General features: G+C 43.2%; 5 protein-coding genes across 6 annotated transcripts; 2 read left to right on the forward strand and 3 right to left on the reverse strand.

Annotated features, from left to right (window-relative positions):
* Nucleotides 1–12,804: 12,804 nt before the first annotated feature.
* LOC127302515 (uncharacterized) lies at nt 12,805–16,179 on the forward strand. Its single transcript, XM_051332979.2, has 3 exons — nt 12,805–13,065; nt 13,180–13,385; nt 15,829–16,179. The coding sequence occupies exons 1-3, from the start codon at nt 12,973–12,975 to the stop codon at nt 16,079–16,081; spliced, it is 552 nt and encodes a 183-aa protein (XP_051188939.1). The 5' UTR covers nt 12,805–12,972; the 3' UTR covers nt 16,082–16,179.
* Nucleotides 16,180–17,610: 1,431 nt separating this feature from the next.
* On the forward strand, nt 17,611–18,865 carry LOC139831568 (uncharacterized). The gene is made up of 2 exons (XM_071820873.1): nt 17,611–18,500; nt 18,608–18,865. Exon 1 carries the CDS (start codon nt 17,624–17,626, stop codon nt 18,350–18,352), a length of 729 nt encoding a protein of 242 aa, XP_071676974.1. The 5' UTR covers nt 17,611–17,623; the 3' UTR covers nt 18,353–18,500; nt 18,608–18,865.
* A 10,165-nt stretch (nt 18,866–29,030) lies between these two features.
* Nucleotides 29,031–30,800, reverse strand: LOC127302503 (uncharacterized). The gene has a single exon (XM_051332972.2). It carries the CDS (start codon nt 30,468–30,470, stop codon nt 29,661–29,663), a length of 810 nt encoding a protein of 269 aa, XP_051188932.1. The 5' UTR covers nt 30,471–30,800; the 3' UTR covers nt 29,031–29,660.
* Nucleotides 30,801–35,202: 4,402 nt separating this feature from the next.
* Nucleotides 35,203–38,752, reverse strand: LOC127302525 (1-acyl-sn-glycerol-3-phosphate acyltransferase LPAT1, chloroplastic). Its single transcript, XM_051332991.2, has 6 exons — nt 38,442–38,752; nt 38,162–38,341; nt 36,880–37,286; nt 36,476–36,577; nt 36,066–36,383; nt 35,203–35,450 (listed from the first exon to the last, which is right to left on the reverse strand). The coding sequence occupies exons 1-5, from the start codon at nt 38,518–38,520 to the stop codon at nt 36,156–36,158; spliced, it is 996 nt and encodes a 331-aa protein (XP_051188951.1). The 5' UTR covers nt 38,521–38,752; the 3' UTR covers nt 35,203–35,450; nt 36,066–36,155.
* A 1,259-nt stretch (nt 38,753–40,011) lies between these two features.
* LOC127302535 (wings apart-like protein 2) lies at nt 40,012–48,129 on the reverse strand. 2 transcript variants are annotated; one of them, XM_051333008.2, is made up of 13 exons: nt 47,468–48,129; nt 46,248–46,347; nt 45,467–45,800; nt 45,097–45,209; nt 44,346–44,474; nt 44,135–44,228; nt 43,986–44,030; nt 43,133–43,794; nt 41,974–42,284; nt 41,677–41,815; nt 40,828–40,925; nt 40,659–40,740; nt 40,012–40,503 (listed from the first exon to the last, which is right to left on the reverse strand). In XM_051333008.2, exons 1-13 carry the CDS (start codon nt 47,971–47,973, stop codon nt 40,420–40,422), a joined length of 2,697 nt encoding a protein of 898 aa, XP_051188968.1. In that variant the 5' UTR covers nt 47,974–48,129; the 3' UTR covers nt 40,012–40,419. The 2 variants fall into 2 exon arrangements, with proteins under 2 accessions (XP_051188968.1, XP_051188962.1); XM_051333002.2 differs by having other exon boundaries at nt 43,133–43,797.
* Between the last annotated feature and the right edge of the window lie 23,466 nt (nt 48,130–71,595).

A 71,595-nucleotide genomic window follows, 5' to 3' on the forward strand; every position in this document is an offset into this window, starting at 1 on the left:
GTCGGAGGTGGAAGAGGGGTATAAATAGGGGCTCCAAAATATAGCTGTTGGGGGATGGAAAAACGGTCAGATTCGCGCAAACCGGTACTACCGCTTGTCAAAGCGGTACTACCGCTTTTCCCCAAAAAGCCAGAACTGGAAAACGGGCCAAAACCGGTAGTACCGCTGCACAGAGCGGTACTACCGCTTGTGCTGAAAACAGTGCAAATCTGAATATGCAGGAGAGAGAGAGAGGGGAAATGCAGCGCAGCAGAGCAGCAGGCAGAGCAGCATGCGGTAGAGCGGCGCGGCAGCAGCAGCTAGCAGCGTGGCGGGGCCAGGGGACAACGTGGGGCCGGCACAGCGTGGCAGGAGCAAGCCAGCAGCAGGCGTGCAGGCCAAGCGCGGGCGAGCGCACGTCCACGCACGGGTCAACGCCCTGGCGCGGCAATCGAGCGCAGCTCGCGTCGTTGGCGAGCGGGAGCATGGTGGTGGGCCAAGGCGTGAGCAGCGGGGACGAGCTGGCTTGGTGGGCTGGCAGCGGTGCGGCCCACGCGGGGGCGGAAGGCAGTGGAGGCTGGTGGTTTGGAGAAGAAGGTGGGCCGGTAGTACCGGGCCCAGTACCGGCCTAGTACCGTAATTGGGTTACGGTACTACCGGGCCGGTACCGCTTCAGATCCAGTAAGGAAAACCGCGCGTGCGGTATTTAGGCTAGTACCGCCCGCGGTAGTACCGCTCGGCCCATATGTGCTGTTTTTCTTTTCCAAATAATATGCAACACGAAAGACGCAATAACTTGAGCTAGGAAAATCGGAATGACATGAAACTAATTTTGCCGGAAAGAGGACGATGAGAGCTACCACTACACAAGGTGAAAATATGGAAAAGAGTGAGTGATGATTTTCTCATGGTCATAGAGGTGTATCCTCTCAATACGGTATATCGGGAAAATCATCACCCTCGCACATGCAACATGCGATGCAACCGGAATCCGTTTCCGATGAGCTAGAGCTTGTCATGAGAATGAACACAAGCTCTAACCCATCTCATGGATAAGAACCAAGAAACACGATGTAATGCATGCAAGGTTTGAGCTCTCTCCGATGATGCGATCCACTAACCTATCAAGCATAAACCTTATCCTTGCGCGTTCCTCTTGAGTCGGCAAGCTCCGTCTTGACCCTATTCATCATTATACATGCCACCGTCTTCCTCCAACATACACGCCACCGCCTTCTTCGATCTTGTACGCACGCCACCGTCTTCTTCGATCTTGTACGCACGCCACCGTCTTCATCCATCTTCATCTGCAACACCGTCTTCGTCTCTCTTCGACACCATCTTCATCGGTCTTCTTCATCGTACTCGATCTTCTCCATCTTACAATCTTGAGACCAACACATGGCTATGGACCTAAGATAGATTCTTAATGCAACCGTTAGTCCATAGGGATTGTCATCAATTACCAAAACCACACATGGGGCCATGACATGTTCTTTCAGCGGTGGTGTGCAGTGATGCTGCAATTAGAGCTGCTACCAAAAGTGGGCGGCGGTGATGCAAGCGGTGTTGCGAGAGGCGGCCGACGCGGTGATACGTCCAATTCGCATCACTATTTTATATCATAATTTGCTGTTATTCATTGATATATTTCATATTTGGAGATGATACTTATGTTATTTCATCTATTTTGCATGATTCTTGATTATTGGAGGATCGCGCACCGGAGTCAGGATTCTGCTGGAAAAAGCGCCGTCAGAATGCAATATTTCGGAAGATCAACAATTGACGAAAGTTATATGAAAAATCCTATTTTTCCAGAAGATGACGAGAGCCAGAAGGAGGAGCCGAGGAGGGCCACCATGGGCCCCCCTCACAGGCCGGCGCGGGCCCTGCCCTGGCCGCGCCGCCATGTGGGGAGGGGGCCCACAGCCCCCTCTGGCCTCCTCTCCTTCGCGTATTTCTTCGTCCCGAAAACCTAAGCTAGGGGGGATAAGTCGCGAAGAGTCACAGCCGCCTCTGCGGGGCGGAGATCACCAGAGAGAAAGGAGCTCTCCGGCAGGCTGAGATCTGCCGGGGAAATTCCCTCCCGGAGGGGGAAATCGACGCCATCGTCATCGCCATCGAGCTGGACATCATCTCCATCACCATCATCATCATCTCCATCATCATCACCGCCGTCTCCACCGCTGCACATCGCCACCGCTGTAACAATTTGGGTTTGATCTTGATGGTTTGATAGGGGAAACTCTCCCGGTGTTGATTTCTACTTGTTATTGATGCTATTGAGTGAAACCGTTGAACCAAGGTTTATGTTCAGATTGTTATTCATCATCATATCACCTCTGATCATGTTCCATATGATGTCTCGTGAGTAGTTCGTTTAGTTCTTGAGGACATGGGTGAAGTCTAAATGTTAGTAGTGAAGTATGGTTGAGTAATATTCAATGTTATGATATTTAAGTTGTGGTGTTATTCTTCTAGTGGTGTCGTGTGAACGTCGACTACACGACACTTCACCTTTATGGGCCTAGGGGAATGCATCTTGTACTCGTTTGCCAATTGCGGGGTTGCCGGAGTGACAGAAACCTAAACCCCCGTTGGTATATCGATGCAGGAGGGATAGCAGGATCTCAGAGTTTAAGGCTGTGGTTAGATTTATCTTAATTACTTTCTTGTAGTTGCGGATGCTTGCAAGGGGTATAATCACAAGTATGTATTAGTCCTAGGAAGGGCGGTACATTAGCATAGGTTCACCCACACAACACTTATCAAAACAATGAAGATTAATTAGCCTTATGTAGCGAAAGCACTAGACTAAAATCCCGTGTGTCCTCAAGAACGTTTGGTCATTATAAGTAAACAAACCGGCTTGTCCTTTGTGCTAAAAAGGATTGGGCCACTCGCTGCAATTGTTACTCTCGCACTTTACTTACTCGTACTTTATTCATCCGCTACATCAAAACCCCCTGAATACTTGTCTGTGAGCATTTACAGTGAATCCTTCATCGAAACTGCTTGTCAACACCTTCTGCTCCTCGTTGGGATCGACATTCTTACTTATCGAAGATACTACGATACACCCCTTATACTTGTGGGTCATCAAGACTATTTTCTGGCGCCGTTGTCGGGGAGTGAAGCGCTATTGGTAAGTGGAATTGGTAAGGGAAATCTCTACTGTTTGTGCTGATTTTATTTCTGCCTGCTGCCATAATTCATTATGGAGAGATCTTCTCTTGAATTTTTATTTGGAAAATCTACTACTACTGCAAAGGTAGTGGATGAGGCGCCAGGTGAGGGAGAAATACCATACAAAATACCTATGAAAATTATTGAACGTGTAGTGGATAACCGTTATACATGGGATGGAACTGTCCACCCTGGAGATCATTTACTGTTCTTGCATGAATTATACGGTTTATTGAAGTGTGCAGGTATTGCTATGGATGAAGTGAGGAAGAAACTATTCTCTATATCGCTGTCTGGTAAAGCGGTGCATTGGTATAAATTACTGGATAATGGGATTCTCTTGAATGGAATGATATTGTGCCCCGGTTTTATTCTAAGTTCTATCCTCCAAGTGAAATTCACAAGGATAGGAACCGCATATATAATTTTTGGCCTCATGATGGAGAGAGTATTGCCCAAGCGTGGGGGAGATTGAAGTCTTTAATGCTCAAATGCCCCATTCATGAGCTTCCTGGTAATGTTATTATTGATAATTTCTATGCAAGACTTTCTTTTCAAGACAAGACCTTGCTGGATACTTCTTGTTCTGGATCATTCACGCGCACCAAAGAAGAGTTTAAAAGGGACCTTCTTAATCGGATCCAGGAAAATACTGAAGGATGGGAGAATGACAGAGATAGAGAATCAGGTATAAATTATGATTACAAATGTATTGAAGCTTTTATGGATACTGATAAATTTCGTAATATGAGTGCTACTTATGGTCTTGATTCTCAAGTTGTTGCAAATCTTTATAAAGCTTTTGCCTCTCATTATGAATTGCCTAAGAAAAACTTTGATAAGTATCATGAACCGTATAAAGATAAAATTGATTCATCTATTAATAAATGTGTTGTAGTTGAAACTGTTGATCATGTTAGTCCTGAAGCTTATATTGAAAAAACTCCTTTCCCTGCTAAAATGAAGGAGTACTCTGTTATAAATAGTGCGGTTCATAAAAGTGAAAAGAAACCTATAGAACCTGAAGAACAAATAAAAGTTGAACCTGCTGTTGCAATAGTTAAAGATCTTGTGACTGAAAATGTGGAGGATGGTCATATTATTTTCTGTGAAGATGCTTCTAATATTGTTTCACATCCTAATAAGTCTAAGGAAGCTAGTGTTCCTATGCTATCTGATAGAATTGGAGATCATTGTTATTATGGTTTATGTGATATTGGTGCAAGTATTAGTGCTATTCCTTATGAGCTTTACACGGAGATTATGCACGAAATTGGTTCTTGTGAACTTGAAGATATCGATGTGGTTATTCGGCTGGCTAATAGAGAAACTATCTCTCCAATTGGTATTGTTCGAGATGTGGAAGTTCTATGTGGTAAGATTAAATATCCTGCTGACTTTTTGGTACTTGGTTCTGCTGCTAGTAAATATTGTCCTATCATTTTTGGTAGACCCTTTCTAAATACTTGTGGAGCTGTTATAGATTGCAAGAAAGAGAAAATTTTGACTAAATTTGCTGGTGAATCTTATGAGTTTAACTTCTCTAAATTTGCCAAAACTTCTTATAAAGCCGATTTGCCTAATAATGATTTTAGAGTTGAACAGTGTGCATCTATTGCTCTTGCTCCTAATAATCCTTTGCAGCAGCATTTGGAGAATAGTGAGAGTGAAGTTTTTAGGGAAGAAAGAAATGAGCTTGATGAAATTTTCCTTCGTCAACCTATTCTTAAGCATGATTTACCGGTAGAAGATCTGGGTACAACACCGCCACCTAAGGAAGATCCTGTCTTTGATTTAAAACCATTGCCTGATAATCTTAAATATGCTCATATTGATGATAAGAAAATATATCCTGTTATTATTAGTTCTAAGCTTTCAGAGTTTGAAGAAGAAAGGTTATTGGAAATATTGAAGAAACACCGAGGTGCTATTGGCTACACTCTTGATGACTTGAAGGGGATTTCTCCCTCTATTTGCCAACATGCCATTAATATGGAAGATGATGCGAAGCCTGTTGTTGAACCTCAGCGTCGTCTAATTCCTAAGATGAAGGATGTGGTAAGAAATGAGGTATTAAGACTTCTTGAAGCTGGTATTATATTTCCTATTGCTGATAGTAGATGGGTTAGTCCTGTGCATTGTGTTCCCAAGAAAGGAGGAATGACTGTTGTGCCTAATGATAATGATGAGCTCATACCTCAAAGAGTCGTTGTAGGGTATAGAATGTGCATTGATTATCGGAAAGTTAATAAAGTTACTAAGAAAGATCATTACCCTTTACCTTTTATTGATCAAATGTTAGAAAGGTTATCCAAAAATACTCATTTTTGCTTTCTTGATGGTTATTCTGGGTTTTCACAAATTGCTGTTAAAACTAAGGATCAAGAGAAAACCACTTTCACTTGTCCCTATGGAACTTATGCTTATAGACGCATGCCTTTTGGTTTATGTAATGCTCCTGCTACTTTTCAAAGATGCATGTCTGCTATTTTTCATGGCTTTTGCGAGAGTATTGTAGAGGTATTCATGGATGATTTTTCCGTCTATGGGAACTCTTTTGATAATTGCTTGCGGAACCTTGATAAAGTTTTGCAGAGATGTGAAGAAACTAACCTTGTTCTAAATTGGGAGAAATGCCACTTTATGGTTAATGAAGGAATTGTATTGGGACATAAAATTTCCGAGAGAGGTATTGAAGTTGATAGAGCTAAAGTTGAAGCAATTGAGAAGATGCCCTATCCTAGGGATGTTAAAGGTATTCGTAGTGTTCTTGGTCATGTTGGGTTTTATAGGAGGTTTATTAAAGACTTTTCCAAGATTTCAAAGCCTCTTACTAATCTTCTTCAAAAAGATGTACCTTTTGTTTTTGATGATGATTGTAAGGAAGCTTTTGAAACTCTAAAGAAAGCCTTAACAACTGCTCCTATAGTTGAACCTGCTGATTGGAACTTACCATTTGAAATTATGTGTGATGCTAGTGATTTTGCTGTAGGCGCTGTTCTTGGACAGCGAGTAAATAAAAAATTGAATGTTATTCATTATGCTAGTAAAACCCTTGATGCTGCTCAAAGAAATTATGCTACTACTGAAAAAGAATTGTTAGCTGTAATCTTTGCTTGTGATAAGTTTAGATCTTATATTGTTGATTCAAAAGTTACTATACATACTGATCATGCTGCAATCAGATACATTATGCAAAAGAAAGATGCTAAGCCAAGGCTTATTAGATGGGTACTTCTGTTGCAAGAATTTGATTTACATATTGTAGATAGGAAAGGTGTTGATAATCCAGTTGCTGATAATTTGTCTAGATTGGAAAATATTGCTTACGATCCTGTTCCTGTTAATGATAGTCTTCCAAATGAACAATTGGCTGTAATAAAGGTGAGCTCGCGAGACAGTCCTTGGTATGCTGATTATGCTAACTTTATTGTTTCCAAGTACTTGCCTCCAACCTTTTCAGCTCAGCAAAGGAGGAAATTCTTTTATGACGTGAGGCATTATTTCTGGGATGACCCACACTTATATAAAGAAGGAGTGGATGGTATTCTGCGAAGATGTGTTCCCGAATATGAACAGCAAGAGATATTGAGTAAATGTCATGGTAGTGCTTATGGAGGACATCACGCCGGAGATAGAACCGCGCAAAAGGTTCTACAATCAGGTTTTTATTGGCCAACTCTCTTCAAAGATGCAAGGAAGTTTATTTTATCTTGTGATGAATGTCAAAGGGTTGGTAATATCTCGAGATGCAATGAAATGCCTATGAATTATACTCTTGTTATTGAACCGTTTGATTGTTGGGGATTTGACTTCATGAGACCTTTTCCCTCTTCAGAAGGTAACACTCATATACTTGTTGCTGTTGATTATGTTACTAAATGGGTGGAAGCCATACCTACAAAAAGTGCTGATGGTGAGACCTCTTTAAGAATGCTCTTAGATATTATTTTTCCTAGATTTGGAGTTCCTAGATATATTATGACTGATGGAGGTTCTCATTTTATTCATGGTGGTTTTAGAAAAACTCTTGCTAAATATGGTATTAATCATAGAATTGCTTCCGCTTATCATCCTCAAACTAGTGGGCAAGTAGAACTATCAAATAGAGAAATTAAATCTATCTTGCAAAAGACTGTTAATAAAACTAGAAAGAATTGGGCTAGTAAATTGAAGGAAGCACTATGGGCTTATAGAACTGCTTATAAAAATCCCATGGGAATGTCACCTTATAAAATGGTTTATGGAAAAGCTTGTCATTTACCTTTAGAACTAGAGCACAAAGCTTATTGGGCTGTTAGAGAACTAAATAAAGATCCTAAACTAGCCGGTAAGAATAGGTTGCTGCAATTGAGTTCTCTAGATGAATGGAGAAGTGAAGCTTATGAAAATGCTAAACTCTTTAAGGAGAAAGTTAAGAAATGGCACGATAGAAGAATTATCAAAAGAGAATTTAATATTGGGGATAAAGTCCTATTGTATCGGTCTCGTCTCAGATTATTTGCAGGGAAATTACTCTCGAAATGGGAAGGACCATATGTTGTTGAGGAGGTGTATCGTTCAGGAGCAATTAAAATTAGCTCTCTCCAAGGCAATGCCACACAAGTGGTGAATGGACAAAGACTCAAGCATTATATCTCAGGTGATTCTTACAATGTAGATGTTGATGTTATTCGAGTGGAAACACCGGAGGCTTTCATTAAAGGTCAAATTGACAGTCCGCCAGAACTCGACTTTGAATAGGTAACAGTACTGGTAATAAAAAGTTTGCAATTTACTTTCCGAACAATGTTTTTGGTATTTTTGGAAAATATGAAAAATTACGAGATCGAAACGGAGTGGAGGAGACGCACGAGGGCATGCCCCCATAGGCCGGCGCGGCCAGGCCTTGGCCCGCGCCGCCCTACGAGCTGGCCGCCTCGTCGCCTCTCTCCGACTCTGGTTCGACCTGGTACTTTCCTTATGACATACAAATTCTTGCTATATAATCCCCCGGACTCCTGGAGGTCCGTATATCATTTTCTCGACGTGTTTTGTTTCGAGCTGTTTCTGCCAGGATCTGTTTTCAATCTAGAAGCACCATGGTCTCCAAGAACAAGGGCAAGGGGCTTTCGGATGAGGCTATTCAAGATCCCGAGTGGGAAGAGGTGGACGAGAGCGTCAAGGAAGAAGATGAAGAAGAAGTGGAGGAAGACTCGCGCGCACACCCGCGTGCTACCATCGCAAGCATCGAGGTGGTGGATAATCCTCTTAGTGCAAACAGGAGCGCAAGAATTCGCACCGGAGGAAGGGTCCCACGTCATTACCTAGCTCCAAAGACATCTTCTTCAGGCACTCACCACCCCTTCCGCAATCTAATTTACAATAGTCAAATTGAAAAGACTCCCAAGGCAGCATTGCCTAGCAATTGGGATATAGATCGTTCTAACACTGCAGGAAGGATGAAGCCTGAAGCTGAAGGGTGGAGAAATAACTCCAAGAACCGGGACTCGCCGTCGGATATACTTCTTAATCGCGTCGAGCACAATTCGGAGATGATCCGCAACCTCATGTACAAGATTGATGAGCTTCAGGAGCTTGTTGAGAAGCTTGTCGAGAATTCATCACCACCATCGCCAAAGGAGTAGTTCATCATCAGTATTGGCATCCCCTTGGTTTGTTCCAAGCTTGGGGGAGTGCCGCGGTATCACATCATCACTACCTTTTACTTTTTACTATCAAGTAGTGTCATATCATGAGTAGGGAAGTTATCATATAAGATGGGTTGCAGTGTGGAAGTATCTCTCCTTTAGTTGGTTGTCTATGTATCCCTTGGTGTGAGTTATCGTTATGAAATATTAATGAGAAGTCTTATCATTTACATATTGCACATCTTATTTTAGTTTGCAATCCTTATTATATGATTGATCTTGTTATTAGTATTGGTATCACTTTGGGAGCATTGAATAAATCTATTTGGTTTTGGCAAACTTAGCATTGGTCAATAGCAATAACACTTTGAGGTTTAAGTAGAAAAGAGAAATACATGTAGTTGTTTCATTGTCTTCTTTTCTTGTTAGCTCATAGCTTATTATTCTGAAGTTAAAATTGTTTGTGCTTACAAGGAAGATGCATGATTGTTTCTATCACATGTATATTTGTTTGTTTCCCTTGACTCTTATGCTTGCTAATTAACCTTGCTAGCCAAAAACCTGTACTGAGAGGGAATGCTTCTCGTGCATCCAAACCTCAACCCAAACCTATGCCATTTGTGTCCACCATAACTACCTACTACATGGTATTTCTTGCCATTCCAAGTAAATACTTCGTGTGCAACCTTTAAATAATTCAAAATTTACTATCTCTTATTTGTGTCAATGTTTTATAGCTCATGAGGAAGTATGTGGTGTTTTATCTTTCAATCTTGTTGGGCAACTTTCACCAATGGACTAGTGGCTTCATCCGCTTATCCAATAATTTTGCAAAAAGAGCTGGCAATGGGATTCCCAGTCCCAAATTAATTAACCTAAATAGACACTCCTCCATGGTATGTGATTGTTGGACGGCACCCGAAGGATTCGGTTAGCCATGGCTTGAGAAAGCAAAGGTGGGGAGGAGTGTCATCATAATAAAACTAAAATAAAAAGGCACTCCTTCATGGTATGAGATTGTTGGCAGGCACCCGAGGATTCGGTTAGCCATGGTTTGTGAAAGAAAGGTTGGAAGGAGTGCCACACAAAAACAAAAACAAAAATGGGAGCCGCTCTTTGAAGGTTTGTCTGGCAAATGGGGTTAGAGTACCCGCTACCATTCATTGACAACAACAAACACCTCTCAAAATTTTACTTTTATTCTCTTTATATGATTTCAAAACTGAAAAAGCTCTAGCACATGATTTAATCCCTGCTTCCCTCTGCGAAGGGTCTGTCTTTTACTTTATGTTGAGTCAGTAAACCTATTTCCCTCCATCTTAAGCAAGCATTTGTGTTGTTGTGATCAAACCATTATATTGTGATTTACTTCATCATGTCCTTTACTCTTCCTTGTTTAGTACAAGTTTTATCCGAATGAATATAGCTTTGAAAGTTATCAATGATCATGAGGAGATTATTATGATTGAGTATGCAAGTTGTGCCATATAGACTTTAACATAAGAACGCTGCTCGATAGATAAGTATAACCTGTTAACTGTTCTTTGACCAAGGATGAAGTTTGCCATCACCAGCTATGATTTCTTATGCACCTTTATTTGTGATTACCTTATACTTGTTTCAAGTTGAATTATATGAGGAAGTTGTTTACTAGAATGTCTTGTGTGAATGAATATGATGCTTCTTGTCCGTATTTTATTTATCGACTCTTCACTCCATAAACATGTGGTCTTGTTTACCGAGTTCAGTTTCGCTTGGGGACAAGCGAAGTCTAAGCTTGGGGGGAGTTGATACGTCCAATTCGCATCACTATTTTATATCATAATTTGCTGTTATTCATTGATATATTTCATATTTGGAGATGATCTTATGTTATTTCATCTATTTTGCATGATTCATGATTATTGGAGGATCGCGCACCGGAGTCAGGATTCTGCTGGAAAAAGCGCCGTCAGAATGCAATATTTCGGAAGATCAACAATTGACGAAAGTTATATGAAAAATCCTATTTTTCCAGAAGATGACGAGAGCCAGAAGGAGGAGCCGAGGAGGGCCACCATGGGCCCCCCTCACAGGCCGGCGCGGGCCCTGCCCTGGCAGCGCCGCCATGTGGGGAGGGGGCCCACAGCCCCCTCTGGCCTCCTCTCCTTCGCATATTTCTTCGTCCCGAAAACCTAAGCTAGGGGGGATAAGTCGCGAAGAGTCACAGCCGCCTCTGCGGGGCGGAGAACACCAGAGAGAAAGGAGCTCTCCGACAGGCTGAGATCTGCCGGGGAAATTCCCTCCCGGAGGGGGAAATCGACGCCATCGTCACCGCCATCGAGCTGGACAGCATCTCCATCACCATCATCATCATCTCCATCATCATCACCGCCGTCTCCACCGCTGCACATCGCCACCGCTGTAACAATTTGGGTTTGATCTTGATTGTTTGATAGGTGAAACTCTCCCGGTGTTGATTTCTACTTGTTATTGATGCTATTGAGTGAAATCGTTGAACCAAGGTTTATGTTCAGATTGTTATTCATCATCATATCACCTCTGATCATGTTCCATATGATGTCTCGTGAGTAGTTCGTTTAGTTCTTGAGGACATGGGTGAAGTCTAAATGTTAGTAGTGAAGTATGGTTGAGTAATATTCAATGTTATGATATTTAAGTTGTGGTGTTATTCTTCTAGTGGTGTCGTGTGAACGTCGACTACACGACACTTCACCTTTATGGACCTAGGGGAATGCATCTTGTACTCGTTTGCCAATTGCGGGGTTGCCGGAGTGACAGAAACCTAAACCCCCGTTGGTATATCGATGCAGGAGGGATAGCAGGATCTCAGAGTTTAAGGCTGTGGTTAGATTTATCTTAATTACTTTCTTGTAGTTGCAGATGCTTGCAAGGGGTATAATCACAAGTATGTATTAGTCCTAGGAAGGGCGGTACATTAGCATAGGTTCACCCACACAACACTTATCAAAACAATGAAGATTAATTAGCCGTATGTAGCGAAAGCACTAGACTAAAATCCCGTGTGTCCTCAAGAACGTTTGGTCATTATAAGTAAACAAACCGGCTTGTCCTTTGTGCTAAAAAGGATTGGGCCACTCGCTGCAATTGTTACTCTCGCACTTTACTTACTCGTACTTTATTCATCCGCTACATCAAAACCCCCTGAATACTTGTCTGTGAGCATTTACAGTGAATCCTTCATCGAAACTGCTTGTCAACACCTTCTGCTCCTCGTTGGGATCGACATTCTTACTTATCGAAGATACTACGATACACCCCCTATACTTGTGGGTCATCACGCGGCTCCCATGAGCGACGCGAACCTGCTCCCACAGGGCGGCCGTCAATGCTCCCTACGGCTGCCGGAGATGCTCCCATGGGCGGCCGTCGATGTTCCCTAGGGCGAGCGAAGATGCTCCCATGGTGCTCCCATGGCGGCCATCGATGCTCCCTAGGGCGGGCGGAGATGCTCCCATGGGCGGCCGTCGATGCTCCCCTAGGGCGAGCGAAGATGCTCCCATGGGCGGCGGGTGCTGCTCCCACGGACGGTCGGCGCTGCTCCCACAAGCGGCGGGAGCTGGTCCCACAGCCGGCTAGCGATGCTCCCACAGATGGTCGGCACTGCCGCGGCGGGCGCTGCTCCCACGGCCTGGCGGGGATGCTCCCACGACCGGCTGTCGATGCTCCTATCGTCCGTCGGTGGTGCTCCCATCCCCCCCCCCCCCCCCCCCCACCCTCGACGCAGCGGCCGTGGGTCACGGGAGTAGCGACGACATCATGGGGTGGGTGAAAGAGTGGCTGTGCGGCAGCACCATGTGCGGGAGGACTCTCTCGTTGCCTTTTTGGGGCTTTTTTTAGAGAGGAAGGACGGGGGACGGGACACGTGTGGAACGCACGAGTTGGAGGTTCGGGGTTTTGGATCCTCCGAAGGATTATCAGCACGACCTTTTTAAAAAAGGGTGTCCGAGTACCGCTACCGAGTTGCTTCTTCAAATTCCATTGTTGTTTATTTATTTATGCTTGAGCCTGGCTAGACCAAAGGGCGAAGACACCATTTCTGCCCTGGATCCTGTCCGCGTCTTCTTCTGCCCCGAACCCGACAGGAACACGCGCTAATCTGAAATTTCGGACCAAGCAATCGGTGAGCTTCGTGGCGCCAGCCAACCCCGCCATGGCCGGCTCCGCCACCGTGCTGGCCGCCATCCTGCTCGTCGACCTCGTCGCCTTCGGCCTCGCCATCGGCGCCGAGCAGAGCCGCCCCACGGTACGCCCCGCCCGATCTGCGCGCGCGATCCACCCCCTTCCCTCTCCATCTCTCTAATAAGCTCTCCGCCCGACACGGATGTGCTGATGCTGCTGCTGCTCTGCGCCGCCGCAGGCGAGCCTGGAGACGGACGCGAGGAACGAGTGGACCTACTGCCGCTACCACCCGGACGCGTCCACGGGGATGGGCGGCGCCGCGCTCGCCCTGCTGCTCGTGGGCCAGGTGGTGGCCGCCGTCGCCAGCCGCTGCTTCTGCTGCGGCGCCGCGCTCCGCCCCGGCGGCGCGCGCGGCTGCGCGCTCATGCTCTTCCTCTCCTCCTGGTTGGTGCTCTCGATCCATCCCCAGTTCCTCTCTCCTCCCCTGCGTGCTCGCCGCGCCGCCTTGACTTCCACGTGACGCTGACGTGCGGGCCCCGCTAGTCGGAATCTTCACCTTTCTCGTTGTTCTTCACTACCATGTTTAAGCTTACCAGAAACGAAAAAGTCAGAGAGTCGGGCGTAGGAAAGCGTGTCGGAACAACAACTGCACCCACCCCCTCCATGTTCTTGGCCAACCAAACCCCCATTGATTAGACAGGGATGCACCAAATCCTCACGGGGCTTTTGTCATGATTTATGCTTAAATTGAGGCTTTATAATCTTGTCCAGTCAGGAGTTTTCAAGGAAAATAAAAGGCCCTTGTGGGAATTGGGACGTTGTAGACGCGGTTAGGAGTACTTGCGTCCAACTATTCAAGGAGTACATGTGCACATTTTTGTGCCTTTCACATGTAAATCATGGTGGAATTTCGTGGAAGTTGCTAGTCAGTACTCAGCAGGTGGTTGTTTCTGGGAGGACCGTTTAGTTACACCTAGACCTTGTTTTATGCACTTCATTTAGACCACTTGACCGGCAAACCTTTTAACGGTTCCTAGGTGGTCCATGTTTTTGTCAAATCAAAATTTGATCAGCTTTTTTGGGGGGTTTTTGGTCACCTTGTAGAGTTCAGATGTGAATTTAGGGTCTGTTTGTATAGCAGAAATAGGAAAAGGAATGCAAGTGCAAAATAAAGGTGTGCCAAAGACGCAAAAATTACAGCAATAACCGCTTGCATAGAACAGAGGAATAGTGTCTTAGGTCTCAACCCAAAGCATATGGGTGTGAAAAAGAGGTTGGAGTGGGTGCCTTAGGCCACAGGAAATCAAAACGTAGGAATTTGTAGCACCATTCCTTTGATCCAAAGGACACTTGTACGAAAAAGAATCCAAAGGATTGGTTTCCGATTGTGATAACCAAATTGAGATTTTGTTTAAACGTTTATTGTTTTGATAGGATATTCAGGGAGTTTTGTATTTGTGACATTTATATAAATGATTGATTTGGCATATGCATTATCTATGGACTTGCACATGGGCGCATAATTACAGTACAGCTGTTAGTGTAGTGTAACCTTCAGAAGATCAGAGGGATCTGAGTCTGGTTATAATGAAATGTAGGCAGCACTTGTTTAGTAATATGTTTAATTGGTTGTTGGAAATGGTCTTACGTTGTACACGTACCTTTGGTCATCAGACAGTGGTTATCTTGAATTGGTCATAATCAACAGGAGTCCAGATTACTCGCAAAAAAAAGAGGAGTCCAGATGCACATTTAGTCATTAGCGAGCATACCAGTCAACAAGTTTTGGCTACTAAGTGTACTCGTGCTGAAAAAGCATGTGTGGTGACGGGACACTTAGTTTTGTTATAGTTGCTCTACTAGGCCAAAGGGGCCTGGCAGCTGTATAAAACCTTCTTTGTTTCTTGTGTCTCGTGATCTGTTTTCTTTGGTCATTGTGAAGCCTTGACCATTGTTGTATTTGCCACTTTATGATCTTCGTGTTCTAATACAAAAATTCGCTGAACGCCTGCATATTTGAGAAAAAAAATCGCTGACATGATGTCACATGATGACTCAAGGACACACTCGGTCAATTACTCAAGGAGCATCTGTTGGTTAAGAATACTTCAGGTTCCCATTCTTATGTTTTGGACTACTCACTTGGCTCTTGGGATTACTTTTAGATATGAAAAGGCATTGCTCTGGCAGCTCTGGTTCCGTTTGATTGCCTGCATGAAACCAATACTACACATGAAGCTGGTGGGGAGCTGCAGATTTCTGACCCAGCCAAAAATAACCAGACTATTTTTCGGAAAGCTAAGAGAATTTGTTGAATTGAGATTACATGCTGATAACGGCAAGTTATCAACCACAACTTCCACATTCGTGCAAACAGCATTCAGCCCTCCACTGCTTCGTCCTCTCCACAATAATCCTTGGGATTGTTGCTTTAAGAACCTACATGCATCGGTCCTAATAGTTCACATTGAGTGCATGCAAATCAGAAGACATCTTTGCTGTGCCCTGGAGATCCTTCGTCATAGCAATTGGAATTTACCTAGAGGATTCCCTGAAATAGAACATCATTCCTTAGTTTCCACATGCACCAGCATGCTGCAGCACAAATCATGTCAAGAATTTTGTGATTTTGGTCACTGATCCACCAGGATGCCACCTGCACAAGCTCAAAACTACACCTCTCAAGGTTCTAGGGACTTCTGTTGTCGCTAGATCGATGTTTGCATAATTACAACTGCTTTAACTTAACCTATCTTCGAAAACATAGAGTTTAGTTTATATATGTTTCAATGGATATTTGCTCACCCTTCAACACTCAATCTGGAAAACCATACAATTCATGCATGTAGCAGAATGGATACTGATTTTTTTCGATTATTGTGAACAGGTTGACATTTATCATTGCAGAGGCGTGCTTGCTGGCTGGGCTGGTGCAGTCCGCCTACCACACTGGTTACCGCACAGTGATATTTGAAAACCCACCGGACTGTGAGACGGTGCGGCGGGGCACATTCGGAGCCGGTGCGGCTTTTGCCCTGATCACTGGTGTGCTCACCGGGTCATACTACTACTGTTTCTCCAAGTCGCGGGGGTCCTACCAACGACCGGAGGCTGCCATTGGCATGAGCCGGTTTCAGTGAATCTGCTGTAATACATTGGCAAACCATGTACTGCACTACTGCTGCAACATTTTTGATAACCATGCTATTACATTTTATTTATATATGTTAGTTTGATCTCCACGTACGACCCAACGGTCGTACGACCCTATCTCGCGCCCTGATCGGGGGCGCCCAACCACGTCTGATTGGTGGGCCCCTGTCGCCAGCGCCACATATAAAAGAGGTGGGGGCCGGGGCACGGGCGCCAAGGTTCGTCCGCTGCCGTCCTCCCCACCAATATACAAACCCTAAGCCACCCGATCTGGTGAGGCGCTGTAGCGGCGGGAAGCTCCACCGACATCACCGCCGCCCCTCCGTCGCCGCCATGGCGAGCTCCTCGTCGACGAAGCCCGACGGTATGAACCCCACTGTTGTCCTCTCTAGTGCTAGTCCCGGTTAGATGCGATTACTCGCTAGATGCAACAGCTAGAGATCCTACTAGAATTCTAACAATGGTATCAGAGCATGTCTAGTTTGTTGATCTAGTTGAGGTAGAAACCATACGGGATAGAATCGAAAACAGAGAGATTTAGTTTGTAGATCTTAACCCTAGATCGGATCATCCCGAGATGAACCAGTTAGAGATAAGGAATAAGGGGAAAGAATAGAGAGGGAGGCGGCACACCTGCCGGCCTCCACTTACCGGCGAAGCTCCGGGAAGAAGGGCCCCCGACCCACCAGTATAGCACCGAGGCTAATCCGCTCGACGGCGGCGTGCCCACCCGCAAGGGGAACGCGCGCACCGGCGAGAGGGTCAGCCACGGCGCCGCCATCTCCCTCCGCGCGATGGCCCGGGCCGGTGGCCATCGTTTTTCTTGGCGCCGCCGGATGTCGGGCGTTAGAGAGGAGCAGAGGGAGGAGAGTGAGGAAAGTGAGGGTTAGGGTTTGAGGGGCGGCTCCCGGCCCGGTTTTGTGCGGCCGATTGCAGCGCGCGGCCGTCCGATCGGATCCGACGGTCAGGAGTCGGCCGGTGCCTCTCCACGGGCCAAAGGGAGAGGAAGGGAGGCCGGGCCGGTTGCTGGGCTCAGCCCATCTAGCGACGCGGGCCCAAGCCGGCCTCCACGCTGTTTTTCCTTTAACAGAGAGATAGAGACAGGGCCCATCTGGGCTGTTTTGGCCTGTTTTTGTTTCCAGTAATTGTTTTCTGTTTCAATTTTCTGGAAATAGTTTAGTAATAAGAATAAATGTGAGATATGATTTTTTTCCTGTGGGTTAAAGTTCGAAAATTAAGTTAAGTTTCCGCTGTGTTAGTTAAGTTGAAGTCATTTTTTATTGTTTCCTAATTTAATTGGAACCAACGGGAAAATTGAATTAGGAAATGAGAGTTAATTTTGAGTATGATGATTTTATTTAATGACCAACGTTGTTAATAAAATTTTATTCCGCAAGATTCAGAATTATCATTATTGGTTCTATTTCTGCCCAATGGTGATGTAGAATTAATATTGAGAAGTGCCATGTTTTAATTTGAACAACGTTGAATTAACTCATTTTGATGGAAATTTTGTTTCAGGAAATCCTATGAGTTTTATCTCGGCTATTGAGCCCCTCAATGGAGGGAACTATGGCTCGTGGCGAGAGAAGGTTGAGATGGGGCTTGCTTTGCTTGACCTCGACTTGGCACTGATAGAGGCTTGTCCCATAGAACCTAAGGACCCCGTGAGGGGCGACAAAGAAAGTGAAGATGACTTCAACAAAAGGGTTCTTGACCATGGACCAAAAAGAATGAAGTACGATCTTGATCGTGCTAAGTGGGACTCGTCCAACAGAAAGTGCTTGATGGTGATCAAGAGCTCCATTTTGGAGGCTATAAGGGGAGCAATCCCACAGTGCGACACCGCCAGTGAGTACCTGAAAAAGGTAGAGAGTCAGTTTACTGGGTCTTCCAAGGCCTATGCTAGCACTCTCATAAGAAAGCTTGTCACTACCAAGTACACTGATGGTGGAGTAAGGGATCACATATTGAGGATGAGCCATATGTCTTCCAAGCTCAAGTCTATGGAGATGGAGCTTCCAGAACAGTTCGTCATCCATCTGATCTTTGCCTCACTCCCAAAAGAATTTGAGACTTTTGCTGTGAACTACAATGCACAGCCAGAAAAGTGGGCCATTGAGAAGATGATTGCCATGTGTGTGCAAGAAGAAGAGAGGATCAAGGGGCAATCTGGTGATTCTGTCAATTACCTAAGCCCAACCAAGAAGAGGAACTTTCAGAGTTTTCAGAGTTCCAAGCCACAAGGGAAACCTTAGTGGAATCCTCCTCCGCCTAAGCCGCATGGCAAGGCTCAAGATCACCAGCCGCATGAAGAGGTGGCCAAGGACACTTGCAAGTGGTGCAAGGAAAAGGGCCACTACCAGAAAGACTGTGTGGCATTCCTGAAACATCTGTGCAAGAAAGGTGAGGATTTAATTACATTTGTAGATGAATCCTTATTTTTAAGTTATGCAAAATCTACTTGGTGGATTGACTCAGGTGCAACTGTTCATGTTGCAAATTCATTACAGGGATTCCGTATGAGACAGACCCTGCGAAGAGGAGAAAGATGCATTAAAGTAGCAAACGGCGTCCAAGCTGAAGTCGAAGCCATTGGAGATCTCCCATTAGTATTAGCTAATGGCTTTGTACTTTTATTAGTAGATGTGCTTTATGTACCCTCTTTGCATCGGAACTTAATAAGTGTATCGCGCTTAGATGATGATGGTTTTGCTTGCCATTTTGGTGATGGTCAATGTAAGATCAAGTTTAATAATGAGATTGTTGGTCTTGCCTTCCGACAAGACAAGCTTTATTTATTGTCACTTTGTGATGAGAATGTGAATGTTTTAAGCGCTGATAATGAGAATGTCTCTACATCCCTGAATGAAAATAATAAGCGGAAGAGAATTGATGAAGTCTCTTCGAAATTATGGCACTGTCGTTTAGGCCATATTTCGAGGGGGAGAATAGAACGCTTAGTAAAAGAATCAATCCTTCCGCCTATGGAATTTTCGAATTTAGAACAATGCATCGATTGCATTAAAGGAAAGTATGTAAAGAACATAAAGAAGGGCGCCAAAAGAAGCACAGGAGTCTTAGAAATAATTCATACGGACATATGCGGCCCGTTTCCTGTGAAATCTGTGGATGGCTATGATTCCTTCATAACATTCACGGATGATTATTCGCGTTATGGTTATATTTATCCAATTAAAGAGCGTTCAGAAGCATTGGATAAATTCAAGATATTTAAGGCTGAAGTAGAAAATCAGCATAGCATAAAGATTAAAATAGTAAGGTCTGACCGTGGTGGAGAGTACTACGGTCGGCACACCCCATATGGCCAAGTTCCTGGACCTTTTGCAAGGTTCCTACAGGAACATGGCATAGTTACTTGATATTCTACACCGGGCGAGCCTCAGCAGAATGGAGTAGCTGAAAGACGAAATCGTACCCTGATGGATATGGTCAGAAGCATGTTAAGTTACTCCACTTTACCGGTTAGTTTGTGGATGGAGGCGTTAAAAACCGCTATTCACATACTTAATCGAGTTCCTAGTAAGTCGGTGTCTAAAACACCATATGAGTTATGGACTAGTCGAGAACCTTCACTCAATTATTTGCGAGTGTGGGGCTGTCCAGCTGAGGCTAAACTCTTTAACCCGAACATTGGGAAATTAGATCCTAAGACAGTAAGTTGCCATTTTATTGGCTATCCAGACAAGTCAAAAGGTTATCGTTTCTATTGTCCAGACAGACTCACTAAGTTTGTAGAAACGAGACACGCTGTGTTTCTGGAGGATGAGATGATCAGGGGGAGCACGGTATCCCGAGAAATCAACCTTGAGGAGAAGGGGTGTATGCACCCACTCCGATGATCCAGGAACCATTTTTCTCGATACCTACTGCTGCTGCACCGACACAGGACGATGTCATTGCGACACCTGTTGTTAGTTCTCCTGTGGCAACAATGAATGAAAATAGAGAAAATGTTACCACACATGAGGAAGAGCTGCAACAGCCCCACATAGAAAGTGCGCCAGAAATTGAGAACCTTAGAAGGTCTCAAAGAGCAAGAAAGCCAGCTATTCCTGACGATTTTGAGATCTATGTCAGTGAAGCGGTTCAAATGGAGGGTGATCCCACCACATTTGAAGAAGCCTCAAGAAGTGCTCATTCATCGAAGTGGATTGAGGCCATGGTTGATGAAATGAGATCAATGAGTAGCAACAAAGTCTGGGATTTAGAAGAAATTCCTAAAGGAGCCAAAATAGTAGGCTGTAAATGGGTCTACAAAACAAAGTGTGACTCTAGAGGGAATGTTGAAAGATATAAAGCACGACTTGTTGCGAAAGGTTTCACTCAAAGAGAAGGAATATATTATAATGAGACATTTTCTCCGGTCTCATGTAAGGATTCTTTTAGAATTATAATGGCTTTAGTGGCACACTATGATTTAGAGTTGCATCAAATGGATGTAAAGACGGCCTTCTTAAATGGAGACTTGGAAGAAAATGTTTACATGGCACAACCCAAGGGTTTTGTCGTGGAAGGAAAAGAACATATGGGATGCCGTCTGAAGAAATCCATTTATGGGTTAAAACAAGCCTCTAGACAATGGTACTTGAAGTTCCATGAGACAATTAAAAGTTTTGGGTTTAATGAGAATAGAGAGGACAATTGCGTATTGATGGCGTGTAACTCACACGTTCGTTGGGAACCCCAAGAGGAAGGTATGATGCGCACAGCAGCAAGATTTCCCTCAGAAAGAAACCAAGGTTTATCGAACCAGGAGGAGCCAAGAAGCACGTTGAAGGTTGATGGCGGCGGGATGTAGTGCGGCGCAACACCAGGGATTCCGGCGCCAACGTGGAACCTGCACAACACAACCAAAGTACTTTGCCCCAACGAAACAGTGAGGTTGTCAATCTCACCGGCTTGCTGTAACAAAGGATTAACCGTATTGTGTGGAAGATGATTGTTTGCAGAAAACAGTAGAAACGATGTGCAGTAGATTGTATTTCAGTAAAGAGAATTGGACCGGGGTCCACAGTTCACTAGAGGTGTCTCTCCCATAAGACAAACAGCATGTTGGGTGAACAAATTACAGTTGGGCAATTGACAAATAAAGAGGGCATGACCATGCACATACATATCATGATGAGTATAGTGAGATTTAATTGGGCATTACGACAAAGTACATAGACCGCCATCCAACTGCATCTATGCCTAAAAAGTCCACCTTCAGGTTATCATCCGAACCCCCTCCAGTATTAAGTTGCAAAGCAACAGACAATTGCATTAAGTATGGTGCATAATGTAATCAACAACTACATCCTTAGACATAGCATCAATGTTTTATCCCTAGTGGCAACAGCACAACACAACCTTAGAACTTTCACATCGTCCCAGGTATCAATGCAGGCATGAACCCACTATCGAGCATAAATACTCCCTCTTGGAGTTACAAGCATCTACTTGACCAGAGCATCTACTAGTAACGGAGAGCATGCAAGATCATAAACAACACATAGATATAACTTTGATAATCAACATAACAAGTATTCTCTATTCATCGGATCCCAACAAACGCAACATATAGAATTACAGATAGATGATCTTGATCATGTTAGGCAGCTCACAAGATCCGACAATGATAGCACAATGGGGAGAAGACAACCATCTAGCTACTGCTATGGACCCATAGTCCAGGGGTAGACTACTCACTCATCACACCGGAGGCGACCATGGCGGCGTAGAGTCCTCCGGGAGATGATTCCCCTCTCCGGCAGGGTGCCGGAGGCGATCTCCTGGATCCCCCGAGATGGGATCGGCGGCGGCGGCGTCTCTGAAAGGTTTTCCGTATCGTGGCTCTCGGTACTGGGGGTTTCGTCACGGAGGCTTTAAGTAGGCGGAAGGGCAAGTCAGGAGGGGGCACAGGGGCCCCACACCATAGGCCGGCGCGGCCAGGGGGGGGGGCCGCGCCGCCCTAGGGTTTGGGCACCCTGTGGCCCCACTTCGTTTCGTCTTCGGTCTTCTGGAAGCTTCGTGGCAAAATAGGCCCCTGGGCGTTGATTTCGTCCAATTCCGAGAATATTTCCTTACTAGCATTTCTGAAACAAAAAACAGCAGAAAATAGCAACTGGCACTTCGGCATCTTGTTAATAGGTTAGTTCCAGAAAATGCACGAATATGACATAAAGTGTGCATAAAACATGTAGATAACATCAATAATGTGGCATGGAACATAAGAAATTATCGATACGTTGGAGACGTATCAGCATCCCCAAGCTTAGTTCTGCTCGTCCCGAGCAGGTAAAACGATAACACAGATAATTTCTGGAGTGACATGCCATCATAATCTTGATCATACTATTTGTAAAGCATATGTAGTGAATGCAGCGATCAAAACAATGTATATGACATGAGTAAACAAGTGAATCATAAAGCAAAGACTTTTCATGAATAGCACTTCAAGACAAGCATAAATAAGTCTTGCATAAGGGTTAACTCATAAAGCAATAATTCAAAGTAAAGGCATTGAAGCAACACAAAAGAAGATTAAGTTTCAGCGGTTGCTTTCAACTTGTAACATGTATACCTCATGGATATTGTCAATATAGAGTAATATAATAAGTGCAATATGCAAGTATGTAGGAATCAATGCACAGTTCACACAAGTGTTTGCTTCTTGAGGTGGAGAGAAATAGGTGAACTGACTCAACATTGAAAGTAAAAGAATGGTCCTTCATAGAGGAAAAGCATCGATTGCTATATTTGTGCTAGAGCTTTGATTTTGAAAACATGAAACAATTTTGTCAACGGTAGTAATAAAGCATATGTATCATGTAAATTATATCTTACAAGTTGCAAGCCTCATGCATAGTGTACTAATAGTGCCCGCACCTTGTCCTAATTAGCTTGGACTACCGGATCATCACAATGCACATGTTTTAACCAAGTGTCACAAAGGGGTACCTCTATGCCGCCTGTACAAAGTTCTAAGGAGAAAGCTCGCATTGGATTTCTCGCTATTGATTATTCTTCAACTTAGACATCCATACCGGGACAACATAGACAACAGATAATGGACTCCTCTTTTATGCATAAGCATGTAACAACAATTAATAATTTTCTCATTTGAGATTGAGGATATATGTCCAAAACTGAAACTTCCACCATGGATCATGGCTTTAGTTAGCGGCCCAATGTTCTTCTCTAACAATATGCATGCTTAACCATAAGGTGGTAGATCTCTCTTACTTCAGACAAGACGGACATGCATAGCAACTCACATGAAATTCAACAATGAGTAGTTGATGGCGTCCCCAGTGAACATGGTTATCGCACAACAAGCAACTTAATAAGAGATAAAGTGCATAATTACATATTCAATACCACAATAGTTTTTAAGCTATTTGTCCCATGAGCTATGTATTGCAAAGGCGAATGATGGAATTTTAAAGGTAGCACTCAAGCAATTTACTTTGGAATGGCGGAAAATACCATGTAGTAGGTAGGTATGGTGGACACAAATGGCATAGTGGTTGGCTCAAGTATTTTGGATGCATGAGAAGTATTCCCTCTCGATACAAGGTTTAGGCTAGCAAGGCTTATTTGAAACAAACACAAGGATGAACCGGTGCAGCAAAACTCACATAAAAGACATATTGAAAACATTATAAGACTCTACACCGTCTTCCTTGTTGTTCAAACTCAATACTAGAAATTATCTAGACCTTAGAGAAACCAAATATGCAAACCAAATTTTAGCATGCTCTATGTATTTCTTCATTAATGGGTGCAAAGCATATGATGCAAGAGCTTAATCATGAGCACAACAATTGCCAAGTATCACATTATCCAAGACATTTATAGCAATTACTACATGTATCACTTTCCAATTCCAACCATATAACAATTTAACGAAGGAGAAACTTCGCCATGAATACTATGAGTAGAAACTAAGGACATACTTGTCCATATGCTACAGCGGAGCGTGTCTCTCTCCCATAAAGTGAATGCTAGGATCCATTTTATTCAAACAAAACAAAAAACAAAAACAAACCGACGCTCCAAGCAAAGCACATAAGATGTGACGGAATAAAAATATAGTTTCAGGGGAGGAACCTGATAATTTGTCGATGAAGAAGGGGATGCCTTGGGAATCCCCAAGCTTAGACGCTTGAGTCTTCTTGATATATGCAGGGGTGAACCACCGGGGCATCCCCAAGCTTAGAGCTTTCACTCTTCTTGATCATGTTGCATCATACTCCTCTCTTGATCCTTGAAAACTTCCTCCACACCAAACTCGAAACAACTCATTAGAGGGTTAGTGCACAATAAAAATTAATATATTCAGAGGTGACACAATCATTCTTAACACTTCTGGACATTGCATAATGCTACTGGACATTAGTGGATCAAAGAAATTCATCCAACATAGCAAAAGAGGCAATGCGAAATAAAAGGCAGAATCTGTCAAAACAGAACAATTCGTATTGACGAATTTTAAAATGGCACCAGACTTGCTCAAATGAAAATGCTCAAATTGAATTAAAGTTGCGTACATATCTGAGGATCATGCACGTAAATTGGCTTAATTTTCTGAGTTACCTACAGGGAGGTGGACCCAGATTCATGACAGCAAAAAAATCTGGAACTGTGCAGTAATCCAAATCTAGTACTTACTTTACTATCAACGGCTTAACTTGGCACAACAAAACACTAAACTAAGATAAGGAGAGGTTGCTACAGTAGTAAACAACTTCCAAGACACAAAATAGAAACAAAGTACTGTAGGTAAAAACATGGGTTGTCTCCCATAAGCGCTTTTCTTTAACGCCTTTCAGCTAGGCGCAGAAAGTGTGCATCAAGTATTATCAAAGGATGGTGCATTCTCAGCGGGGTATGGAGTTTTCTCAACCAGGCATAGTATATTAGATACATAAGTTTTAGCATCTCCCTTTTCATTAGTCTTAGGTGTGCTACTCTCATCAAACAAATTTTCAGGAACAAGCCAAGCATAGTTATTTTCTAGTGCATCATTCATAGCTAAGAGTTTACATGGTATTGGTGCTTTGATCTTCCCACCATCATCAATATTATTAGTGTATCTTATTCTATCCATGTCCATCTTTTCAAGGAGACTAACAAAATTAGTATGAGAACCAAGCATATTAAATTTAGCAAAGACCTTTCTAGCTTCTCTTGCTAGACCACCAAATTCTCTAAGAAGGGTTTCTAAAACAAAATCTTTCTTTTCCCCTTCTTCCATATCACCAAGTGTGAGAAACATGTGTTGGATTATAGGATTAAGATTAACAAATTTGGTTTCCAACAGGCGAACTAAATGTGCAGCAGCAATTTCATAAGTAGGCGCAAGGTCTACCAAGTGTCTATCTTCAAAATTTTCAATGGTACTAACATGATTGAAAAATTCTTCTATATTATTTCTTCCAACTATAGACCCACGTCCTACCGGTATGTCTTTTGTGGTAAAATTAAAAGGAAACATGATGAAATAAGTAAAGTAATTGCAAGTAACTAATTTTTTTGTGTTTTTGATATAGCAAACAAGATAGCAAATAAAGTAAAACTAGCAACTAATTTTTTTGTATTTTGATTTAGTGCAGCAAACAAAGTAGTAAATAAAACTAAGCAAGACAAAAACAAAGTAAAGAGATTGAGAAGTGGAGACTCCCCTTGCAGCGTGTCTTGATCTCCCCGGCAACGGCGCCAGAAATTTAGCTTGATGGCGTGTAACTCACACGTTCGTTGGGAACCCCAAGAGGAAGGTATGATGCGCACAACAGCAATATTTCCCTCAGAAAGAAACCAAGGTTTATCGAACCAGGAGGAGCCAAGAAGCACGTTGAAGGTTGATGGCGGCGGGATGTAGTGCGGCGCAACACCAGGGATTCCGGCGCCAACGTGGAACCTGCACAACACAACCAAAGTACTTTGCCCCAACGAAACAGTGAGGTTGTCAATCTCACCGGCTTGCTGTAACAAAGGATTAACCGTATTGTGTGGAAGATGATTGTTTGCAGAAAACAGTAGAAACGATGTGCGGTAGATTGTATTTCAGTAAAGAGAATTGGACCGGGGTCCACAGTTCACTAGAGGTGTCTCTCCCATAAGACAAACAGCATGTTGGGTGAACAAATTACAGTTGGGCAATTGACAAATAAAGAGGGCATGACCATGCACATACATATCATGATGAGTATAGTGAGATTTAATTGGGCATTACGACAAAGTACATAGACCGCCATCCAACTGCATCTATGCCTAAAAAGTCCACCTTCAGGTTATCATCCGAACCCCCTCCAGTATTAAGTTGCAAAGCAACAGACAATTGCATTAAGTATGGTGCATAATGTAATCAACAACTACATCCTTAGACATAGCATCAATGTTTTATCCCTAGTGGCAACAGCACAACACAACCTTAGAACTTTACATCCTTGTCCCGGTGTCAATGCAGGCATGAACCCACTATCGAGCATAAATACTCCCTCTTGGAGTTACAAGCATCTACTTGGCCAGAGCATCTACTAGTAACGGAGAGCATGCAAGATCATAAACAACACATAGATATAACTTTGATAATCAACATAACAAGTATTCTCTATTCATCGGATCCCAACAAACGCAACATATAGAATTACAGATAGATGATCTTGATCATGTTAGGCAGCTCACAAGATCCGACAATGATAGCACAATGGGGAGAAGACAACCATCTAGCTACTGCTATGGACCCATAGTCCAGGGGTAGACTACTCACTCATCACACCGGAGGCGACCATGGTGGCGTAGAGTCCTCCGGGAGATGATTCCCCTCTCCGGCAGGGTGCCGGAGGCGATCTCCTGGATCCCCCGAGATGGGATCGGCGGCGGCGGCGTCTCTGGAAGGTTTTTCGTATCGTGGCTCTCGGTACTGGGGGTTTCGTCACGGAGGCTTTAAGTAGGCGGAAGGGCAAGTCAGGAGGGGGCACAGGGGCCCCACACCATAGGCCGGCGCGGCCAGGGGGGGGCCGCGCCGCCCTAGGGTTTGGGCACCCTGTGGCCCCACTTCGTTTCGTCTTCGGTCTTCTGGAAGCTTCGTGGCAAAATAGGCCCCTGGGCGTTGATTTCGTCCAATTCCGAGAATATTTCCTTACTAGCATTTCTGAAACCAAAAACAGCAGAAAATAGCAACTGGCACTTCGGCATCTTGTTAATAGGTTAGTTCCAGAAAATGCACGAATATGACATAAAGTGTGCATAAAACATGTAGATAACATCAATAATGTGGCATGGAACATAAGAAATTATCGATACGTTGGAGACGTATCACGTATATGCAAAGTTTAAGAAAGGGAAATTCATTTTCCTTATCCTATATGTGGATGACATTCTGCTTGCTAGTAGTGATGTTAGTCTACTATTGGAGACGAAGAACTTCTTGTCCTCGAATTTCGATATGAAAGATCTTGGTGAAGCTTCATTCGTTCTAGGAATTGAAATTCACCGAGATAGACAAAGAGGGGTTTTAGGATTATCGCAAAAGGCATACTTAGAGAAAGTTCTAAAGAAGTATGGTATGCATGCGAGTAATGCCACGCCTGCTCCTATAGTCAAGGGCGATAGATTTGGGGATTTTCAATCTCCCAGGAACCAATATGAGATCGATCAAATGAAAGCGGTTCCATATGCTTCAGCTGTCGGAAGCCTAATGTATGCTCAAGTATGTACGCGCCCAGACTTAGCTTTTGTTACCGGGGTACTTGGGAGATTCCAAAGTAATCCAGGAATAGATCACTGGAAAATGGTGAAGAAGGCATTGCGTTATGCACAAGGCACGAAAGGCCTCATGCTAACATATAGAAGAACTGATTCCCTTGAGATAGAAGGGTATTCAGATGCAGACTTTGCGGGAGATGTAGATGACAGAAAATCCACATCAGGTTATGTATTCACTCTCGCAGGTGGAGCTATATCGTGGAAAAGCTTCAAGCAATCTATCACGGCACCGTCCACGATGGTTGCTGAGTATGTAGCATGTTATGAGGCATCGGGGCAGGCAAACTGGTTAAAGAAATTTATACCCGGGTTGAGAGTGGTAGACAGCATTCAAAGACCACTTAGAATGTACTGCGACAATGAGCCAGCAGTATTTTATGCTCACAACAATAAGTCAAGTGATGCTGGCAAGCACATTGACATCAAGTATTATGTTGTGAAAGATAGAATCCAGGATCATACCATAAGTTTAGAGCATATAAGCACAAAGAGAATGCTCGCGGATCCGCTTACGAAAGGCTTACCACCCAGTGTGTTCAGAGAACATGTAGCCGGCATGGGTTTACGGGAAAGCCTATGATACCTGGATATTAAGGGCCTAGAGGAAGAATCTATTTTAAATTGAAAGGTGTGTAGTAGCTGTTGAATCTGATGGTGCGTAACTGGCCATCATGACGAGACATGGTCTATATGCTAATCTGTGATAAAATGGATACCAAGAAAAGTATAAGTCTAAGATTAAGATTAAAGTAAGATGAGATCAAGGGGGAGAATGTTAGTTTGATCTCCACGTACGACCCAACGGTCGTACGACCCTATCTCGCGCCCTGATCGGGGGCGCCCAACCACGTCTGGTTGGTGGGCCCCTGTCGCCAGCGCCACATATAAAAGAGGTGGGGGCCGGGGCACGGACGCCAAGGTTCGTCCGCTGCCGTCCTCCCCACCGATATACAAACCCTAAGCCACCCGATCTGGTGAGGCGCTGTAGCGGCGGGAAGCTCCACCGACATCACCGCCGCCCCTCCGTCGCCGCCATGGCGAGCTCCTCGTCGACGAAGCCCGACGATATGAACCCCACTGTTGTCCTCTCTAGTGCTAGTCCCGGTTAGATGCGATTACTCGCTAGATGCAACAGCTAGAGATCCTACTAGAATTCTAACAATATAGATTCTGCATGTATGTATTCGATTGCTCAGCGAGATTGACCCTGTACCCACCATTGCCTTCGTTTCTTCTTTTTGTATGGTATAGAGAAGAGAAGCTACTTGAAAAGCTTTTAGAACTGTGATTCAATCTGTGAGGAAAATTCGCTGGACGTTTGTTTTGTATCGTGTGATTTCCTTTTCTTCTTGTAGGAAGTTTATTTATCTTCTATAATTGGTTCTCATCGCATTTGAGATTTAATCATAAGAGATAGGACATCTCGGTTATAAATGTAGGTTACATATAAAATGGCCATTACAATTGAGAGTTGAGTTGGAGGGCCATAAAATTACTTGAAAATGCCAAATGTACACACATATATCAGACTGAAAATACCCTCACAAACCTTGCACGGTTAAAGGGTAAACTCTTCATATATAGTACGTACTATACGTAGTACTTCATGCGTTCAGATATACGCATATAGATACGCACATATAAATACTGACAATGTTACTAGTGGCAGACCCAATAACTTAGATTGTCACTTCTTCGTGTACGTGGATCATCGACATCGCGCCACTGGCAAGGCCAGGCAGCCGGAGGGACGGCGGAACCTCGCGTGCCTGAACTCTGAAGCTCACGTACTTAGAAAGGTGCATCGAAACCGGACATGTCATCTTGCGCCTGCCACCCGCTCCAGAACTGCACTCCGGCGCCGCAGTTGGCATCTGCCGCCGGCGGCGTTCCTCCGACCGTGCCAACATCTTGGTCGCCCTGCGGTGCTGCCGTAGCAGCCGCCATTTGCTGCCACGCGCCCAGGTCGATGCTGTAGCCGCCGCTGCCCCCGCCGACGGCCGTGAAGCTGGCAGGCTGGAACAGCATCTGCCTCAGGACGTCGGCCGGGACGAACCCTTCGAGGGCGCCGGATCCGATGCCGCCCTGGACATGACCGGCTGCCGCTGCCGCCGCAGCGGAGGACGCCGTGCCGGTGCCGGTGGTGGTGGAAGGCGCCTTCGCGCCCCCCTTGTTGTTGCCTCCGCCGTTGCGCCTGTTCTTGCGGCCGCCTCCGACGGGCACGTCGCGCAGCGTGCCGCCCTCGGTCCAGTGGCGGCGGCACGCGCGGCAGAAGTAGCGCGGCTGCTTGCGGCTGTAGTTGTTGTAGTAGCAGAACTTGGTGTTGGCGGACCTGCACCGCGGGCACTGCCTGGGCGGCGGGCGCGGCAGCGGCGGGTGGCCCGCGTGCCTGCCGCCCTGCCTCACCGCCGCCGCCGCCTCGACGCCCGCGCCGCCGAAGCCGTTGCCGCCGTACGCTCCGGCCAGAGCAGCACCGCACGAGAAGCCGCCTTGCGCTTGCGGTTGCGGCACGAGGGAGGAGGAAGGCGGCCTAGGGATCAGGTAAGAGAGGGGCGACGAAGCGGAAGAGGAAGAAGAGGCTGCCAGAAAGGGCGACGCCATGGCTGGCCGGACCGCGCGGGGAAGGCCAGGGAAGGAGCCTGCCGATGCCGGAGGCGGCGAGGGCGTCGAGGCGCGCGCGCTTGCTGCTACGTGGGGAAGATGACGAAGACGAAGAAGAAGAAGAGTTCCACGGTGAAGCTCTGTGCATGTCGGACCAGCTTGCGCGCCGCGGCCGTCTGCCTCGATCCGATCACCGGCTTGCTCTTGTGCAACGAACAGCTGTGTGGGATGGTGAGACGTCGATCGAGCCGCCGGAGAAGGAATGGATGAACCGGAGCCGTCTCAGTGCTCGTGTTTGCGTTGGCTATATAGGGCGCGGGCGCGAGCTTGGATTAGGTAGGGAGAGGAAGGTGGCTTTAGTTCCTTAATGGTTAAGGCCATAGTGGAGAGAGGGAACAGAGATCTGCGCGCGCAGCGGGAAAGCTTTGCACGAAGCAAACACACGTACGTGGACTGGCCGACGATCCACCGCTGACAGCTGAGTGTGGGGGCCGTCGAGTGCCGAGACCGCGCGCTTTAAGCGATCAGGGCCTGGTGTTCGTCCAAACATCAGGGCATCAAGGAGCGCACCTCGTGTGTCAAGTACTCGTTTTTTTAACGGTTTCAATCGACTAGTTTATATGCGAAATCATTCAGTTCTTCCTTTAATTTGTTCTGCTTTCTAAAACCTCTTAATTTCTTGACTGAAAACAGGAAAAAAAGAAGCAATCCTCAATTTGGCATAGAAATCAAATGAAGATTAAAATGGCAATTGCAAAGAAAATAAAAAGAATCAATTGATTTCACAAAATTAACAAAAAAATAATCGGATCAATGCAATTACACAATAAAAGTAACAACTAATATGTAACGGAGGGAGTAGTCAAGGATCGACAGATGTCACTAAAATGGTAAATCTTGTTCATCCGATTATTGCAGCATATACACCATGCACGTAGAACTTTTGTGCTATTGTAGCATTGTTATACCATTTTATTCCGTGGTTGTTCAAAAACAAACTCATATTAGCATCTTGAAGACACGTTTGTAACAACCCCCCCCCCCCAACCAAAGTCGCAACAAATTTCTATATGTTGTTATGTTGTGATCCAAATTCATATAAAGACACCTAACTTCCGACGAGTGGAGTGCTCCGATCACTGAGAGACTTGGGCCCTTCGCCAGGAGGATTGGATCATCACCACCGTCTATATATAGCATGATAGCGTTCATTGCTTCATTGAAAAACCCAAGCGTTGTGTAAACACTTCCGATATAGTAAATTTATGGTGGTTTGCGCCGTGGTTCTTTTCCACTCTTTGCTAGAGAGGTTTTACCACTTCAAAATCCGTGTGTCACATGTGTTATTTTGATCTATTTCTTCCTCTTTTATCTTTTACCTTTCGGTTATTGTAACATCCATTATAGGAAAATCTCCAAATAAAAGTCAACACACATATCCAACAAGGGAGGACAAAGTTTGGAGCTGCTCTCAAAAACATTTGCTACATTGAAGCAACTTTTGCAGCAAAAAACGTAGGATCGCTGGTTAGCCAATTCAATAGCAAGCATGTAGTAGTTAGCTATAAAGATTAACTACTTTATTTATTAATAATGTTCCACCTCTCATACTCACAAATTATTTTTAGCACGTGTTGCAGCTGGCTCTTAATTTACATGTACCAGGAGGGGACTTTCCTAGATGTTATTGTTCTCTTACAAAGAATTTTGACGGGGACTCTCCTTCCATAATACTTCCTCTGACCCATAAAAATCTCGCTGAAATGAGTAAATAGACGCGCTAAAACATGGTAGATACACGTAATTCAGCGACAAGTATTAGGGCATGTACAATGGTGATATCTTATCAATGCCACGTAGGATAAATGCTGATGTGGAGGAAAGAGAAAGTCAAAAAAAGACTTTGCCTTCTTTTAGCTAAGAGATCATCTCTTAGCACAATCTGTCTCACCACATATTTAGGATGTCTAGTTACTAAAGATAAGACTAAATAATAGGGTGTGCCTATGTCTCAGTTGACTGAGATTTTTTTAAGTCTCAGTCAACTCAGAAAAGTGCAACTATAGTTTAAAGAAAAGTGCAACTGGTTCAGTTGCACATTCCTGTCAGAAAAGTGCAATTGCACTTTTTTAACAGAAAAGTGCAACTCAAAGCACATTTTTGAAATTGACTTAGACTTAAGAAAATCTCAGTTGACTGAGACATAGCAAAACCGTAAATAATAACTCATTGTACATCATGTTTTACTGTCATATCTAGATTACATGGCAGAGTTAAGATAAGACGGTCTTATCAACCATTGCACATGCCCTTATAAATCGGAGGGAGTATAGTTTTTATAAGGAAAGGCAAATTTGACATTAATTGTAAAATTTTCATGTAACCTAGGCACCGGCACCTATGACTCGCACACTCAGTCGCGATTGCTAAACTGGGAGATGTACCATGCCTATAGTATAACCTGGTGTTGAATATTACCTACAAAGGAGAACAAAAACCTATCGAACAAACACTCAAATACACAACTGATTGATTGATAATCTGCCGCAATGTCAAACACCGCCTAAAACTGATTGATCGGCGGCATTACTCGATAACCAAAAAAGCGCATCTCGTTTACTTGCGGTAGAAGAAGAGGGGAGCATGGATGCAACCACTCCCACCACGGCGTGTATAATTTACTGGCATGGTGGCGGCCGACGGCGACGGAAACCGGCGAGGCGCTAGGTCGGTGCACAAAGTGCGCGCCTTTTAGACCTCCCGCCTCACGAGTGAGTAGGACTTGGAAAACGACGGCGAGTTTGTCTTTGTCCTGGCCTCGCGCGCGGCGCCGCCGGCGATGTAAGCCTTGCAGGGGCTGCAGCAGGCTCTCATCTTAACCCTTAAGTCTTTCAGCCTACTCCACGAGTTGCTTTGCATGCCTCCGTGGAGCCAATGCAGAGTAGGATCGGTGTGGATCCCTTCGTCGTCAGAAACAAGCTTAGATTAAGGCGAGTTGGGTGGTGGCCGGCTCGACTGGCCTAGCTAGCTAGTGGGGTGACAGAGTCGACACGTTTCGGCACACTGGTATGCCTACCAACGATGCGTTTTATCGCTCACTGGATATCCATCTGATGTTCAAAATTAATTTTTAGTACATAACAAGATGATTGAACATTTTTTTTCGAGGATAGGATGCATCAATCACATAGAAGAAGAGGTGGACAGCCAATACAACGCTATAAGGCTACAACTCTGCACCCAACACAATACATTGTCAAACGACATACAATACATCCTCTACCACGACCTGAAGATACGACTCGTCTTGTCTAGCATCCTACCATAAGTGGCAAGGAGATGCAACACATGGTTTCAGGACCACGTCAGAACCAAGCAACATGCCACCGTAGCTTGACCTCAACTCCAAAGCAATTCGGACCAACATACCGTCTCTCTTGTGCGGTTGTGCCTAGAGGAGTCGACGAGCCGAAGACATGATCTTGATGAACTTGGGAAAGATATTAACCAAACTGCGTCTGCCATGACATAAATTATGCCCCGGAAGCCCATGCCCTCAGTGGTGGAGGACGAACAAAAAGTTTGCTATTGCGGAGTTAACAGCTTAGGGAAAAACGTGATGCAAAATCAAGCAATCTATATATTAACTACCTATAATGAATCACCGAGACATAAAACTGATCTTTCACACCTGTTCTAGCAAAAAAAACTGATAAAAATAACATGATTTGGCCACGCTTTAGTCAAGAAATTGGTTAAGATAACATGAGTAGTAGTATCAATGGCCAAAACTAGCTATGACATGAGCCATACCTTGCCAGAATGGGTCCTCCGCCACTGCATGCCCTGGGCAGCAGCCAACACCAGCAGCGCCACCTTAGAGAGGGTCGTGGGGGCTCTATCCTTTTTCATTGGATGATCAAACATTTATCCCATATTGAATGATTTTGTGGAATTTAGTTCCAAAAATATGATTACGCGTGTGTCTTAGCTTTTCTAAAGAAAATATGCAGCTTTTGTTTAGGGGTTTGTTTATGTACCAGTCGACTGAGATTTTGTCTGTCATTTGAGAAAAAATACAACTTGATTCAGTTTTATTTTTCTAGCAGGAAATTGAAATCGCACTTTTTTTGAATCAATAAGTGCAACTAAAGTACTTTTTTGTGGCTGATATTGTAAATCTGTTTAGACGTTGTTCGTGTTTCTGCAAGTTACATTCTCCTTTCTAAAAGTAGGATGTCTACATTTTATTTTTTGCTACAAGTTAAACCTTTTAGAATTTGATCAACTATATATAGAAAAAGTGTCTAATATTTGTAACCACAAATCAACTATAGTTAGAACCATCATAAAGTATATTTTCGTATCATGTTCATTTGGTATTATAGATGATGATATATTTTTCTATATAGTTAGACAAAAAAAAAAATTTACTTTGACCAAAAAACAATAGGCATCTTATTTTTGTTGAGAAGGATGGAGTACATTGCTTTGATGTAAATCCATTATTTTATCAATGTAATCATATCGTTGCTAAGGAACACGCGAACACTGTGCAGCAGTCGCAGACCATGAAGCTTAACAGAGGACGCTGAGCAGAAAAAAAACCACAACATCTAGTGATGCACTGTATGTCGTTCTGAAACGTGTCACTACTCACTTTAAATTCTTGGCTGCTGAATATACACACACAGGAGTAAAAGAAAACCATCTTAATAAGTACTTAAACATCTGAAAAGATATATGTGTCTTTGTTTCCTTTCCTTTCCGGTTTAAAGAATTTGACAACATCTGAATCAAGATGAGTCCGTGTCCACTTATACATCTTCGTAATGTCAAATACAGAACAGGGGCAAAAAAAAAAAAAGGAAGTACATCAAAAAGCCTATTTTACAAGTCAGAACAGTACTCTCGAAAAAAATAAGTCAGAACAGCTAACGATCACAAGTCATTCTTATTCTCCTCCAGCCTCTCTTCATTCTGCAACAAAATAACACCGGCATTCAGCACCTACTGTACTGATGAGCAAAGAACATGAAACCAATATATGGTGTTCACGGATAACATTGCGAAGAGTACATAGTTGAACAAGCAAATCGGTGCATGCATGCAAATAAAATATTTCTGATCTGTAAATTATCCAATGACATAAATAATAAACTAAGATTAGTATGAGTAGATTAAGCAGGCGAAATTCCAAATTTCTGTCAAGCCGATCTTGACTGTAATGATTTTTGCGGGAAGTGTTAAGTTAGTTTAAGTTTCTGCACAGACAAGGGCAGATCAGCTGGATTATTACTTTTAAGAAAATATGTATGAACATACTTCAAAGTCACCTCATATATCTAGTCTTATGCTCAGTCTCATGTCGTGATACTCGTGTCATAGCCTCTATGTGCCTGACACGGCAATTTCAAACCTCTAAATGTGGAACAGAAATTCAAATTGAAGGAGCTTTTCTCTTAAATTTGATGTGCAAATACATCTTATGCGGTGATGCCATTACACTGCATGAACTTATCAGTCAACATTCATATAAGTTACTATCAAGCTTCTCAAAATATCAAAGCCAGTAGATACTACTAGTACTGATACCTGTAAATAAATTGTAAACAATCTTTGCCTTGAGAACCTGGGCCTTGTACTAAGTTCCGTAATCCACTGGTATAAGCAAAATCAGCCACTTTAGTGCACTCCATAACCATGTAGAAGAAGAGTGTCCGCTATCACACTCCTCGCGTTGCTACATAATTTCTCTGCATTATCCCCTTCAACTGGACGGTGAATAATGACCTTTACTGAACCTGAATTAAGATTGCCTTCCATTCCAGGAGGCATCAGCTTCCCTGTCCCAAGAAGAGTAATAGGAATCACAGGAACGCCCGTCTTTGCTGCGACACTAAATGCTCCTCGCTGGGAATAATAATAAAACATCGTTACTTCATGCAATTGGAAGGCAAGAGCATAATCGACATAAAAATACCTCTCATTTTAGGAAACCTAACCTTAAATACACCTAGTTTTCCATCTTTACTTCGAGTGCCCTCCGGAAAGAAAAATACGGATGCTCCCCTTTTCACCAAATCCACACACCGTTTAAGACAGTCCTGAATTCAACATGGAGTACAAGTTAGCAAACAATACAGTAAAAGGAAGACACTGATACATACACATCAGATAACCAATTTTGTGTAGTTATATATTTTTTCAACATTGGCCTGAATGTATAAAACAGAACTATCCATTTCACATAAGACGCCGGAGTTGTGTTAACAAAAATAATAGGGCAAAGAATTACTCAACAACATTTTTTCCAGTTGTACAGGTAATCCAGAACTCTTATTCAATTGCAAGATATTCTAAATGGCAATGTCTGCTGAAAAAGGAAAGGGTGAGGCCAAGGTCATACCAACTGGCTCCTGCTGTCCATACGCCGCAGAGGAATGACACCCAAGAGATACATTGCCCACCCAATAATTGGAATCATAAAGATACTGGTCTTGCTGATAAACTTGAAGCACCTTCCTAGAGTTAGAAGGGTATAGATATCCAAGAAGCTCTGATGGTTCGCAACATAGACAGCGGGGCTAGTATTTGGAGGTAGATTCTCCATTCCCTCGAATTCAAGCTTGTAGAACATGGAAATTGCCAAAGTAGCCCAAATCTTGGCAATGTAGTGCTGAGCCCTCCTGCGGTATCGGTCAAATAAGAGCACAAGTGGATGAACCACGACCATGGCTATAAACAAGACGATCGCCGCGGCAGAAGTCACCATGTAGAAGAAGACCCCTCTGATCCTCGAAACCATTTGCAGGTCTGGTTAAATACATAGAAGTAAGCACAAAGAAATCTAGCTCTACGATTCTCTTTAGTTTGTCAAGCTACATGATTTCAGACTAATTGTAGATTAGCTGGATATGATTTTCCTAATACGCCATATGTTCTAGTAAGTAGGGTGTAGTACTTCTTAAATCACCTGAAACACGACACACACATATAAGGGCATGTACAACGCGGGGCGACAGTGGGGGGCGCTAGGATTATTTTCCTGGACTAGGAGCGGTTGCACTAGCTAATCCTAGCGTCAGGTGCTGCGTCAACGCAAAGATAGGTAGCGGCGCTCCGTTTATGATGAAGTAGAAATCAGAGAAGAGAGGGTGCCAGCTGAAGGCAGTTTAGCAACTGATTTAGCACCCAGGGTTGGAAAGAGACGATGCTTATGTCATTTTAATTAGGTAATGCTGATTTTTTTCTCTATTAGCGTCTAGATAAGCGTCCACCATTGGACATGACCTAAGCTGCTACAAGACACACCGGTATGAGTTGCTACAAGGTTTGCAAAAGGCTTAACAGCTGCTGGTTCACCCTCTGAAATCAACCTAAAAAATATGCCGTCACCTTTAAGTAGGTAGAATTAGAAGTAAGCACTATAAGTCAACAATCCATCATATGATACTTAAACAGTTGGCACAAATAGTTTGATTGCGTCACCTATTTACTAGTACCAAAAATCATCTAGCTGGCGGAACATTAGCAATGGAATAAAACATGCGGGCTCAGAGAATTTTCCTGCGCTCCATAAATTTCATATTGCCACCCGATGCAAGAAAATTCAAGCAGGGGATACGACCACCTGCTTCAGAAGTTGAAAGCATTTCGCTAGCTCTAGAGAGGGGGACGAGGCCGGAAACCTGGGAGCACACGGGACGAATCGCCGGCACCAGCAGCGGCGGCGCCACCGGCGGCGACATACGATCTCGAAGCCGTCCGTCGCCCCCTCCCCTCCTGGATTACTCGCGGTCGCGGGTCGGGGCAGCGGAGCGCCAGGGAGACCCGCCGCGGCCGGCCCTTGACGCCGCCGCCAGCCACCACTGCGCAGAGGAGCGAAGACAGAGACCAAAGCAGATAAGGTTAGGATCGGCTAGCAGCATCGCGGGCGGGGCGAAGCGTCGACACGGGGCGGGGGCGTACCGTGCGCGGCGGAGGGCCCGGCGGCAATGGGCGGCGCGAAGGCGGTGGTGGCCGGCCTCGGCCAGAGGAGCGTCCCCATGTACGGACGCGCTGCGCGGGCGGTAACGATCGGCGGAGAGGCGCGCGGTTCGGCCGGCGAGACGGCGGCGGCGGGGCGGGGACGTGTCGTCAGATCCGCCGGGGACGGCGAGGCGGGGCGGGGCGCGGCGTGTGCGGTGGCGCGCACGTGGCGAACATAACATGGGGTATTTCGGGTTGGGCCGAGACGAGAGTAGAGAATCCGGAGCCGGAGGTGGGGGACGGACAAAGCTCAGCTCCCGTTGAGTGGATAAAGTCGAAGGTGGACTAGACTCGGCGAGCCGGCGGCCGGCGGTGCTTTGTTTCGTCGGTGTTTCCGATGTTCCCTTTTGCACGTTTCGTGGTCTGTTACTCTGTTTCTTTCTAATCTTGTTACGCCGAGTCAGAACAATGTGGAAATATTATCGTTAATTTTTATTTAGGCTAGTTTCTCAGCTAATACCATGCTCAGTTAGATCTTATAACGTTTGATTATATCATAATCGTGCATGTGAGTTGGGTTGCAAATGAGTTTTTTTCAATTGGAAGTGGAGTTGCAAATCTCAGTTGCAAGTGCGAATGCAACTAAGAAAGAAAAAAATCTCCAGACCACTAGATTTGATTCGTGATTCATGCATGTCATCATTTGCAAGATGAGGATTTCTATAGAAAGTATCTAGAATTATATCATACGGGACATTTTTCTATGATGATTATTTAATTTAGGATTGAATCTTGTAGAAAAAAAAAATCAAATGAATTTTTGCACTAGATTTCATAGGAAATCTAACATCCATGCATCTCTTTTTATTCCATCTTGTACTAGATTTCATAGGTTCATAGGTTTTGCACTAGATTTCATAGGTCCATATGTATTCCTGCAAGACTGAAACGGGCATATGGCATTGCAATTCTACATATTCCCTATTCCTACAAAATAAAAAAAATCTATCATACGAATCAAACAGGGCCCGTTACTCTGCTAAGTTGTGATTCTTTTTCTAAAAAATTGGTGTATACAAGAGCTTGTAAAAGAGCACACTTGGTAAAGCACATGCAGATGAATCTGCTTTTGCAATGACTTTATTCTTCTCTTTCATCTTGCAGTTTTGGAATGAATAACACGTCCATTTGTGACTTGATTAAGAGGCAAGATAGCAGCCAAGCAATCACCTTGATGCCAAAGAGAATCATACGCCTATACTCAACTTGTACTCCGGCGTCACTAGGACTGCAATATCCTCTCCCAAAAAAGATCACTTGCAAACTAAGTAATGTTTGACCAAATTTTTATAAAAAAATCATTACCTTGTACAATACAAAATCAATATCTTTACATACATCATGAAATATATTTTTATATGATATCTACATAATATTGTAGTTGTACCTTTTCTAAATTTTGATCAACTTTACTGAGATTGACAAAAAAAAAACATGTCTTATTCATTGGAACGGAGGGAGTACAAACCAAAATGAATATTGTCTATTGTCATAAAAGCAGAAACCATAATGGCATGGAGACAGCAAATTCTATTATAGTCAGATTTAGGCATCTGTGGTCACTGTTGGTGCTAGTACAGATTACAATATTTGTGGAACAGCCGAATAACCAAAACAGTACACACACTACATTCCCTATCATGTTATGTTACATTCAATTAAATGGCCTAAGAGAACTACCACAGTACATGATCTGAGAGCTGGGAGGAGGAACGCACAAAACAGAGGAGGAGCAACAACAACAGGGGACAAAAGAAAAATAGCAAAAGAATGACACCATGGTTAGCTCCCAAGCCCACTGCAGGTCAGACAGTCAGTCAGACTCCACCCATCTGCAGCGCCCCAGGGGACGAGGAGGAACACTCGTGTATGCCTTAGCTGCAAAGTCAGTCTGTACAAATACCCATTCACCATTCTATCATCCTAGTTTGCATTTGTTGATAACTTCTGTAACAGCTGAGTGCGTTTCATCTGTCATCATATTAAGCTGCAGATGAAACGCCTGCACGAAACAAAATATGGTGGGTTAACAGCCAATCTTACGTAGCCGCATATAAATCAAAACATGTGTGAAAATACCGAGAGAACAAATTAAGCTTCGTAGATACAAAGTGCATAGAAGATTAAGATTAACATCTACAGGACATTGAGACGTACCACAAATTTCTCTAGCGCAGGCACAAGAACTTTTAAGCTGTTATTTGGAAGGCAACTGGAAATGGCTCCTCGAACCTTCATGCTGTTGCAGCAGACAGACAAGTTCAGAAGTTAAAACACCATTGAGGCCTGGACCATAATGAAACATTAGGAAGTACAGATCACCAACCTTTCTATCGAAAGAAAACCAAGCAGGAGGGCGGCATAGGCCTCCACGATCATCATTTCAGCTTCTCGTGCTCCTTGCATCAAAGACTCTTCATCATCCTGCTTGTTTATAAGGGGCAGTCAATCAAATGATCTATAGAAAACAACAGAATATGCTTGCTAGTCGCTAGGTAGAAAGGTTCTGATATACTACATCTAAAGGCATACACTGCATTCAAATCAAAGATCCCCCAAAATGCTTAACAACAGGATGTACTGAATTATGGTTTGAAATGGAATGACTATGTCTATGCATGGTCGTTTAGTCAACTAACAGGATTTGAAAGCCCATAAAGATAATCATATGAGTGAGCTAGACAAAACTGACAATGGGCACTAAATGGCAGTCGGGCATGAATGGCATTATACAAAACTCTCTCCGCTCTAAAATGTAAGGCATATAATTTTCATCAAAAGTCAAAAGATTTCTAAGTTCGACCAAGTTTACAGAAATCAATATCTAATACCAAATCAATATATCCACCATGAAATCTATTTTTATAGTGTATTTACTCAATATTGTACATGTTAATATCTTTCTATGCATTTGATCAAACTTAGAAAACTTTGAACTTTAAAAAAACGTATACTGCTGAATGGAGAGAGTATGCATTAGTTTACACTTCATGAATTCTTTTCAAAACTAAGTGTTCACTATGCTGCTGACCTATGCCGTCAAACAAATGGTACTTTGGAAGCAAAGGGCAGGTAATAAATATCTAGCTTTACCTTGTTAATTGTTTCATTGTTTGAATGTATAAAATAGCTTTACTGTGTTTGAATGTAAAGAAAAATTTAAGGTCAGAATTACCGGTGATATAGGTGCAGAAGCTTCCGCGGAACCTTGACTTCCTAAGAAAATTGAACAGAGGAGTGGTATAACATCCCTCTGTGCCTTTTCACTCCGTGAGGGTAGATCAACAGAAACACGGGCAGATGCAAGCCGTACCCTGTAGCCAGGTCATGAAAGAAGAGTCATTTAGAACTAGAAATGTCATCATTCATTAGTTGGGATACATAACTGCGGCCCCTGACCCCAATGAACTGGCAGAACAGTAACCCCAGGCATGAATCGAACAAATGGAAAGGAAGAAAGTAATGAGCTTACCTATTAAGGCTATCTTTCTCCACGAGATTTACAAGCAAGCCCAATATGGCAACCAGAAAATCAAGCTCGTGATCTCGCAGTTGCATAGCTTTAACTTGGCGTGCTTTGTGGTCCTCGGAATAGGTCAGGTCTTGTCCAAGATCAACATCTCGGTCAGAGGACACTCGTTCTTTCGTTTCATAGTTCTTGTCTATGGAGAAATCAAATGAAGGGAAATGCTTGATGATCAAGGAGGCCATGGTGTTAAGTCCACCACATGATGCAATATGTTCACAACCAGATGGGTTGTCATTTGCTAAGTTCATAAGAACCTTCCAGAAAAACAAAGGAAAATCAGATATACGTCATTGCAAAACACAAATAACCTTTTCTATCATAAAATACAATCCATCAGCTGTGAAAATGTTTCACCAGTGCCCAGCAAATAAAAGGAGCAACTGGGACTAGACCATGTAGACAGCTATAGTATTATTTTTTTAATGATAAGATAAAGGTGCACACAATCTTTCATCAAATATCCTACTAAGGAGCAGAAAATGATAAAGACAGACAACAATTATTCAAAAGATCTCACATATACTGTCACCAAATACAATATAATGGCACACATGCCTAGGCCTACAGTCAGCGCAAGCTTGAGACAAGATCAAACACTAGCTTAGGCATAGACTTACAAAATAGCTTATCGTCACACTTAATATTTAATAACGAAACATAACCTTAATGTTACTATAAGCTTACAGAAGCATGGTCAGTTTAATAAGCTTATTGCATTTTTTAACAGCCTTTAGTAAATAAGCCTGAGACAGCTTAAAATCAACTAGAGCAATGCCAAATTAAGTCAAACAGCCAACACAAATTGAACTCTGACTTCAGCATCAGACTCAGCCCACTGCTCGAGCATGCATGATATAAAGCAGATATAATGGCGCATTTGTCTTGATATTCCTTTCTTTAACTTCTAACCAAGATGCCACACATCCAGTTTAACAAACAGTAAGTATGTGGTATATACAATAGTGAAAGTCCCCTCAGTGCATGCAATTATATAACTTCACACAGGGAACAAATTTGCTAAAAGGTTTAACAAAATATACTAAACACTCGCAAATGAACTTCCATTTCCAGGTGTCAGCCGACAAAAATAATACAAGCTTACCTTAATTGACGCCAGAAGGCATTCTTCCAAAAGACTGGACTCATCATCAACATTAGAAGGGGATGTTGAACCCAATTGATGATTATCTTCAGGTTGACATGATTCCTGAGTTCCAATGGCCGCAATCTCACAATCTTCTGATAGTTTCTCATTTGCTGATTTTGCTTGACGTCCCTGGGATGATTTCTTTTTTGAACCAAATAGCCCCCAATTTAAAGGCTCCTGGTCAACATCATCAAATGCAAAAGGATCACTACCACTACCAGTGCTCAAATCACTGTTGCCATTTTCAGATAGACGCCTTCGTTTTGCCACTTCTCTGGAGGTTCCATCAGAATTTGGTCCTGTTATAGAAACCCATCCACTTGACCCTCTAACAGGGTTGGCTTTACCACGATCCTTTCTTATATTGAGCTTCATACCAACATCATTGCTGTGCTTTTCACCTAATGAACCACTTGATACCCTGTTACTTGAAATAGACTGGGAACAATCGAGCGTCATTTGTGACAGGCCAACATCACTACTAGAAGATATAGAAATATGAGAAACATCTGATTTGGCAGATGCGCAATTTTGGCGTTTCAGGTTCAGCGAAAGGTTATTTATCTTTGAGTTCTTGCACTTGTCAGTACCATTCAACGAAATTGCACCCTTGCTGTCTGCTGCACAATACAAATTCGAACATTAAACCATATTAAACTTTTTTCTATGTCAACAGAAGTTGACCAGCATACTTTTGTGTATAGGGTACAGTTGTGCACATGCACTATAGCCTAAGTGCCCTTGAAATTTATTGCTCCACCCAGAGGATATTATGGGTCATAGATATAATCTTTGTCAGATTTTTTACCTGTGCTGCTCGAAGCAACTGAAGAATTTTGAAGGAGAGACAGAACTGCAGTGAAGGAGAATAGCCATGAGATCGGAAATTGTCAAAGTGTGCGTTGAACATTACATTACACGGGAATAGAAAAATATTGAAATATCAAGCAGAATTACCTGATAATGATTCAATAATACTGATAATAACACCAACAAGAGAAAGTGGAGAGCCTCTAGGACTCAGTCTTCTACTCATGCTAAGCAAGTGGACCTGCAAGGATCAGAAGGAGCCGGGAGCAAATTAAGCAGTAGGACATGGTAATACTATCTATCACGGCGCAGAACTGACAAGTATAATAAACTGAACTTACAAGATATCAAAAATTACCTTGTTATCGTAACTTAAAAACGTTGCATTCTCTAAAATCTTCAAACATTTCAAGAGGAGCGCAGCACTTTCCAAAGATGTTCCTTCTTTTATGTCCAAGGACAGAATGGATGCATCCTTTACAATTCTCTGATAAACAAGATTTCACAGCAGTCAGCAGAAACATATTACCAAAGCATCCATTTAACTGAAGCAGTGTAATATGAAAAGCATTTTGTATGCAAAATGGGCAAAACGGTATTGCAAATAATTCACTATGGGAATAGAAAATATACAGATCAGGACCCCCAGGCAATAATCTATACGGATAAGAAATATGGCAAGTGGCTTCAATTTACTTAAGTCTCAAAGAAAGGCAAGTGTTGCTAGAAACTGCAGCATTCAACAGATCGCAATGTCTCTATGCCAAGTTATCACGTAACCATTACAGGTTCAAAATTCAAAAAGAGTATTGCTTAGCATGGCAGTGTATCCAGCACGTTATTCATGAATCGCTGCAATGCTTCATTTAGGATCAACAATTTTCATTTGGAGAAAAATTCCACAGCATAATTCTGTGCACTAGCGAAGTTCTAATGTACAGCTTCAAGCATGTCGGAGCTTAAAATGTACATATTACAAAGCATGCAACCATCTTTCAGCATTGTAACAGAATAACAATGACAGAGTGTTGTTCATGTAAGCTTTTGCCGAAGGACAATTTACCATAAAACACATTGACGAAATAAACAAAACATAAACAAGATCTTACCTCCAGTGTCGAATGACAATCTATCATAACATCAAAAATATTATCAAGACCACCTGACACCCTTAATGTTTCTTTAAAATCTCCTCCAACTCTAGACACCTTGTCAGAAGTCTCTGAAAATATAAACATTTGAAAATGAGAAATATTTTGGTCATGGTAACAAAAAGTTACTGCTAGTATATATGGACTCAAACTATGCAAAACAGATGTATTCAGAATTGAAAATCAAAAGCAACTGAATCAAGGGCTAGGCAAATTCCTGAAGCTGTGAACATGCAATGCTTAACTTGTGAATTGATAGCGCATTTGGTTTGCAAATGCTACAATGGCAGTCATAATCATGATGAAGAAATTGATTAAAAAACCTTACCCTCTAATGCAACGCCAGACAAGCATGCCTTTTCCATTGTCAACAAAGCAAGCCATTTTGAACATAATTGCGGCCTCGATGTTCTCCTGTCATCCTTGCCAAGTGGCTTGATTTCCTTACAACCTAAGAGGATTTCTTCAACTTTTGAAATGATATCCTCTGAACTGGAATCAGAATCCTTATTTGAGCCATTGAGCATTGTAACTTTACTGATTCCAAGAAGTTTGGAACCTATAGATGGTGCTTTGGCATCAATAGCATCCACTGGAGGGTTTAATAATTTAAGAAGAAACTGGATACAGGATTCTGAATCTAGCAAATGATTGTCTTGTACCTGAATAACAGGAAAGGGGAAGATTGGTCATAAGGAAAACTGCAGCTAAAGGAATGATCATCAGAACTCAGAAGTACTAAAGAGCAGCAACTGTTGGGGAAAAAATCACATTCAACGAGCAACATTTGTTAATTTTCAAATTAAATAATTGAAAATCTGATTACAAATAACCATACTAGCTGGACTTTTGAATTATATGAAGTTCACTGTCAATAAATATGAAAAATAATGCATAGTGTTGCTAAAATTATTTTACTTTTATCGCACATTAATATTGAGAAAGAACATGAAAGCTTCTCCTATAAAAACAATGTAAAAACACAGAAAATGAATTCGTCACAACATGATATCTGAGTGATTTGTGAGAATAGAATACTCTATATACATAGCACGGCAAGCAGCATGTACAGCATATCATCTGGTGGTTCGGGATTAAGAGGTACTCACATCACTTGCCAAAACAAATAAAAGAGCTGCTGCTGCAACACCGAGGGGAGGATCATCGATGTTAAGAACCAAAACATTATCGATAATTTGCTGCACCAATCTACAGGATATTAAGAAAAAGGCACTTGTGAGTAAAAACTAACACAGGAAACATGTAAGATTTAAGGAAGAAAAACGAAATGGAACACTGTTGTCTGTAAAGTTGTGGTATTGATTTTGGCACTTGGAGATGTACTGAAATTCAACTGAATAGTAAAGATAAATATACATGCCTGATTACATATAAAAACAATTTATTCCCAGAGAATTTATTTTGAGCACAACATGGTGATAATTAGTCGACTAGGCAATTATCCGCATCTGCAAGCTCTTAATAATTCTACATGACCTTCAGTAACCCTAAAACAGAGCGCGATGGTGGTTTGAAGGCCAAAGGTGGTTTCTTTCCAAGATAAGCCCCAATTCTTGACCCTTAATCGCACGAAATCCCAATCTTTCAACCCACAGGAAGCCCCAATTTCATAACCCTAACACGAGGTCAAAGATTGGCCCCGAACAAGAAGAAGAGCAAGAACCCAATTGTTCTTCTTTACTGAGCGCCCAAATGTTGGTATAATACTGAGTTAAGGAGTGAAACGTTGGTGTTTTTCCCAGCTCAAATAGGTAGCAACTTTACATGTTTAATAATACAATGTTGGTTTGAAAAGTGAAGACCTTGTTGGACAGAGGAGAAATGGCAAGTTTGAGTTCAAAGAACAGCCTTTATACCAAGAATCTTCTACAGATATATCTATAGGCCCAGGCAATCCTAATTCAATAGGGAAGATACTATTGTATACATTTCCAAGCACTCACGAAGCAGACTGCTAGAAATGCAAAAAAAACTAAGCGCACACTCCTTAAACCCAGTCGTAATAGTCATGTCAGAAGCACAAAATGGTGATAATTAGTCGACTAGGCAATTATCGGCATCTGCAAGCTCTTAATTGTACATGACCTTCAGTAACCCTAAAACAGAGCGCGCTGGTGGTTTTGAAGGTGAAAGGTGGTTTCTTTTCAAGATAAGCCCCAATTCTTGACTCGTACAAAATCGGAATCTTTGGACCCACAGGAATCCCCAATTTCGTAACCCTAACAACACGAGGTCAAGATTGGCCCCGAACAAGAAAAGGAGAGCAAGAACCCAATTGCAGAGCGCAAGAAGAGAGCGGCGTACTGACCCCTGAGCCCGTAGGGTGCGTCGGTGCGCGGCGGAGGCGCAGATCCCTAGCAAGCTGAGCATGCTGGCGCGGCGCACCCGCCTGGGCGCGGTGGGCCGCATCCCGTCGAGCGCGAAATTGACCTCGTCGACGCTCTCCATCATCTCCCCGTACTCCTCGGCCTCCATGAGCGTGGCGGTGGCGGCCGGCTCGGGGTCCGCGCGCGCCCCTTTTCTTGCCCCCCTCCCGCGCCGCCGCGGGCCGTCTAGTAGGAGGGAGGGGGGCGGCGGCTGGTGCGTGGGCGGGTCCTCGTCGAAGTCCCACATGGAGGAGGACTCCTGGGACGCCGGGAAGGGCTGCGAGGAGGAGGAGCCCAGCAGCGGGAGGTCGTCGTCGTTCCCATCCCCGGCGTCGAAGTCGAAGGCGTCCTGCGAGGACGAGAGGCCGCGCGGCTCCCCTCCGGCGCCGGCGCCGCCGTCGGAGGAGAAGGAGGAGCGGGATCTGCGGCTGTAGGTGCGCACGATCATGGCGACTGGCCGCTGGTGGTGGTGCTGCGAGCTGCGGCTCCGCGCATACGGGGTGGAGAGAGAGAGAGAGAGAGAGAGATTTGGGCCTAGTCTGGTTTTCGAACGTTTTGCTGTGTGCGCTGCGCCGGGTTGCGGCTGGCTGATCCGGATTTCGGGATTTTTTTTCACTTTGTTCTGAGACGGGACTGGAGCTGGAGCTGGGGATTTGGGAGAGGAGGTATTTTCCTTCGGGAATGCGGTGGGGGGGCTCGCTGGAGGGTGGGCCCCCGGTGGTTTGTTCTAGTACGTTTTGCCCTTTTGCTCTCTTGGTCACAACATCTCCACTCGTCCCCCGACGAGCCCCCGAGCGACGTTTTTTCCATCCGGACGGCGAAATTCGGCTCAGTCGCGCCCCCGGTTCCTCGTTTTCGTCCGGATTTGGCCCTTCATCCATCCGGCGAGCCCACGCCATCCCCGGCCCCCCGGGGCGCGCTCGGGGACTCCGGACGAAAGATTTTGGCGCGAAACGTCATGTGGACCCGCGTAGTCGGCGACTGGAAAACCAAATCCTGTCGATTTTCCCTCCAATTTGCTTGCATATCCCCATTCCCTCCAATTTGCTTGCATATCCCCATTCTCTCCCGCCGAAATTCCCCAATCTCCTCGTCTTCCAGCTCCAGTTCCCGGCGGCGTCTTCTCGTCCACCACCACTCTCCTCCTCGTCTTCTCGTCCACCGCAATGCCGTCGAAGGCGCCGGCGAGGAAGATGCGGGCGAAGAAGACGAAGCCGCCGGGCATGTCGAACGCCGAGTGGGCGGCGGACGAGAAACGGCGCGAGGTGGAGACAAGCGGCAGGGCGGAGAGGGTGAAAAAAGCCGCCGCCAAGAGGGCGGCGGCGGCGGCCCGGGACGAACAAGCGAGGATGATCAGCATGGCCATGAGCGGCGGCAGCATGTTCCTCGGCCAATGGCCGACGCAAGGTACAACCGGTTCTCGTCGTCCTTCTCCCCTTCGCCGTACTCGTCGTCGCCGACCGCCGTGTTCCAAGAGGGCGCCTACGTCCAATCGTCCGAGTCCACGCCGTCGCCGCCCGAGCTTGACGTCGGCGGCGGCGATTCGAGGGCACCTCGCCGGCCATGCGACGAGGGCCGCTCGCGTTCGGTGCGATGGCGGCGCCGAACGAAGAGGAGATCCACGAGATGATCACCTCCGACTCCGCCGCCGCCGCTGCGAGCCCGGGGTTTTCATGGCCGCCGCCGTGCGTGCCGGGTTCTTCACGCAAGAGGAGCGAGAGGGCGACGGCCGCCGTGGCGGCGCGCAACGAGCATCGGGAGGATGTTGCCGACGGAAGCCAAGCCGTCGAAGAAGAAGACGAGGAAGAAGAAGAGCCAACACAAGCCGCCGCCAACCTGTCGAAGGGGAAGAAGAAGAGGAAGAAGGACTCGCCGCCTGCCGAACCGCGTATCAAATGGACGCCGAAGGAAGAGGAGTGCCTCGTCGAAGCTTGGAAGACCGTGTCCACGAACGGCATAATCGGGGCCAATCAGTCGTTCGACACATGCGGCTTCGAGTGAAGCGGGCGTACGAGGAGCGCAAACTCGTCGATCCCTACTTCAACAAGACGAACATGAACGTGTACCGGGAGACAAGGCAATGGCCACCCATTGGGGGATCATGCGAGACGGCGTGCGGCAAATGGCACGGCATACGGGAGGAGTGCGACAAACGGCCGATCGGCGGCCACGACTTGGAGCAAAAGGTATGCTCCGTCGACCCTGCATCACCGAGGTACATCGTCGTTAGGCGACCCGTATCGCCGTGCTCTTTTTCCCAGCGCCGAGCTTTGGACATGTACACGGACGACACCGGCATGCAGTTCAAGTTCCTCAACGTCTACGCCCGCCTCGAGAACTGCGAGAAGTGGAAGGAAGTCCGCACGACCCTCTCGAAGAGCAAGACCGAGCAGTACAACCCCGACGCTCTGGCGGCTTGCGCGGCGGAAGGGCGCCCTGAACTCGGCCAGAAGAAGCTCAAAGAGCTCAAAAAGACGGGCAATCCCGCCGACAGGATGCAGGCGTCGATCGACAAGTGCTGGGCCGACTTGAGGTCGCACGCCGACGGGAGGAACGACAAGTTCGACGGCAGGTGGCGGGAGATGCTCGCCAACCAAGGCGTCCGGATCGCCCTGCTGAAGACGACGGCGGCGGCGAAGAAGAGGAACACAGACTTGGCGTTCCTCATGGGCGACGGCGACATGGAACTGATGGACGAGGAGACGAGGAATTGGTACCAGGGCCACCGCAGCGACATCCTCCGAGCCACTCCGGCCAGTCCTTTGTCGTCTCCGCCGGCTCCTACCTCGTCTACCTCACCATCTACCTCGTCGACTGCGGCTGCTTCGACGTCCACTGCCGCTGCTTCATCGTCGGCCGCCGCAGCCGCTTCGGCCACGGCGTGTGAGGAAACTGGTCCGTCGGACACCGCCGTGCCGGCCAGGACTGCCGACGAGCCTGTCTCCGTGTAATTTCCCTCCGATCGCCGATCTGTGGCTGATCCTTTTGCTCCTTTTGCCGATCAACTGGCCGTACTTGTAGCGCGGGACGGCGATTTGTTTGAATTTAAACTCTATCCGCCGAACTCCGGGTGGACGAATGGAAATACGGTACTCCCCACGACTTAATTTCGTCCAATCCGGCGGTTGTTTCGTCCGGATTTGGGCGTGGGGAGCGCCAACGAGTGGGGATGCTCTCACAACATCTCCAGCCGTCTCCCCAAAAGGGTTTGAGTGCACCGGATCAAAAAAGTTTTCCAGCCGCGTGTCCTAAGGGCATCTTCAGCGGCGCGACGCATTTTAGCGTCCGCGCGCGTTCGTTTGCGTCTGCTGAAATGGTCGAAATCGATCGAGCGTCCGTTTGTCGGGGTGGCTCCAGCGGCACGACGTATTTTTTTTGGACGAATCATTTTTTTAATACAATTTACATAGCTCAAACATGAAAAAAAAAACTAACGCCTACTGCTGCTCCTCGTCGCTGTCGAGCACGATGAGCTCTGGTATCACCCACGGCTAGTTGCCATCCGAGGGAGCGTACACCGGGCGCGCCGGAGGTGGAGGCGCCCAGAGCTGCGGTTGTGGCGGCGGTGGAGGCGCCCAGAGCTGCGGCTGTGGCGGCGGTGGAGGCGCCCAGGGATATGGTTGTGGCGGCGGTGGAGGAGGCGCCCAAGGCTGTGGCTGTGGCGGCGGTGGAGGAGGCACCCAGGGCTGCGGCTGTGGCGGCGGTGGAGGAGGCGCCCAGGGCTGCGGTTGTGGCGCCACCGAATCCTGTAGTGCCAGTCGAAGGGCTTCATCCTCCGACAGGCCCGGCGGCATGACGTTGGTGGCGTACCGGGGCAGCGGCGGCTACACAGGCGCGTTGTTCTCGGAGACGAGGACGCCGAGCTTCGCCATCTCGTCGTCCGTCATGTTCTCCGGGAACTCGAAAACGCGGCCCTCCGCCACGGCCTGCTGCCATTTGTGGAAGACGGCCGCGACGTAGTCGTCGCTGTCGTCCTTCACCTCCTCGTTATGGTACACGAGCGCCTCGATGTAGTCGTCCTCGTCGTCGTAGGTGGCGTAGGCGAAGTCGTCGTGGTCGTCGCGGTCGTCGTCGTCGTTGTGCTGCGCGCTGATACATCCAAAACGTATCTACTTTCCCGAACACTTTTGCTATTGTTTTGCCTCTAATTTGTGTATTTTGGATGCAACTAACACGGACTAACGCTGTTTTCAGCAGAACTGCTCTGGTGTCTCGTTTTTGTGCAGAAATCCAACTTTCAAATAAATCCTCGGAATTTATGCAGAAGGCCCTATTTTCCCAGAATATTGGCGGAGCCAGAAGGGCAAGCCAGGTGGAGGCCCGAGGGCCCCACACCATAGGGCGGTGCGGCCCAGGAGGGGCCCGCGCGGCCCTACTGTGTGGCGGCCTCGGTCAGCCCCCGACGCCCTCCTTCGGACTATTTATTGCCTTCGACCTAAAAACGCACGGGGAGAAGTCGAAGTCGCCAGAAAGCCTCCAGAACGCCGCCACATCACGAAACTCCGTCTCGGGAGCCAGAAGTCTCCGTTCTGGCACTCCGCCGAGACGGGGAATTGGAGGAGATCATCGCCATCATCATCACCGACGCCTCTCCATCAACCAGCCATGTTTCCCCCATCCATGTGTGAGTAATTCCCCCGTTGTAGGCCGAAGGGGATGGTAGGGATTGGATGAGATTGGTCATGTAATAGCATAAGATTGTTAGGGCATAGTGCCTAGTGTCCGTAATTGGTACTTTGATGATATTGTTGCAACTTGTTATGCTTAATGCTTGTCACTAGGGCCCGAGTGCCATGATCTCAGATCTGAACATGTTATTATTTCATCATGATATTCATTGTTTATGGTCTTACCTGCAAGTTGTATACACATGTCGTTGTCCGGAACCAGTGGCCCCGAAGTGACAAGAATCGGGACAACCGGAGGGGATGGTAGTGATGTGAGGATCACATGTGTTCACGGAGTGTTAATGCTTTTGTGGTGACCCAGCGTACCACTGCATGGTGTAGTACACAAGTCGTTGACATAACACAAGTGAAACACCGTTCCACCCATATTACATCTCTCAGAGTGGTACAACAGAAACATATGCGAGTCCAAGGTATGCCTATAGAAGTACACACGAACTGTTTACATAAGATCCACACAGCCTCCTACTTTACAGTGAGGTAAAACTTCAAATAAAGCTCCAGAAGAACGACTCGTAGTCTATCTTATAGCTAACTCAAGTTTAAGAGCTAATTGGCTTGCTATAGAACTCTAGCTACTTAGGTACTAGGATTAGGGAAAGGTTCCCTTCTATCACTAGTCTAGGTTTCCATTATAGCTGATGCAGAAGTTGACTCCATTGACTTCTTTGATTGGATTCTTCATCTTGTTGCAGTTGACTCCTCTGTCTTCGAGTTCCACGGTAGTTTCTCCTTCAGTGCCATGATCTAAGAAGGGGGTTCAAACGAGATAGAATGAGTACGAGCGTACTCAGCAAGTTCATATTAGGAAATATGTGTATCATGCACTAGCTACAGCCATAGACCAGAAAGTCATAGGCCAATGCAAGTTTTCATAAATATTTTTTCAAAAGGTTTATTTTATTCTGAAAACTATGCCCGTCAGTCTTCACAGGTTGACTAGAACTTCGTGGAGTTCCTTTCCTGCCGCGTTCGCAGTTTCCTTCCCGGAACAGGGAGTGACAGTCACAATTCTTGATACCCTCTGCAGAGGTGCGTTACTTTACCCCACAAGAGATCTTAACCATGTTGCCGGCCGAGAGTATGTCCTTAGCTCGTCCACACTTCCTTTGGTGTGAGGCCCAGTATAAGATCCAAGCCAATCACTGCCTTCTCCGCGACCCTGCAAACCCACCCTTTTGTCCAACCGTACACCTCCAGTAGACTTCCCCCGATAATACGGCTTTACTCATGGTGTACTCCGGACAATCCATCATAGATCGTAGAGCTTATCATCACTAATGGATGGGGATTTAAAAGGATTTCCCAACCTATTGCGGCAGTGCCTCCAGCACCCCACCGGCTCTCCGATCCGTTGGCGTGCAGAAGGGAAAAGATACAGCTGACTTCCCCAGAGCCATTATAGATCTTATGGATAACGCGATATGTACGGCGCTAGAATCACTGGACGGCATTGGTAATTAATCCTAGGGTGATATAACCCATTGCAATGGAACCTCCACCATATCAACACATACCATGGTTCCATTGCCCACCACATAGTCATATTCATAATTGTAAAATAATACTTTGCTTTTCAATGCATGAGTGATAAGTATAGTACTTTGCATATAATTTGATACAAATAATCAAATGACATGAGCAAGCGATGAACTTGCCTTTCTTGACTGCAAGATTATGCAGGCAAAAGCTTCGATACGTGATAACTCCAAATTCTGAAATACCATCATCGTCCGGTAAGGACAATGTTTAAAGAACGAGCAAAGATGCTATAATGCATAGTATGAGATGCAATCGTCCCGAGCGTAACCTAACCTCGATGATTTAGGATGGATGAGTTGTAAAGATTTCTTTAGGGTTGGTTGCACTTTTAGAATGGTTCTCAAACAAGGTTCTTATTAGGGTTTGGTTTTATTAGCATCATAACCAAGTGATGTAAGACGTCATAACAATCATACACATAAAGAATAGTGGTGGAATAGTATGTAAAGAACAGTTGTCAATTTTATGTTCTACAGAACATGGTTAATGATTACTTGCATTATACTTCAAAAGAAGAACTTTTGAAGAACATGTTAATTAAGAAATAATGAGTATTTCAAAGAAGGATTAAGGCTCCTAAGGTTTGATTGGCATTTGTACTTCAAAAGAATAACTTTTGAAGAACAGGTTAAATAAGAATATGAACTACTATATATAGGTGCTATGGCTTTCTAGGGTTTACTATTGGATTCCTTTAGTTTCACTAATAGGAACTAGTTGGTTCTTAATTTGGATTGGGGTTTCTATATAGCAAGTATTGGTAAGGTTATTACTATGGTTTCCCATATACATCATATCAAAGGATGGTTATTTAAGATGGTTCTATAAATTAGCTATTAGGGTTTACTATGGTTTCACAATTGCTTTACTAAATAGTCTCTAATGGTTTCTAAGCTAAGTGGCTTATTATTTCCTAAGTAGGTTTTAGTGTAATAGGAGCATGTGTTGTGAATTGCTACACAAGATTGGTACTAGGGTTTATCATTATGGTTCTACTAGGGTTTGATGGTTGAGGTTGATCCTAATGGTGTGATACTAAGTATGATAATCAGTGGTGCTAATATATTAACAAGCTAGGGTTTATACCTAGGTGATACTAGTGAATCATATAGGTTTTAATTAAGAACAGGAACATGAAATGACAAGCTCATGTGAATTGGTTTTATGTTGATGGATCATGATTATGCATTCATTGGTTACTTATCAAGGTTCTAAAAAGTAAAGTTGAAACACATGATCACATGTGATAAGTAACTAGGGTTTTAGAGTTACTACTAAAGTGTAATGATCACATGGATTAAATCCTTAGGGTTTTAGGTTGGTAACTACTATGGATGAACACATGAAATAATGGGATCAATGTCTTACTTAAATTGAAACTAGGGTTTCTAAATTATGGTACAACTCCTAGAATGCTGATTAATAATAGAGTTGTGGTTACTAATTACTTTAAAACAACATTAGTAATGGTGTAACACTTTATTAATTTTCACAAGAATTAATATTTAGAGCAACTTCTATTTAGGTTTCATTAAGAATCAGGGTTTAATAATTGTTGTTAGGGTTTAAAATAATTAACTTGTTAACTAAAGAGGTTTAAGTAAATAAGTTTTGATTTACTAAAATAATATTGGCTTATAATATTTTCTTGAGTTATTACTATTTAAAGAAAATAGAAAATAGTAATTTGCAATTAGGGTTTATGAATTACCACTAATAATTAAGTTAATGCAAATATGGTAAATAAAATTAATCCTAACATTTTTCTTAGTTACTGAATAACTGATATTTAATTTTGAACTTATCTAATTTATTGAATTCAAATTGGATTTTAAATAATTGAAAATACATAATTAACAAAATTAAAAATAAGTGAATTTTTATTTTGACACACATTTTTGTTTTATATTTTATTTGAATAGAGTTTATTTTTGTGAACATTTTGATATCTTATTCATAATTTTCTGAGTTGAAATGAATTTTATATGATTTTATAAAGTTTCAACTATTTACTGTAATTTAAATTAACTGATAATTACTAAACTTACCGGTTCAGACACACACACAGAGACTGACGAGTGGGGCCAGGTACACGTCGACTGCCATGTTGGCGTGGACCAGTCAAAGACTACACGGGGTCCTACAGGCCATGTTGACCTCGCCGGCGGCTTGACGCCGGCGGTCAGCGCACGGCGGCGCTGCCGTTTTATGGCTCCCCGGGATGGACTACTGGGGGTTTCCGACTCGCCTCGATTCACTGAACACGATGGTGGGGTCGCCCTACTCGGAGGACCACCGGAGCTACGCCGGCGACCACCCTCCGTGGCGGTATACTCCGGTGAGGTATTGAGATCGAGCTAGAGACAGCGCTAAGATGCGATTTGAGTCTCAGAAGAAACGTCAGCTCACCCTGATTCTTCCTGGATGGTTGCCGGAGTCAATCGGAGCCGGAGACGACGACGAGCTCCACTTTTCTGCGGAAGACCGGCGAAAGGGAACGGATGATTGGCGACGATTGATACCTCCCCTTTTCGATTCCTTGCTCCATCACGATCACCATGACCTCGTGCTTCTCCTCCTCCACTCCATGGACACCGGGGTGCTTCGAATCGACGGCTAGCCGGAGAACTAGCCGGCCATGGTTGTGGTTCGAGTGAGAGTTAGAAAGGGATAGGGATGCAATGGAGAGGCGCTGAGCGTAGCTAGGGTTTGCGCGCGTCTGCTCGTGGTTTTATAGCTCCAGAAGAGCTCGGCATCGATGGTAATTCGTCGCCGGCGGCCAGGATACTGCGACCTCGACGGAGATGTATTTGGGCACGGATCTTGGCGCAATTAGGATAACTCTGGACGTGGAGATCCTTGTATTGGCCTCTGGCATGATGGATGGCGTCCGGCGGCGTCTCTATCCGCAGCGAGGACGTGGCCGAGTCGCGCCATCGTGCTGTCGACCACCAGGAAGAAGAAGAAGGTAGCTTCTTCCCTCGCACGATTCTTAAAGCGAATCGATACGGTGGGCTTAGGCTGGGCTGGTAAGTGGAGGTGGTACTGGGCTGCTATTTGGGCTCTTGAGGCTGCTCCACTGAAGAGGTAAGTTTCCCTCTCTTTCTTATTTCAAAATTTTATTTTCTGTTTTTATTTTCTGTTTGATATTTCTATTTGAATTCAGATCTGATTTCTATTTTGTTTTGCAGATTCAAAACTATTTGAATATCAATATCATTTTATGATAATACTCACTGCCTAATTCTTTTGTTTAAACAACTATAGAATTTTAATTAGAGTGACACTTTGTGAGGTTTAATAAAATGGAAATGGTTAAGATATTGATCTCCATTCTTTTATAATTTAGGAACCATTTCTGTTTAAATGATTTAAAAATTTACCACATGTGCATGGTGAACCTATTATTGGGTTTAACTAATGTGCTTAGCAATATTGATGGTTCATATCTATTTTAATTATGGCTAAGGTTTAAAATAAATGGTATTGAGGATGGATTGGATTCATCATTTTATGTGGAGAATGGTTTATAGTTTTGGTGATGCTTCACTAATTGAAGTATAAAATAGGCATGAGGCATGGCAGGGTTATAATTATAATCCAAGTTAATCCATGGGTTGGAATTCAAATGTAGTTTAGGGTTTAAGTAGTGATCACCAATGTGATACACAACTAGGATTAGAATATGAGCATAAGCTTTGGTTATGTTTCTTGCTCTCATCTACAAGATTAAAGGTTGGTTTAAACAAGTAAGATGTAATACTACTCTAAAATTCTCTAGGATAGACATGGCTATGGTTAGCATCTATAATCTCTCTCACTTCTAAATGTCTTGTAATAGCCTAAGGTCCTACTCAAGATATGATGATATGATCCTCTAAATATATGGTTTGCCTAGGAATTCTACCTTGCAATATTCTGTAGCTTGTTCTTCAGGAAATCTGATAAACCTTCATCTTGTGGTATGCCTTCACCTCCTAGCTTCTTCATCTTGATCCTAGCTAATTCATATGGAGTGGCTCTATGTGTTTGTTCCCATGTATCATGGTACTTGAGGAGCAAATGGATGAAGAGGTGTGGCTCTATTTATAGGCTTGAGCAAGCTCTAGTATCATGACACATAGGTGGTGACTCTTGTGTTGGTTTGATGACTAAGGTGCTTGGTTGTCATGCCCTTATCCATAGCAATCCTTTGAGCATGAGGTGGCAAGACTTGGAAAGCAAGTCATGTAGATATTTTCATCCCATGTGGCATAGAGATTATCCTCTCATATGATTTATTTTTAGATAGCCAAGTGGCATTTGTTACTAAATATCTTGTGGATGGTTTTATTATTGTTGATGGGTCACTATATCATATTTGATTGAATTTCATTATAATATTGATCCAAAGATCAAGGTTGAAGGTTATTCCTCAAATTTGGATAGTTGGTGTTTGATTTCACCAAGGCATGATCATATGAGTTTCAAAATACTCATAGTCAGTTTGATTCAAATAGTTTGAACTATAAATCGTAATGTAAATGGATTTAGTTTTATGATATTCTATATACTTAATAAGTTATGATTTAAATAAGAATGTGTGGCTTTTATGCACTTTAGACCCTGTGGTTTACCTTATTTGGTAATAAGTTTAGAAGTGAATTAATTTACAAACAAAGGTAGTTGCTAACTTTTAAGTGTTAATAAGTTAGGGTTTGATTCTTAAAGAATGTGTTGTTGTAAATATAATTCCATTTGATCTAATCCATAGATCAAATCATCTCTACCCAAAACAAGGTTTTAACAAAGATCACAGTGAAGTTTATAGCGCTTGACTTGATGATCTACTTCAATTCCAGCAAGTCAAGTGAAACTTCAGTTACTGTGGTAAGTTTTATTTGAAGCGCGAAAATTCCCCGGATTTTCTATGCATGAATGCAATGCACACTTTGGTGTTCTCTCATTTTATTGCCTCTAAACCTGGGATATTACAGCCTCTCCCCCTTAAACTGAACTTCGTCCCGAAGTTCGAACGCTCTCATGTTTCGGAATGTTGAAATGTCTTGAACAGATCACCATCCTTCAACTCCATGGTGATCACACTAGATATAATTGGATATATCCCTTGTCCAAATCCTTCCGGAAGTCTTCTGATGTCTGGCACTGATACTTTCTTCCATTCTATGATTTCTTCTAGCACTCTAAGCTTATAGGCTTACTCTCCAAAGATTCTTGGATTAGGACATCTTCTTATGCTAATGGACTTTACTAATGTTTGTGGTGATAGCTTCCTATTTGGGTACTCAAAACTTGGTTCTATCAGCTGCGGTAATCCAGCTGCGATGTAATATGGCACTATGGTGTACCAGCTGCGGTGTCCAAACCTTAATTCTAAAAGATTCATTTAAGGTAGGGTATTGTTTTCCCTTACTACCATAACGAAAGTAATGGTTCTTCGTAAGGTATTACGATAGGCATGGTCCTGGTTGTTTAGTCCTACGAATGGATTAGACTCATTTAGTCCATCCAATCATGGCTTCTAGTTTGTACTAGTTATCTTCCCTTTGGTTTCTTTAGGTTCCATGAAAGGAATCTTTCTAATAATCATTAGTTTTGGTATGGTCAAACCCTTCGATCTTAAACTTTCTTAAGCCTTGATTGTCCTCCGACATCTTCTTCATCCAACTTCATTATCTTAAGCTTACTTAAGTGTTCTTGGTTTTGGAGTAATTACAATTACCTACTCAAGTTAAGGTCTAACCCTTACTTCCTCAAGATATGAACCTCGGCTTCTGGTCTGACAACCTCCTGAGAGTACTATTATATGTGTACTTCCCAACAACCTTATAAAAAATAAGATCGGACTTCCTTTCAGTTCAGACCTTTTTCTTCATCCATCATACTCCAAATATTATATCTTAATACTTCTCATTCAGCCTTCCTCTTCCCCTTGGAGTTCACTAATGATCTTTCAACTTCCTTTCTTCTAATCATTAAACTCCAAGGTTAGAAGATTAGTCTTGGTCTAGCTTATAGTTTGTACTTTTCTAGAGTCTCATGAAGAATTCTTTGCGGTGTATCCACACAGTTGTGGGTATCCATTATGAATCCTCCGACTAAATATTTACCAACTACGAGATACCAGCTGTGAAATACTAGCTGCGGAATTCCCCTTTCTTTTAGGGTAAAGAAATGTTCAGGCTGTGGGCTATCTGGTACCAGCTGCAGACTACCTAGTACTAGATGTGGCTGATTGGATACTAGTTGTGGCTATGTTATGGTTTTAGGCAATATCTACCTACCAGCTGTGGCTACTTTTATAGTTTCAGTTAAGATATACCTCACTTCACATACTTTCTCTTCATGATTATCCTATATCAGCTGCGGTTTTATTATACCAGCTACGACTTCACTTGTCTATTTTCCTTCTTCCAGGGTTTGTTTTGTAAGAAAACCACTTGTTGACACTATGAAGATAGTATCGTAAGTGACTCTACTCGCAATCCCTTCTTCCATAATGAATATGGCTCCACTTCTACTGCTCCATATTCACTATTTTTCTCACTCCCATGGTACTTCCATGTTGAAGTACTCCTTAATTAAGGATAGAAGTGAGTTTGATTGGTCCTTCCTTTAGAGTATTGTGGTTACTTCCCACAATTTGACTTCTTTCTTTCAGTGAACCATCATCTTGTCTTCCAAAATCTTCATAATTCGTCACTTCCTCACACGAATACCTTTACCCTCTAGACCTATAACATCAAGTAGGAGCTTGATATTGCAACATGCATTTGCATATCAAAGTCAAACTTCATGTATGGATCTAGTCAATCAATGAAAATCCAATAAAATCCAAGAAGATTCAGCTTTGTGCTTATAATACACATCCTTATATGCATGAATATAAAAGTTGGGTAAGACATCCCTAAACATCAGGCTCAGATGTGTAGTATATAACACCACATAAGATAGGTTTAGGTTGTGATACTTAGCACAATACGTGAATTTCTACTATTTGTCTCAACATTTATCTTAATTGCACATTTGCAATGAGACAAACTTGAAACAAAATGGCCTGGGATAGTTGAAGTTAACCTAATTTTCTTTGGAAGTACTAAAAATAGTATACCATATATATGTGCTATTGAGGACTACTTCTTATAATACAATTAGTTCTAACATGTCTACTCTAAACTCATGATTGTTTAGAACATACCACCTATAACTCTAGGATTTCTCTATGTGATATGCTCTAAATAAGCCTTCTTTAAATTAAGGACTATGGTTCTAATTAACATACTTGGTACAGTTATTAGGATTTTAAGGCCTAAGCTTTCGAACTATTCCCTAAATCCTACTCCTCATCATACTTCTGTTATCGTACTCATGATGTTCTACTCCATCACATCTTGATTCTCAAGTGAATCATATATGATTACTAACTCTACCATGACAAGTAGACTTATATGACTCCTATCACTCTTCCTTACCTCCCATGATTGACTCATCATAGGTATATACTACCTCATATTACTTATCTACATTACTTAATATCAGTCATTTGACATTTTTAATGACTCTTACTTAACTATAACTTGTATTGGTATACTTCTTCCAATAGGATATCTTCCTTATGGTTGTATCCTCTCTTTGGACTACCATGTGTTGTATACCAACTGTGGTTTACTACCACCATTTATCTTAAGCTTCAATGGTGTTCTAATTATTTGGAATGAAGCCAGATAACTAACTAACTTTACTTAAGAAAGATAGATAATAAAGATTGACTCAAGTGTGTCAGGGTCATTCTCAAATGAATACCCATCTCAAGTCAAAAGAATAGTTGGTTTAGCATAGTTGACTTAGCTAAATCACTTTCTATAGACACTACCAAACCTATAGGTCTCCTTTAAAGGGTTTTAATCCTAGGGTCAAAGCATTTGCTCTGATACCAGATGTGGTGACCCAGCGTACCACTGCATGGTGTAGTACACAAGTCGTTGACATAACACAAGTGAAACACCGTTCCACCCATATTACATCTCTCAGAGTGGTACAACAGAAACATATGCGAGTCCAAGGTATGCCTATAGAAGTACACACGAACTGTTTACATAAGATCAACACAGCCTCCTACTTTACAGTGAGGTAAAACTTCAAATAAAGCTCCAGAAGAACGACTCGTAGTCTATCTTATAGCTAACTCAAGTTTAAGAGCTAATTGGCTTGCTATAGAACTCTAGCTACTTAGGTACTAGGATTAGGGAAAGGTTCCCTTTTATCACTAGTCTAGGTTTCCATTATAGCTGATGCAGAAGTTGACTCCATTGACTTCTTTGATTGGATTCTTCATCTTGTTGCAGTTGACTCCTCTGTCTTCGAGTTCCACGGTAGTTTCTCCTTCGGTGCCATGATCTAAGAAGGGGGTTCAAACGAGATAGAATGAGTACGAGCGTACTCAGCAAGTTCATATTAGGAAATATGTGTATCATGCACTAGCTACAGCCATAGACCAGAAAGTCATAGGCCAATGCAAGTTTTCATAAACATTTCTTCAAAAGGTTTATTTTATTCTGAAAACTATGCCCGTCAGTCTTCACAGGTTGACTAGAACTTCGTGGAGTTCCTTTCCTGCCGCGTTCGCAGTTCCCTTCCCGGAACAGGGAGTGACAGTCACAATTCTTGATACCCTCTGCAGAGGTGCGTTACTTTACCCCACAAGAGATCTTAACCATGTTGCCGGCCGAGAGTATGTCCTTAGCTCGTCCACACTTCCTTTGGTGTGAGGCCCAGTATAAGATCCAAGCCAATCACTGCCTTCTCCGCGACCCTGCAAACCCACCCTTTTGTCCAACCGTACACCTCCAGTAGACTTCCCCCGATAATACGGCTTTACTCATGGTGTACTCCGGACAATCCATCATAGATCGTAGAGCTTATCATCACTAATGGATGGGGATTTAAAAGGATTTCCCAACCTATTGCGGCAGTGCCTCCAGCACCCCACCGGCTCTCCGATCTGTTGGCGTGCAGAAGGGAAAAGATACAGCTGACTTCCCCAGAGCCATTATAGATCTTATGGATAACGCGATATGTACGGCGCTAGAATCACTGGACGGCATTGGTAATTAATCCTAGGGTGATATAACCCATTGCAATGGAACCTCCACCATATCAACACATACCATGGTTCCATTGCCCACCACATAGTCATATTCATAATTGTAAAATAATACTTTGCTTTTCAATGCATGAGTGATAAGTATAGTACTTTGCATATAATTTGATACAAATAATCAAATGACATGAGCAAGCGATGAACTTGCCTTTCTTGACTGCAAGATTATGCAGGCAAAAGCTTCGATACGTGATAACTCCAAATTCTGAAATACCATCATCGTCCGGTAAGGACAATGTTTAAAGAACGAGCAAAGATGCTATAATGCATAGTATGAGATGCAATCGTCCCGAGCGTAACCTAACCTCAATGATTTAGGATGGATGAGTTGTAAAGATTTCTTTAGGGTTGGTTGCACTTTTAGAATGGTTCTCAAACAAGGTTCTTATTAGGGTTTGGTTTTATTAGCATCATAACCAAGTGATGTAAGACGTCATAACAATCATACACATAAAGAATAGTGGTGGAATAGTATGTAAAGAACAGTTGTCAATTTTATGTTCTACAGAACATGGTTAATGATTACTTGTATTATACTTCAAAAGAAGAACTTTTGAAGAACATGTTAATTAAGAAATAATGAGTATTTCAAAGAAGGATTAAGGCTCCTAAGGTTTGATTGGCATTTGTACTTCAAAAGAATAACTTTTGAAGAACAGGTTAAATAAGAATATGAACTACTATATATAGGTGCTATGGCTTTCTAGGGTTTACTATTGGATTCCTTTAGTTTCACTAATAGGAACTAGTTGGTTCTTAATTTGGATTGGGGTTTCTATATAGCAAGTATTGGTAAGGTTATTACTATGGTTTCCCATATACATCATATCAAAGGATGGTTATTTAAGATGGTTCTATAAATTAGCTATTAGGGTTTACTATGGTTTCACAATTGCTTTACTAAATAGTCTCTAATGGTTTCTAAGCTAAGTGGCTGATTATTTCCTAAGTAGGTTTTAGTGTAATAGGAGCATGTGTTGTGAATTGCTACACAAGATTGGTACTAGGGTTTATCATTATGGTTCTACTAGGGTTTGATGGTTGAGGTTGATCCTAATGGTGTGATACTAAGTATGATAATCAGTGGTGCTAATATATTAACAAGCTAGGGTTTATACCTAGGTGATACTAGTGAATCATATAGGTTTTAATTAAGAACAGGAACATGAAATGACAAGCTCATGTGAATTGGTTTTATGTTGATGGATCATGATTATGCATTCATTGGTTACTTATCAAGGTTCTAAAAAGTAAAGTTGAAACACATGATCACATGTGATAAGTAACTAGGGTTTTAGAGTTACTACTAAAGTGTAATGATCACATGGATTAAATCCTTAGGGTTTTAGGTTGGTAACTACTATGGATGAACACATGAAATAATGGGATCAATGTCTTACTTAAATTGAAACTAGGGTTTCTAAATTATGGTACAACTCCTAGAATGCTGATTAATAATAGAGTTGTGGTTACTAATTACTTTAAAACAACATTAGTAATGGTGTAACACTTTATTAATTTTCACAAGAATTAATATTTAGACCAACTTCTATTTAGGTTTCATTAAGAATCAGGGTTTAATAATTGTTGTTAGGGTTTAAAATAATTAACTTGTTAACTAAAGAGGTTTAAGTAAATAAGTTTTGATTTACCAAAATAATATTGGCTTATAATATTTTCTTGAGTTATTACTATTTAAAGAAAATAGAAAATAGTAATTTGCAATTAGGGTTTATGAATTACCACTAATAATTAAGTTAATGCAAATATGGTAAATAAAATTAATCCTAACATTTTTCTTAGTTACTGAATAACTGATATTTAGTTTTGAACTTATCTAATTTATTGAATTCAAATTGGATTTTAAATAATTGAAAATACATAATTAACAAAATTAAAAATAAGTGAATTTTTATTTTGACACACATTTTTGTTTTATATTTTATTTGAATAGAGTTTATTTTTGTGAACATTTTGATATCTTATTCATAATTTTCTGAGTTGAAATGAATTTTATATGATTTTATAAAGTTTCAACTATTTACTGTAATTTAAATTAACTGATAATTACTAAACTTACCGGTTCAGATACACACAGAGACTGACGAGTGGGGCCAGGTACACGTCGACTGCCACGTTGGCGTGGACCAGTCAAAGACTACACGGGGTCCTACAGGCCATGTTGACCTCGCCGGCGGCTTGACGCCGGCGGTCAGCGCACGGCGGCGCTGCCGTTTTATGGCTCCCCGGGATGGACTACTGGGGGTTTCCGACTCGCCTCGATTCACTGAACATGATGGTGGGGTCGCCCTACTCGGAGGACCACCGGAGCTACGCCGACGACCACCCTCCGCGGCGGTATACTCCGGTGAGGTATTGAGATCGAGCTAGAGACAGCGCTAAGATGCGATTTGAGTCTCAGAAGAAACGTCAGCTCACCCTGATTCTTCCTGGATGGTTGCCGGAGTCAATCGGAGCCGGAGACGATGACGAGCTCCACTTTTCTGCGGAAGACCGGCGAAAGGGAACGGACGATTGGCGACGATTGAGACCTCCCCTTTTCGATTCCTTGCTCCATCACGATCACCATGACCTCGTGCTTCTCCTCCTCCACTCCATGGACACCGGGGTGCTTCGAATCGACGGCTAGCCGGAGAACTAGCCGGCCATGGTTGTGGTTCCAGTGAGAGTTAGAAAGGGATAGGGATGCAATGGAGAGGCGCTGAGCGTAGCTAGGGTTTGCGCGCGTCTGCTCGTGGTTTTATAGCTCCAGAAGAGCTCGGCATCGACGGTAATTCATCGCCGGCGGCCAGGATACTGCGACCTCGACGGAGATGTATTTGGGCACGGATCTTGGCGCAATTAGGATAACTCTGGACGTGGAGATCCTTGTATTGGCCTCTGGCATGATGGATGGCGTTCGGCGGCGTCTCTATCCGCAGCGAGGACGTGGCCGAGCCGCGCCATCGTGTTGTCGACCGCCAGGAAGAAGAAGAAGGTAGCTTCTTCCCTCGCACGATTCTTAAAGCGAATCGATACAGTGGGCTTAGGCTGGGCTGGTAAGTGGAGGTGGTACTGGGCTGCTGCTGGGCTGCTGATACGTCCAATTTGCATCACTATTTTATATCATAATTTGCTGTTATTCATTGATATATTTCATATTGGGACACAATACTTATGTTATTTCATCTATTTTGCATGTTTCATCATTATTGGAGGATCAAGCACCGGAGCCAGGATTCTGCTGGAAAAAGCACCGTCAGAACGCAATATTTCGGAAGATCAACTGTGGAAGGAAATTATACCAAAAATCCTATTTTTCAAGATGACGAAGAAAGCCAGAAGGAGGAGCCAGGAGGAGCCAGGGTGGGCCCACACCATAGGGCGGCGCGGCCCAGGCCCTGGCCGCGCCGCCATGTAGTGTGGGGGGCCCACAGCCCCTTTGACCTCCTTTTCTTCGCGAAATCCTTCGTCCCGAAAACCTAAGCCAGAGGGGGTACCTCACGAAGAGTTACAGCCGCCTCTGCGGGGCGGAGAACACCAGAGAGAAAAGAGCTCTCCGGCGGGCAGGAATCCGCCGGGGAAATTCCCTCCGGGAGGGGGAAATCGACGCCATCGTCACCGTCATCGAGCTAGACATCATCGCCATCATCATCATCATCATCTCCACCATCATCACCGCCGTCATCACCGCTGGACACCGTCACCGCCGTAGCAATTTGGGTTTGATCTTGACTGTTTGATAGGGGAAACTCTCCCGGTATCGATCTCTACTTGTTGTTGATGCTATTGAGTGAAACCATTGAACCAAGTTTATGTTCAGATTGTTATTCATCATCATATCACCTCTGATCATGTTCCGTGTGATGTCTCGTGAGTAGTTCGTTTAGTTCTTGAGGACATGGGTGAAGTCTAAATGTTAGTAGTGAACTATGGTTGAGTAATATTCAATGGTGTGATATTTAAGTTGTGGTGTTATTCTTCTAGTGGTGTCATGTGAACGTCGACTACATGACACTTCACCATTTATGGGCCTAGGGGAATGCATCTTGTATTCGTTTGCTAATTGCGGGGTTTCCGGAGTGACAGAAACCTAAACCCCCGTTGGTATATCGATGCAGGAGGGATCGCAGGATCTCAGAGTTTAAGGCTGTGGTTAGATTTATTCTTAATTACTTTCTTGTAGTTGCGGATGCTTGCAAGGGGTATAATCACAAGTATGTATTAGTCCTAGGAAGGGCGGTACATTAGCATAGGTTCACCCACACAACACTTATCATAACAATGAAGATTATTTAGCCGTATGTAGCGAAAGCACTAGACTAAAATCCCGTGTGTCCTCGAGAACGTTTGGTCATTATAAGTAAACAAACCGGCTTGTCCTTTGTGCTAAAAAGGATTGGGCCACTCGCTGCAATTGTTACTCTCGCACTTTACATACTCGTACTTTATTCAACTGTTACATCAAAACCCCCTGAATACTTGTCTGTGAGCATTTACAGTGAATCCTTCATCGAAACTGCTTGTCAACACCTTCTGCTCCTCGTTGGGATCGACATTCTTACTTATCGAAGATACTACGATACACCCCCTATACTTGTGGGTCATCAAGACTATTTTCTGGCGCCGTTGCCGGGGAGTGAAGCGCTATTGGTAAGTGGAATTGGTAAGGAAAACCTTTACTGTTGTGCTGATTTTATTTCAGCATGCTGCTATAAGTCATTATGGAGAGATCTTCTCTTCAATTTCTATTTGGGAAATCTACTACTACTGCAACGGTAGTGGATGAAGCGCCAGGTGAGGAAGTAATACCATATAAAATACCTATGAAAATTATTGAACGTGTTATGGATAACCGCTATGAAGGGGATGGAACTGTCCACCCCGGTGATCATTTACTGTTTTTGCATGAATTATGCGGGTTATTCAAGTGTGCAGGTATTGCTATGGATGAAGTGAGGAAGAAATTATTCTCTTTATCGCTGTCTGGTAAGGCGGTGCATTGGTATAAATTGCTGGATAATGGGGATTCTCTTGAATGGAATGATATTGTGCCCCGGTTTTATTCTAAGTTCTATCCTCCAAGTGAAATTCATAAGGATCGGAATCGCATATATAATTTTTGGCCTCATGATGGAGAGAGTATTGCCCAAGCTTGGGGGAGATTGAAGTCTTTAATGCTCAAATGCCCCATTCATGAGCTTCCTGGTAATGTTATTATCGATAATTTCTATGCAAGACTTTCTTTTCAAGACAAGACCTTGCTGGATACTTCTTGTTCTGGATCATTTACACGCAACAAAGAAGAGTTTAAAAGGGACCTTCTTGATCGGATCCAAGAAAATACTGAAGGATGGGAGAACGACAAGGATAGAGAATCAGGTATAATTTATGATTATAAATGCATTGAAGCTTTTATGGATACTGATAAATTTCGTAATATGAGTGCTACATATGGTCTTGATTCTCAAGTTGCTGTAAATCTTTATAAAGCTTTTGCCTCTCATTATGAATTGCCAAAGAAGAATTTTGATGAGTATCATGAACCGTATAAAGATAAAATTGATTCATCTATTAATAAATGCGTTGTAGTTGAAACTGCTGATCATGTTATTCCTGAAGCTTATATTGAAAAAACTCCTTTCCCTGCTAAAATGAAGGAGTACTCTGTTATAAATAGTGCGGTTCATAAAAGTGAAAAAAAACCTGTAGAACCTGAAGAACAAATAAAAGTTGAACTTTCTTTGTTGCAATAGTTAAAGATCTTGTGACTGAAAATGTGGAGGATGGTCATATTATTTTCTGTGAAGATGCTTCTAATATTGTTTCACATCCTAATAAACCCAAACAAGCTAGTGTTCCTATGCTATCTGTTAGAATTGGTGATCATTGCTATTATGGATTATGTGATATTGGTGCAAGTGTTAGTGCTATTCCGTATGAGCTTTACACGGAGATTATGCACGAAATTGATTCTTGTGAACTTGAAGATATTGATGTGGTTATTCAGCTGGCTAATAGAGAAACTATTTCTCCAATTGGTATTGTTCGAGATGTGGAAGTTTTATGCGGTAAGATTAAATATCCTGCTGACTTTTTGGTACTTGGTTCTGCTGCTAGTGATTATTGTCCTATTATTTTTGGTAGACCTTTTCTAAATACTTGTGGAACTATTATAGATTGCAAGAAAGAGAAAATTTTGACTAAATTTACTGGTGAATCTTATGAGTTTAACTTCTCTAAATTTACTAAAACTCCTTATAAAGCTGATTTGCCTAGTAATGATTTTAAAATGGAGCAATGTGCATCTATTGTTCTTGTTCCTAATAATCCTTTGCAGCAACATTTGGAGGATAGCGAGAGCGAAATTTTTAGGAAAGAAAGAGATGAGCTTGAGGAAATTTTTCTTCGCCAACCTATTCTCAAGCATGATTTACCGGTGGAAGATTTAGGTACAACACCGCCACCAAAGGAAGATCCTGTTTTTGATTTAAAGCCTTTACCTGATAATCTTAAATATGCTCATATTGATGATAAGAAAATATATCCTGTTATTATTAGTTCTAAGCTTTCAGGGATTGAGGAAGAAAGGTTATTGGAAATATTGAAGAAGCACCGAGGAGCTATTGGCTATACTCTTGATGATTTCAAAGGGATTTCTCCTTCTATTTGCCAACATGCTATTAATATGGAAGATGATGCAAAGCCTGTTGTTGAACATCAGCGTCGTCTAATTCCGAAGATGAAGGAAGTGGTAAGGAATGAGGTATTACGACTTCTTGAAGCTGGTATTATATATCCTATTGCTGATAGTAGATGGGTTAGTCCTGTGCATTGCGTTCCCAAGAAAGGAGGAATGATTTGTTGTGCCTAATGATAATGATGAGCTCATCCCTCAAAGAGTAGTTGTAGGGTATAGAATGTGCATTGATTTTCGAAAAGTTAATAAAGTTACTAAGAAAGATCATTACCCTTTACCATTTATTGATCAAATGCTAGAAAGATTGTCTAAAAATACTCATTTTTGCTTTCTTGATGGTTATTACGGTTTTCACAAATTGCTGTTAAAGCTAAAGATCAAGAGAAACCACCTTTACTTGTCCTTATGGAACTTATGCTTATAGACGCATGCCTTTTGGTTTATGTAATGCTCTGCTACTTTTCAAAGATGCATGTCTGCTATTTTTCATGGTTTTTGTGAAAGTATTGTAGAGGTATTCATGGATGATTTTTCCGTCTATGGGAATTCTTTTGATAGTTGCTTTGAAACCTTGATAAAGTTTTGCAGAGATGTGAAGAAACTAACCTTGTTCTTAACTGGGAGAAATGCCACTTTATGGTTAATGAAGGAATTGTATTGGGACATAAAATTTCTGAGAGAGGTATTGAAGTTGATAGAGCTAAAGTTGAAGCAATTGAGAAGATGCCCTATCCGAGGGACGTTAAAGGTATTCGTAGTGTTCTTGGTCATGCTGGGTTTTATAGGAGATTTATTAAAGATTTCTCCAAGATTTCAAAGCCTCTTACTAATCTTCTTCAAAAAGATGTACCATTTGTTTTTGATGATGATTGTAAGGAAGCTTTTGAAACTCTTAAGAAAGCCTTAACAACTGCTCCTATAGTTGAACCTCCTGATTGGAACTTACCCTTTGAAATTATGTGTGATGCTAGTGATTTTGCTGTAGGCGCTGTTCTTGGACAGCGAGTAGATAAAAAACTGAATGTTATTCATTATGCTAGTAAAACTCTTGATGCTGCTCAAAGAAATTATGCTACAACTGAAAAGGAATTATTAGCTGTAGTTTTTGCTTGTGATAAATTTAGATCTTATATTGTTGATTCAAAAGTTACTATTCATACTGATCATGCTGCAATTAGATACCTTATGACAAAGAAAGATGCTAAGCCGAGGCTCATTAGATGGGTACTTCTTTTGCAAGAATTTGATTTACATATTGTAGATAGGAAAGGCGCTGATAATCCTGTTGCTGATAATTTGTCTAGATTGGAAAATATTGCTTATGATCCTGTTCCTGTTAATGATAGTTTTCCAAATGAACAATTGGCTGTAATAAAGGTGAGCTCGTGAGACAGTCCTTGGTATGCTGATTATGCTAACTTTATTGTTTCCAAGTACTTGCCTTCAACCTTTTCAAATTTCGGCAAAGGAGGAAATTCTTTTATGACTTGAGGCATTATTTACGGGATGACCCACACTTATATAAAGAAGGAGTGGATGGTATTATGCGAAGATGTGTCCCCGAATATGAACAACAGGAGATATTGAGTAAATGTCATGGTAGTGCTTATGGAGGACATCATGGGAGAAAGAACCGCGCAAAAGGTCCTACAATCAGGTTTTTATTGGCCAACTCTCTTCAAGGATGCGAGAAAGTTTATTTTATCTTGTGACGAATGCCAAAGGGTTGGTAATATCTCCAGACGCAATGAAATGCCCATGAATTATACTCTTGTTATTGAACCGTTTGATTGTTGGGGATTTGACTTTATGGGACCTTTTCCGTCTTCGGAAGGTAACACTCATATACTTGTTGCTGTTGATTATGTTACTAAATGGGTGGAAGCTATACCTACAAAAAGTGCTGATGGTGAGACCTCTTTAAGAATGCTCTTAGATATTATTTTTCCTAGATTTGGAGTACCTAGATATATTATGACT

The sequence above is a fragment of the Lolium perenne genome, chromosome 1 (assembly GCF_019359855.2).
Source record: "Lolium perenne isolate Kyuss_39 chromosome 1, Kyuss_2.0, whole genome shotgun sequence".
NCBI lineage: Eukaryota > Viridiplantae > Streptophyta > Magnoliopsida > Poales > Poaceae > Lolium > Lolium perenne.

Coding starts and splice junctions, on each gene's coding strand:
- LOC127302515 (XM_051332979.2), top strand. CDS start 12,973: ATGGCCGGCTCCGCCACCGTGCTGGCCGCCATCCTGCTCGTCGACCTC. Junction 13,066..13,179: donor CCGAGCAGAGCCGCCCCACG/GTACGCCCCGCC, acceptor GCGCCGCCGCAG/GCGAGCCTGGAGACGGACGC. Junction 13,386..15,828: donor ATGCTCTTCCTCTCCTCCTG/GTTGGTGCTCTC, acceptor TATTGTGAACAG/GTTGACATTTATCATTGCAG.
- LOC139831568 (XM_071820873.1), top strand. CDS start 17,624: ATGAGTTTTATCTCGGCTATTGAGCCCCTCAATGGAGGGAACTATGGC.
- LOC127302503 (XM_051332972.2), bottom strand. CDS start 30,470: ATGGCGTCGCCCTTTCTGGCAGCCTCTTCTTCCTCTTCCGCTTCGTCG.
- LOC127302525 (XM_051332991.2), bottom strand. CDS start 38,520: ATGGGGACGCTCCTCTGGCCGAGGCCGGCCACCACCGCCTTCGCGCCG. Junction 36,578..36,879: donor TGGACAGCAGGAGCCAGTTG/GTATGACCTTGG, acceptor TGTTGAATTCAG/GACTGTCTTAAACGGTGTGT. Junction 36,384..36,475: donor GAAAACTAGGTGTATTTAAG/GTTAGGTTTCCT, acceptor TATTATTCCCAG/CGAGGAGCATTTAGTGTCGC.
- LOC127302535 (XM_051333002.2), bottom strand. CDS start 47,973: ATGATCGTGCGCACCTACAGCCGCAGATCCCGCTCCTCCTTCTCCTCC. Junction 41,816..41,973: donor GAGAAAGATAGCCTTAATAG/GTAAGCTCATTA, acceptor ACCTGGCTACAG/GGTACGGCTTGCATCTGCCC. Junction 40,926..41,676: donor CTTCTGCACCTATATCACCG/GTAATTCTGACC, acceptor ATAAACAAGCAG/GATGATGAAGAGTCTTTGAT.